Source organism: Lissotriton helveticus, chromosome 10 (assembly GCF_964261635.1).
Source record: "Lissotriton helveticus chromosome 10, aLisHel1.1, whole genome shotgun sequence".
Lineage (NCBI taxonomy): Eukaryota > Metazoa > Chordata > Amphibia > Caudata > Salamandridae > Lissotriton > Lissotriton helveticus.
The window spans coordinates 1,160,200,174-1,160,272,262 of NC_136071.1; positions in this window are offsets into that span (position 1 = coordinate 1,160,200,174).

The following is a 72,089-nucleotide window of genomic DNA, read 5'->3' on the forward strand; positions in this document are numbered from 1 at the left end:
TCATTTGCGATTCCTTATTGCTTGCAAATAAAAAAAATCGCAAAAATTCACATTGATGCATGTGCCTGATAATGCTGTACAGAGGAGGCCTGTTAGGAATTATAAATCTCTTCTCAGTGATGAAAACTAGAGTTACAAGGATAGCACTAAAATGCTTCTACGGACCCTCAAGTGACCTATACTGTGATGGCAGGATTTTACTTATAATGGCTCAAAATGATGCACAGCTAAGTCAAATACAGAGTGGCAACTTCAATGTGGAAAGCATGAAGGCGGAGTCCTGGGCTAGATCCTCTGCTCATGATGCAACCCACAAACAACAGAACACTCAAATGTTTCACTAGGAAGTGAGTAGATGGATGAACCCAATCAGGAACCGGCAGGTGGAAGATGCTAGACAGATGAAGAAGCAACACTCCCTCAGAAGTTTCCCTCCTACTTCATTGCAAGAATCAGAATAATATGAAAATAAAAACATATATATCCAGAACCAAGTTCCCTTCAGCAAGAAGAAGAACGAGCCGCACACAGGTAACAGATCCAGCACACTTTTAATCGGCTTTCGGGCATGACGCATTTCGTAATTAAACTTTTTCAAATGCCTTCAAATCATGAATGCTCGCAAATGTCCACCATTTAAACCAGAATGTCTCTCTGCGATTGACTGAAGTCATCTGGCAGGCACTGGGGAGTGTCTCGAAACTCGGCACTCCGGGTCTCCAGTAAGGCCGTCAAACAGCGTTAGTACTACTCAAGTGGCCTCTTCTCCCCTAGCGCACCTGGATCTTACTTGTGGAAAAGTGGCTGACCTGGACCTTCACCCCCGCAGCATAGCGTAACCGCAACCTCGGAGTATCCCACCAGTGCAAGATGCTCCCTCGTGCAGTCACGGTCCAACCAGGGGTAGGCTGCACCTACGGAATGTGGAGGTTCAGGTTTCCTCAGTCCATGAGGTAAGGTGTGTATATATATATATATATATATATATATATATATATATATATCCTGCTCCCGCTTGCACCAGTTAATTAACAATCACTCGAACAAGAACAAGAGCTCCAAGCTTAAGCTTGGTATGGAAGCCACCAGCCTGCTCCCTTTCACAGCCATATCCCCCTGCTGCTGACGCGTTTCGAAATTTTCTTTCTTCTTCACAGGCTTGTGGGGAAGGAATACAAGCTCGGTCCAATCTCTCCCCGTCTAATAAATAATAATTGCGCGCCCCCTATGGGCTGCTCTGTATGAGACAGCGCAAAGTGTTCTGTGAGTTGTGGTTCGAATCAATTGCTTGTGAATGTTCCTGTTCGAGTGATTCTTAATTGACTGATGCAAGCTGGAGCAGGATATATATATATTTGTATATATATATATTCACTGAAAAAACCATAGGTTTCAGGAGTTATATAGTTAGGAATTAGCTTTTAAAAAACCTTTGAAATTCACTCAAAAAACTATAAGTTTTAGTGGTGTTATAGTTAGCTGGACATTTTACTCATACAAAACCATTGAAATTGCTCCTATATAGTTAGTTGTACTAACTATATTTCGCGCACCCGCAATCCACTGCTGATGATGTCACATATTAGATCATTCATGACATGGTCAGTGACATCACTGATGACATCTCAAATGACATCACTGATGACATCACTGGTGACATCATCCAGTGAATGTGGTTTGCTTCGTTATTTAAATATGCATTATATATATAGCAATTTGCATTGAAGAATAAGTGGATATATATAAATAAATATTTGGATGGAGGATTTAGTAGCAGTTTAATTGACTGTTTATTTGACCAATTTATAATGTCATTTGCAGCGCACACAGCCTACCTGACCACACGCCAGCACTCTGCCTCTGCCCCTGGGTTGCCAACGCTGTAAGTCTCGCCGCCATCGACATCCAGGAGCGGCTGGAGACTACAGCTCCCAGTGGGCTTTGCGCGGACTTCCTGTCCCCGCTGTTTTCGCGCCCGGAGGCGCTACAAAGCGGAGCCTTGACCTTGGTGGAGCGGGGGTCATTTGCAGCGCACACAGCCTACCTGACCACACGCCAGCACTCTGCCTCTGCCCCTGGGTTGCCAACGCTGTAAGTCTCGCCGCCATCGACATCCAGGAGCGGCTGGAGACTACAGCTCCCAGTGGGCTTTGCGCGGACTTCCTGTCCCCGCTGTTTTCGCGCCCGGAGGCGCTACAAAGCGGAGCCTTGACCTTGGTGGAGCGGGGGTCATTTGCAGCGCACACAGCCTACCTGACCACACGCCAGCACTCTGCCTCTGCCCCTGGGTTGCCAACGCTGTAAGTCTCGCCGCCATCGACATCCAGGAGCGGCTGGAGACTACAGCTCCCAGTGGGCTTTGCGCGGACTTCCTGTCCCCGCTGTTTTCGCGCCCGGAGGCGCTACAAAGCGGAGCCTTGACCTTGGTGGAGCGGGGGTCATTTGCAGCGCACACAGCCTACCTGACCACACGCCAGCACTCTGCCTCTGCCCCTGGGTTGCCAACGCTGTAAGTCTCGCCGCCATCGACATCCAGGAGCGGCTGGAGACTACAGCTCCCAGTGGGCTTTGCGCGGACTTCCTGTCCCCGCTGTTTTCGCGCCCGGAGGCGCTACAAAGCGGAGCCGTGACCTTGGTGGAGCGGGGGTCATTTGCAGCGCACACAGCCTACCTGACCACACGCCAGCACTCTGCCTCTGCCCCTGGGTTGCCAACGCTGTAAGTCTCGCCGCCATCGACATCCAGGAGCGGCTGGAGACTACAGCTCCCAGTGGGCTTTGCGCGGACTTCCTGTCCCCGCTGTTTTCGCGCCCGGAGGCGCTACAAAGCGGAGCCTTGACCTTGGTGGAGCGGGGGTCATTTGCAGCGCACACAGCCTACCTGACCACACGCCAGCACTCTGCCTCTGCCCCTGGGTTGCCAACGCTGTAAGTCTCGCCGCCATCGACATCCAGGAGCGGCTGGAGACTACAGCTCCCAGTGGGCTTTGCGCGGACTTCCTGTCCCCGCTGTTTTCGCGCCCGGAGGCGCTACAAAGCGGAGCCTTGACCTTGGTGGAGCGGGGGTCATTTGCAGCGCACACAGCCTACCTGACCACACGCCAGCACTCTGCCTCTGCCCCTGGGTTGCCAACGCTGTAAGTCTCGCCGCCATCGACATCCAGGAGCGGCTGGAGACTACAGCTCCCAGTGGGCTTTGCGCGGACTTCCTGTCCCCGCTGTTTTCGCGCCCGGAGGCGCTACAAAGCGGAGCCTTGACCTTGGTGGAGCGGGGGTCATTTGCAGCGCACACAGCCTACCTGACCACACGCCAGCACTCTGCCTCTGCCCCTGGGTTGCCAACGCTGTAAGTCTCGCCGCCATCGACATCCAGGAGCGGCTGGAGACTACAGCTCCCAGTGGGCTTTGCGCGGACTTCCTGTCCCCGCTGTTTTCGCGCCCGGAGGCGCTACAAAGCGGAGCCTTGACCTTCGCGTCGCGGGACGCGCGCGGGCGACGCCGGGCGGAGCCCGGGCAGAGGGCGGGCCGTCTGTGGCCGTCAGGGGCTGGCTGAGGCTGGGCTGGGCCACGTCCCTTTCTTTCTTTTCTTTTCCACCAGTTGTGAGGACATACGCCCGGTGCCTGTCCCCGTTCTGTTGCCCTAACCATGTCTACCCGTTCAGGAAAACCACTCAGGGGCGAAGTTGACAGGGGATCAAATGTCGCGAGCCCTGTCATAGGATCAATGGACCGTTTTATCACCAGGGTAGCGGCGATGATTGAAAAGGAGATCGCCATGTCTGAGCGGCGTCTATCTGAAGTATACCTCCCCTCAAGACGTTCATCCTTGGGGGCAGTTGCACAGTCGCTCACACCTGCCATTGTCCGGGTTCAAGCGGGTACCCCCCCTAGTGTGGTTGGTGTTTCTCCAGAACCCCCCCATTCGTCTGGTATAGAGCAAAACATAGATAGGCTGGAAAATCTGGCCGCTCTTCTACCTATAGTTACAATGGAAGACGGTGACCCTAGTAACCTGTCCACATCATCACCACCTATCCCGACAAGTGATGTCGTCAGAGATCCTGAGTCCCCAAAATCGTTTGCACCCCCCATAGTTACATCAGACGGGAAGTTAGTTGGGCCTTCACCTATCACCGTGACTCCTGATATTAGGCAGGTGTTTCTCCCCGTAGGTAAAAAGTTGCGCAAACGCAAGAAGGGTAGGCTAGTGAGACAGGCCGCCCTCTACCAAAGAGTAAGGAAGTCTCCTGTATCTAGTACGAACATTACAAGGGGTGCTCCTATGCTGAACGAAACAGATACAGAAGGGGGTGTACTGATCCCTCCCAAGGTGTCACATTCAGCCAAAGTCTCAAAGACAACTGATTTAGTAGCAGTTGAAAATACTCTGGAGAAGGTATATACCCTCTTAAAACCGTTACTAACACAAGTCAAGGGCCTAGGAGAGAGGATTGATAAACTAGAGCAGTCAACCCTGGACGGGTTTCACTCACTCAAAACAACAATCAAACAAACAACTAGAGTGATTGGAAATAAGGACGTGGGTGCAAAGGGGAACGAACTACCAGCTCATAGTGGCCCCAAGCCCCTAACATCTCAAAATAAAGCTATTCCTATTAGTCCACTAATCCCAACTCCCAAATCTCCTCCCCATACTAAAGCAGGCCCTAGTCACAAGGGACTTTTAACACATACAGAGCCTGAGAAACATAAGTCAAAGCCTCTTCTACAAAAACAGCAACAGACAACTAGTGGTAAAAAGGAAGTCCAACAAAAAACAGAGGGGAGCAGTAAACTTAGCGGGGTATCGACAGGGAAAGCCACTAGGTCTGTAACCCAACATTCTGCCCCAACTACTTTTTTAATGGCCCCCAGTAACCCACCACGACGGATCCCCCCTGATTAATCTCCCACCAGACTGTCAACCCTTTGTTGCTGTCATGGTTAATGTGCCTCCCCTAAAGGATGGTCAGATGGAAAACCATCAATCACTTAAGAACAAGTGTATCCATTGGCTGAAGGCAAATAAGCCAATCCCCCTGGGTGTGGATGGCATTATCCTAAGTGTCCGTAGAGTGGGATGGGTGGGGCAAGGGAAAAAAATGCAGGAGGGGGATTGTGTAATCATAAATTTCCAAGACCCCAGAGTAGTACCTTCCATCTGTACTCCTATCAAAAATATGGGGGCCCCGGGGGTTAAACTAGTAGATCTTACATATTTTTATCCTCGGCATCTTGTTAGTCCTAATGGAGGAAGTGCAAGTTCCCCTAATTCTGGCCAAAATTGGGTTGGGGTTGTAGGGGGCAATAGGGAAAATCAAATGTGGGCAATTGGCCCCTGCTGACTGGAAACAGCGAGCAGAGTAGACCCAGTAGCACCACCACCCACCCAAACAAACTTTGAAAGTGGAATGGGAGATTCTATAGCAATTCCACAAGATCCCTGCTCTCCTCGGATATTTAGGAGGAATCCTACAAATAGGGGCTTCCAGGTGCCCAGCGACCTTCCAGCTGTGACGGACCTAGTCTTTAAGGTTTTCAGCTGGAACGTCGCAGGGATTGCAGGAAAACTGGCCCTTCCAGATGTTACTGCATGGGTTGATGAGCACTCTTTGTGCCTCTTCCAGGAAACATGGAGCCTGGTGCTGGTCCATAGGGTGGGATTTTCCTCTTATTCCTCTCCTGCGCAAGTCTCGGAATCTGGGAGAGGGCGACCTTCGGGCGGCCTTCTTATCTGGGTCGCAGCTTCGCTAAACTGTAGAGTAGTGGACTCTCCTACAGGTTCCCCGGACATACAAAATATCACCCTTATAGATCAAAGGGGAAGAATTGTTCTAAATATCTATAATGTGTATGCACGGGGGACAAAGGGTGGGAGAAAGTCTTCAGTAATAGCTCTTCTCGAGACCCTGTTAAACAACACCCCCCATAAGACACGCATCTTGGTTACAGGTGATTTGAACTGTACGTTCGAGCCCTTGGGCTCGGACGTTTCCCTCGACCAAGATGAGGAGGATGCTAGGAGGGGGATCCCGGCACTAGACATCCCACCGATCAAAAGGTGGACAGAAGTGGCGCTCCAGATATACTCCCTGAGTCTTGAGTTTAACCTAAGGGCAGCGAATGGGAGGACTTCTTCGGATAGGGGGGGTGCCCATACCTACAATAGACCAGGGCACACCTCTAGGCTGGATTATATTCTAATAGACGTGTGCTTATGGTCTTATGTAAGGGACATGCAGGTGGTCCCTTCGACAGAAAGTGACCACAACTCACTCTCCCTAAAAATGGAGCAATGGTGGCAACCCTTAAGGAGGGCCAACATCAACCTGGCACCCGTACCACTAGATGAATCGGAAGTCACCCCATGTGGTAGAAGAATTAAATGGGCGAAACTGGTTCTATCCGAGGCAAAGGTTGGGGAAATCAAATCCCATCTAAACCGTGTGGTAACATCTCTCGGAATCTCCATGGAAGGGGTGGGTAAAGCGTGTGGGTTATTTGTGTCCCTGATTGAAGCCTTAACCAACGTGTTTACCCTGTACTCTAAAAAGCCGGGCAATACAGGAACTAAAAAACCAGTTGAGGGGTGGTACACCCAAGCATGTAGGGGCCATAAGGCAAAGTTAGTTGAGGCAGTCAAATCTAAACCCCAAAGTGTGATCCAGGAAGCAAGGAAGGCCTATAAAAAGTCCCTCAATTTGGCTAAAAGGGAGTGGGAAGATAAATACTGGGATGACCTACTCCAGGCTAGTAAAAACAGGGATTCAGGGGTCTTTTGGAATCTTATAAGCAAACGGAGTAAATCTGACGCAGCCATTAGACCCTGCAACATCCCGCCTCAAAACTGGGTAAAACACTTTGGGTCCTTATACCTCCCAGCAGATGGGGATCTGTCTGTAGGGGGGGACCTCACACTGGCAATTGAACCTCACCCCTATGACCTCTTCACTCCCCTAGAGATTGAGGGGGTTATAGGCTGGGTAGCACCACGTAAGGCACCGGGCCCGGACGGCCTTCCGGGTGATCTCATGAGGGCTTACCCAGCGGAATGGGGAAGGATCATAGCTGCTCTCCTAAATGATATTATGAGAGGAGGAGTAGTGCCAGAATCCTGGAAAGGTGCGGTGGTTGTCCCTATTTATAAAAAGGGGTGTAGGGAAACCCCGGGCAACTATCGCCCCATAAGTCTGATCGACTCCACCCAAAAGATAGCTGGTAAAGCTATCCTTGGTAGGATTCTCCATTGGGTGGAGGAGAATAAAATCCTATCAGACTTTCAGGCAGGTTTCCGGGCCGGTATGGGGACTATAGAGCAGGTGTTTAGGCTGTCCCTTTTGGGGTGGAAGGTGGTGGAACTAGGCAAGGGTAGTCTTTACTTAGCCTTTATAGATCTGAAGACTGCCTTTGACCTAGTTCCCCGGGAAGAGCTTTGGAGGGTCCTTCTTGAGTTGGGATTACCACCTTACATCTTGTCCCTTCTCATAAGCCTTCATGCCCACACCTTTGCACAGGTCCGCTGGGGTAAAAACGGAGAGCTCACTGAGAAGATACTAGTGTCTAGGGGCGTAAGACAGGGCTGCGTCTTGGCACCCACCCTTTTCTCGCTATATCTGAATGGGGTGGTAAAACATCTTCAACAAGAACCAGCCGAAGCCCCCTGTCTTGGAGGTGTCCGCATCCCAACCCTGCTTTTTGCGGATGACACGCTCCTGATTTCGAAGACCCCACAAGGACTGCAGAAACTATTAACACGATTCCAGGAGTTCTGTGGTGCTAAAGGACTAATAATAAATGTGGACAAAACGAAATACTTAGTTGTTAATCCACCCAGAAAATTGGGCCGCCCACCTACACTCAACTCTATCCCCCTAGAGAAAGTAGCCGAATTCGACTACCTTGGTATCCGGATTACGGACAGGATGACTTGGGCAAACCACATTGAAAAAATGGTTCTTAACCACAGGAGAGTAGGAGGAGCTCTCATGAGGGAATACAGAGCCTCAACTAGGAGATCACTCACCCCAGTACTTGACATCTACAAGGCGAAAGTAGCGACTTCAGCCTTGTACGGGGCTGAACTGTGGGGCCACTGCCGACTGGATGCCCTAGTCACAGCAGAGAGCAAGCTTTTAAAATCCTTCATCTCTGTTCCTCTGAGCACACCATCAGTACCAGTGAGGATGGACATGGGATGTAGAAACATCAAAGATCAAGCTCAGCTTCGCCCGCTCCTGTTGTGGACAAGGATTTGGAGGAGCGAAGATTTAAAATCCTATGCTGATGCCCTGGGAGACATAATGAGCCAGGGGGGTTGGGCTAAGATAAGATGGTTAAATGACACCAAAAAACTTTTGGAGAATATCGGACTAGGAGACTGCTGGTCATCCCGTTCAGCCCCCCCAAAAGAAGTTGTCAAGGCGCTTTACTGGAAATGGACTGCTGAGCGTCTAATCACAAGCTCCAATCATTGCAGGTCCACTGCCGCCTTTTTACAAATTAAAGACACTGTGGCCGTTGAACCCTACTTGGACTTGATCACTCTCCCCTTTGACCGATCTCTTTATTTTAAATTTAGAGTTGGTTCCCTCCCGCTAGGTGCTTTGGTATCGAAATGGTCATTAGCGGCCCGTACTTCCCCCAACTGTGCATGTTGCCCAAGTAAGGTTGAGTCCATTGCGCACGTTTTATTTGAATGCCCGGATTACGCAAGGCCTAGGAGCTTTTGGCTGAAACCACTCTGCCGAAATATGGGCACACGCAGTCATTCAGTAGCCTTGCGTATCCTAAGCACGGACACTTCCCCCCCCATTGTATGCGGAATAGCTACATTTTTAAAGCAGTTTTGGCTCATTCGATGTAAGAGATTGTCAGTAGCTGTTTAATTCTCTTTTAGCTAATTTATAAATGGCCTTTTATATCCTTTTATCTCTTTTAAACATTCACACTGACTTCTTGTGGTAATGATTTTTTTGTACATTGTATGATTGTATTATAAATGTGCTTATAAGATGTAAATGTAAATGTATTGCGATTTATATAGCGCACGTATCACCCGAAGGCATCAAGGCGCTTGCCTTGGGAACCCGTCCTGGTATTCCCCTGTGAGATAACCCCAGCAGGGTATCCACAAGGTGAAAGCCAGGCATCCCGCCGCGAGGGGCCGTAGTGGAGATTAAGCAAGCTATTGCCCAGAGTCGCAGAGTGTGAACCTGTGAATCGAGTAGGTACCGGAGCGAGAATTGTCGAGTCCGTGGAATTTTGAGCCCGAGACCCGCCGAGGCGGGGAATCGAACCCTGGTCCAGGACCGATCTCAGCTTCCGATTCTGCCGCCTCTAACCCCTGAGCCACACTTCTCCACTGTATACAGATATCTCTGTATATCGAATAAAAGCTTATGACTGACTGATAATGTCTCACTAAATATAGTGGATAGTGACTAAACTGTGTGAATATCTGTATCACTTTGTCAGTTGTTGTGTAAACTGATTCTACAGTTGGTTACTAGCTATGTTAAAGTCTATATTAGTTATTGATTAGTTAACTGAGTATTTGTATGGGAGTGTGAAAGTGTGTGTGGTTCGGTGGGGGTGTGTGACTGTCCAAAGATGTGTGAATAGTTGATTCAGTAGATATATGAAGTTAAAACTACATGTTCTAACAGTTGTTTGGGGGAGTGAATATCTTTATGGGTGTGGTGATGAGCAAATATATTTCTCAATGGTACAGGTCCAACAAACTAGAAAAATAAAAGGCAGTGTATGTGTCAGTTGTTGTATATAAATAAGTATACATAAGACACAATGATTGTGTGAGTGACTGTATGGATAACTTGTAATAATGATTTTATAATTCACTAAGTATGACTTACTTTCTAAATGAATAGAAGAAGTGGTGTTTGTATAAGTGTTTTGCTAAGTAAATATGTAAGTATGATCCATTGTTTGCATAAGTGAGTAGGATGACTTCATATGTGAATAGGATGCGCGCTGTTGTTTAATGTCGATATAGATGTATAAGTATTTTTGATAGTGTTCTATTGTTCATTGACAGCATGTATGAGTGAATCCATAGGTAAGTGATTAGATGTGTGTATACATCTATGAATAACTGAGTGGATTTTTAGATACTTGTATTGCTGTGACAATGGATTTAAATATGATACTCTGTATTTTACAAAGAGTGATGAAAAATTGTAATAGTGTATGAAAAGGTGTATGTGATTGTCACGTGGATGATGTCATCAGTGATGTCATCAGTGATGTCATTTGAGATGTCATCAGTGATGTCACTGACCATGTCATGAATGATCTAATATGTGACATCATCAGCAGTGGATTGCGGGTGCGCGAAATATAGTTAGTACAACTAACTATATAGGAGCAATTTCAATGGTTTTGTATGAGTAAAATGTCCAGCTAACTATAACACCACTAAAACTTATAGTTTTTTGAGTGAATTTCAAAGGTTTTTTAAAAGCTAATTCCTAACTATGTAACTCCTGAAACCTATGGTTTTTTCAGTGAATTTGAAAGGTTTTTTAAATGCTAATTCCTAACTATATAAGGCCTGAAACCTATGGTTTTTTCAGTGAATTTCAAAGGTTTTTCAAATGCTAATTCCTAACAATATAAGGCCTGAAACCTATGGTTTTTGCAGTGAATTCGCAAGGTTTTTTAAATGCTAATCCCTAACTACATAAGGCCTGAAGCCTATGGTTTTTTCATTGAATTCACAAGGTTTTTTAAATGCTAATTTCATCAGCGGATAACGTTTTTATATATTAAAACGTTTTTTAAATCTAAAATGCCTGCTTTGCTAACAGAGTTTTTAAGCACAGGCTCTTTTGTCTCTGGTGGCCATCTTGGAAGACTGCATATCAGAATTTTTTTAATGAAATATAAGAGGATTTGAGAAGTCAATCAAAATGTGCCCTAATTTTTCTTTCTTCAGCACTAATCATAATTTCTATGGCAAAATGAACCCCCTCATTTTGTTCCTTTGCAAATTAAATGTTTTAAATGTTAACACTTTATTCCAATCAAGATGACCTCAGGTGTGCCATACTTTTGTCATAAGTAAGACTGTTAGCGCTCTAGTTGTTCTTTAGAACACTCTGGGACATTCTGTATTCGGGCTATAGTTGGGCTACATCTGGCTGATATTTGGGCTTCATTTGTTTTTTTTGTCTCTGGTGGCCATCTTTGGGCTACATTGGGCTACATTTGGGCTCTAACATTTATATAGCCCAATGTAGCCCAAATATAGTTTTTCAAAGTTAATTTTCGTAAAAACCACTGGAGCACATATCTAGAGACATAGCAAAGGCACATCGGGCTACGAGTCCCTACAATTTTGCCAAGTTTGGTGAAAATCCATTCAGCCGTTCGAGCTAAAAGTGAGTTCGACTGCCCTATGGAAATTACCATGGGGAAAACACGTTTTGGGACCCCCTTTTATCTCGGCCCCCGCTTGACAAATCCCCCCCAAACTTTCAGGGAAGGACCAGAGCGCCGCGAGGCAGAGTTAAGGAAAATTTCAGAAAGATTCCTCAACCGGCGCCAAAGTTATTCCCAATAGAATGTTGCTAATTCCTAACTATATAAGGCCTGAAACCTGTGGTTTTTTCATTGAATTCGCAAGGTTTTTTAAATGCTAATTCTATTAGCGGATAACGCTTTTATATATTAAAACGTTTTTTAAATCTCAAATGCCTGCTTTGCTAACAGAGTTTTTAAGCACAGGCTCTTTTGTCTCTGGTGGCCATCTTGGGAGACTGCATATCAGAATTTTTTTAATGAAATATAAGAGGATTTGAGAAGTCACTCAAAATGTGCCCTAATTTTTCTTTCTTCAGCACTAATCATAATTTCTATGGCAAAATGAACCCCCTCATTTTGTTCCTTTGCAAATTAAATGTTTTAAGTGTTAACACTTTATTCCAATCAAGATGACTTCAGGTGTGCCATACTTTTGTCATAAGTAAGACTGTTAGCGCTCTAGTTGTTCTTTAGAACACTCTGGGACATTCTGTCATTGGGCTATAGTTGGGCTACATCTGGCTGATATTTGGGCTACATTTGTTTTTTTTTTGTCTCTGGTGGCCATCTTTGGGCTACATTGGGCTACATTGGGCTACATTTGGGCTCTAACATATATATAGCCCAATGTAGCCCAAATTTAGTTTTTCAAAGTTAATTTTCGTAAAAACCACTGGAGCACATATCTTGAGACATAGCAAAGGCACATCGGGCTACCAGTCCCTACAATTTTGCCAAGTTTGGTGAAAATCCATTCAGCCGTTCGAGCTAAAAGTGAGTTCGACCGCCCTATGGAAATTAACATGGGGAAAACATGTTTTGGGACCCCCCTTTTATCTCGGCCCCCGCTTGAGGAATCCCCCCCAAACTTTCAGGAAAAGACCGGAGCGCCGCGAGGCAAAGTTAAGGAAATTTTCAGGAAGATTCCTCAACCGGCGCCAAAGTTATTCCCAATAGAATGTTGCGATTTCCCTATGGAAAACACTCCTAACTATATATACCTACTGGCTTTTGCCAGTAGGTAATATATATATATATATATATATATATATATATATATATATATATATATATATATATGTATATATGTATATATATATATATGTATATATAAATTAATATATATATATATATATATATATATATATTCACTGAAAAAACCATAGGTTATAGACCATATATAGTTAGGAATTAGCATTTAAAAAACCTTATTTTACTCACACAAAACCATTGAAATTCCATATATAGTTAGTTGCACTAACTATATATTGCGCACCCGCAATCCACTGCTGATGATGTCACATATTACATCATTCATGACATGGTCAGTGACATCACTGATGACAACATCCAGTGACTATGTTTCTGTAAAGTTAAAATATGTCTTACATATTGAAGAATGAGTGGATGTATAAGTGTCTGGACGAAGGATTTAGTAGGTGCATGACTGAATGTATGAGTGAGTGATTAAATGTGTCTCACTGAGTGCATGGGTTAGTGACTAAACTGTCTTAATTTGTGCATCATTATGTCTGTTGTTCTGTAAACTGCTGCATGTGTTGATCAGTAGCTATATGAGTAACTATATGGGTTATTGATTGATTACCCAAGTATTTGCATGGGAGACTGAGTGTGTGTGTGGCTGGATGGGAGGTGTGTGACTCTGTACAGATCAATGTGTACTTGTATCAATGATTGTATAAGAGAGTAAGTATGTGTTAGTATATGGTTGAAAACGTAAGGTGCTCTATGTTTAACTGTATAGAGTAGAAAATGGAAGTGTGATTGATTCTTTACAGGACTGACTAGGTGTGTGAGTAACTCCATGGATGAGTGGCAGAGTGTGAGTGTCTGTATAGGTGTATGAGTGCATATGATTGTGTTGTAAACATGAGTGATTGTATGTATGAATGATTGTATGGGTGAATGAGTGAATGTGTGTGTAGACGTAGGAATCAGTGAGTACGTATGTAGTAACTAGTATTGGTGTGTCAATGGTTTCAAAAATTATACTCTGTTTTTAACACTGGGTGAAACAGAGGTTATATTAAAATGTGAGGAGATGCATTGTATTGTCACATGAATGATATCATCAGTGATGTGGTCATTGATGTCAAATGAGATGTCATCAGTGATGTCATTTGAGATGTCATCAGTGATGTCATCAGTGATGTCACTGACCATGTCATGAATGATGTAATATGTGACATCATCAGCAGTGGATTGCGGGTGCGCAATATATAGTTAGTGCAACTAACTATATATGGAATTTCAATGGTTTTGTGTGAGTAAAATAAGGTTTTTTAAATGCTAATTCCTAACTATATATGGTCTATAACCTATGGTTTTTTCAGTGAATTTTCAAGGTTTTGTAAATGCTAATTCCTAACTATATATGGTCTATAACCTATGGTTTTTTCAGTGAATTTCAATGGTTTTTTAATAGCAAATATCATAAGCTGTCGAATGTCAAGTACGTGGTAAGAATTTTTTTTTTCGTGTTTATGCACACTGATCTGCTTTGATTGCTGCCCCCCACCCCTCATTTCTATTAGGAGTACTCTCTCTTTGCAGATAGTGAAGGGTAGTTAACGCAGCCCTTTCCCCCTTTGTAATCCGTCGTGCCTGCTTCTCTCTCCATTTGATTGATTGTTCTCTTTGGTTCATTCTCTATTTACAAACAAGCACAGAGTCGCAATACTCTGTTTAGTCTTTGCAGATAGCGAAAAATCGTGTAAAAAAACAAAAGGAATCGAGCAAAATCAGTAGGCCACTAATGGGATCTCTTTTGACCTCGCTAAAATAGAAACATTAGGAACAACCTGTTGAAAATAGCAATGCGTATGTATATAAGCGGCGTTCATTTGTGTTCACAGTACCCCTTGTTGATTGTTTCAATCGAGCATTGAATTGTTCGAAGTTAATTCTCTTAACGATCTTCTCTACCTGCAAACGAGGAAGAATAGGAATATTCTATCTCCCTTTGCAGATAGTGAAGGGTAGGTAACGCAAGCCTTTAACACGTCGTACCTATTTCATTCCTCATTGATTGATTGATTGTCCGAACATTGACTGTTTGGGAATTAGTTCTTTTTGGAGGTATTCCCTGTTTGCAAATAAACGTAGGAAAATCTTTGCAAGTAGTGAAAGGGTACGTAATGCGGACCGTTCTCCCCCGTTGTAATCTGTCATGCCTATCTACTCCCCACTGATTGATGCACCTTTTTCACCCGGACCATTTACTAGAGATACGTCATCTGGCCCGACCAGAGAGCACCCCTAGTGAAAAGGACATATGCAATAATAACGAAGTGATCACTGTATCCTGTTAACAGAAACTTTACCATGAAACAACCTGGAAAGAAAAAAATAGGAAAACGAAAATCAGTAGGCCACTGATGAACATGAACTTTTATTAAACAACGAACAAAGAAACGATAACATAACGTAATGATAAAACCTATTAATGTCCTAGAAACAAGAAAACGTTAAAATATGCCAGTGGTGAGAGACCAGAAAAACAGTAAGAGAAACCAAATCACCCCTCGCTGTCCCACCGCCTGCCACGCCAAAAAAATCGATAGACTAGGGAAAATGCAAGTCAGTAGAACATCCACCCCCACTCTGGAAACTTCCAAGGTGGGGCAGGGTTCCGGCTACGCCCAGCCGGGAGCAGCCCATATAAGGCAGGTCCTGCTGCCACGCCTCGGCCAGGAGATCCTAACGTAGGGTGTAGCCGGAGGAGAGGCCGAGACCAGCGGGACCCGGCCAGGGGATTGCCTTTACAACGCTGAACAGTTGCAGGGGGGGGGAATGTCTCCTCGACCCTCCCCTCTCTCTCCCAGTCCGGCCGCGGTGGCCCTTGAGAGTTGCAGGTAGTCCCGCCACATGCTCTTCCGGTCCGACCACCAACGGTCGGGGGGCCGAGGCCGACGGGATCCGGCTGCAGCCGATAAACCAAGAAACCCGTTCATGGGGCCAGAGCCAGGGGCGTCCGGCCGACATCCACCGGAAGCCCGGCCCGAAGACGGACGGGACACTTCTTTCTTTTATAATGGCTGCGACAACACTGGAGGGGGATGTCTTGCACATGCCTCCGACCCCCCCCTCGTCCTCATCGCCTGGTCCGGCCATAACAAATCTCAAGCGAGACGCCGTGGGGTGCACTGGGAGGGAGAGACGGTGCGAACAGGCCTCTCCCGCCTCCCCAGGTGGAGGCTTCCCAGCTGCACCCTCAGCGCTCCAGGCGGTGGCATCCTAACAACTACAGTGCTGCACAGTTTCGGAACGACCTAGATAACGGTTCTTCCACTGTGGCCATGCTGCAACGTCTCGCCCGGCAGGGTGGAGCCCGTCCGCTCATGTGACCCCGCGATCGCCGGTAGCTGCCGAACTCTCAAAATGGCTGTCGACCTGGCAAGAGCGGGCCCAACATAAAGAAATGGCCCGGTCACTGGTTGACTCCACCACCGTAGTCCTCCACGACCTTGAAGATTCTAGAGGAGCCGCGGGAGTCTCCGACCCCCGATGGGGAATGACTGCCATGATCGCCCGTGGAGTGACGAAACTGTATCCGCGGGACGTCGGCGCTCCCATGCTGGCGCCAGCCTCACTTTGAATTACTACAATCCTGCAGACCTCACTTCCGGTGAAAGCACAGTGTGACCCGGTAGGAAAAATTATTGCACCCCCTCCCCTTTTTGACTGATAGTTCAAACCACCGATCCTTTCCTTTACCCTTTTAACGGAACTTTGGACTGCCTCCCCCTCTTTTACATTTTCTAGAGAAAACAAAACATTAACCACTACATTAGCATAGCAGTTGACACCAGAACTGTTTTCAAATTGAAACCAACAACATCTTCAACAGAATCCTTTTTGTTTCTGCTGTGACCCTGCTACAGCACAGGCATTGTCCCCAGCAGTAATTCTGCAATGCCGGTAAGAATAGCTGTGGTGCCTACTGGACTCACTCACCCCCGCGGCGCCCCACGCCGTTTTTTGCTGGGCGGCAACTTACTAGACATCACTTTCGTGCCATCTAGATTTCAGCGCGTTCTGCTGCCTTGGAACTATTCGCACAACAGACCGCTACTGACAAGAATATTTCATTATTGGTGCTGTCAATTTCAATAAATCTATTGGATAATTAAAAAGAAATTGCCACGGTCTCTTCGTTGTTTAAATGTTTTTACTGTTTTTGTTTTGTTGTATATATTTATATGTTATTAAAGTTTTATATTCCTACTACTTTGTTGGAGTGCTATATATTTTTAATGTGACACATAATTGTAAAAACTTTGATGTACAAATAGTCATTCCTGGAATCTTCCGCTTCAGGCTCGGTCCCCTCCCCAATCACAATACAGGATGGTTTTCAGATAGTAGGAACGCGTGTGCTGTGACGGATCACATCGGGTGTGGGCCTTGATCTACTATAACTCCTTTGAAGAGGGGTGATTCTTTACAGCTGGGGCCATAAACTACATCTGCAGGGCTAGCTGATAGCCTAGGACCGGCCTGGACATTCGGACACAGAGGAAGAGGAGTGTCAGAGGGTGCGGTAGTGAATAGGGCGAAAGGGAGGTGTCGGGCGGGCACAGAGTGTGATTCTCAGGGAAGAGCAGCGCAGATGGGGGAAGGTTTATTGCCCATGCATAAGACAGAGAGCGGTGGTGACCAGTGCCTGGGGGAGATGCTTACGAGGGTGAGGAGCCATGCTACGAATCGACAGCGTGCAGAGAGTGGGTCTGGTCAAGACATCTAAAATGGCTGCCGTGCACGACAAAAGTGTGGCATTTCAAAAAAGGCAAGATGGCGCAGACAATGTTTTTCAACACTTCCTCATTTCCTTCGAATCGAACGTTAACAGACGTTGGGGCATATTACCAAAGTTAAGCGATATTTATCGCTAACGATGCTTACCAACCAATTTTTTACCACTAAGCATCGTCAGAAATTATCGAAGATAAACCTTACTATTATCAAGGTTTATCGCAAATGCGATAATAAACGGCCGCAATGCATGAATATCGCTAAAAACTCAGCGATATTCATGCATTACCGAGCTAATACTCTTAGCCATGTTATCCACCTCCCATTGGATAACATGGCTAAGAACTGCTCAGGGCAGGTGTTACTTTTTGGAGATATTCGCGCTTAGCGCGAATATCTCCAAAAGTTGGTAATAGGAGATAGATATCTTGCATGTTGTAATGCAAGTTATTGTGGTATATGGAACTCATACCATAATCTCTCAGGAAACCAGAAACTGATCCTTTTGGGACCGCCTAAAAAGGCCTAGGGGGTGAGGAGTACTCTACTTTGCCCCCTTTTCACGTTCCGAACTATTTTATTTTACTCTCTTCTGTAATTACACAAAATACCAGCGATAAGATGCATCGGAGACACACAGTGAGAGAAAGGAGGCCGGAGATGAAGAAGACATGTCAAATACACATTGGAGATAATATAGTGGCAGAAGGGAAGTAAATATGAGTAAACTTACCATGTAACATAAAAATGTTGCACTCTATACTATAAGTCTCATTTTATACTACAATCACTTCGCTACAACCTCATAAATTAAAAATAAAAATAAATAATGTCTCAAACAATTTTTGATTTCTAAATATAAATTTATTCTTCAGAATTTTCTAAATTTGAAACAACTAGTAACATGTCCTCATCAGTAATTTCCTCTTCAATCATCTCATCTGGAATCTCCTCATTAAAAGTCTGCAATGATGATTCTTGTAACTCTATGGTCTCCAAACACTCGATAAATTCGCCATCAAGAGATTGATCAAAAAAATCATTCAAGTCATCTCCTCCTTCTGACAATATTTCATTATTGGTGCTGTCCATTTCAATCAATGTAGTGGAATCATTCAAGTCATCTCCTCGTGACAATATTTCATTATTGGTGCTCTCAATTTCAATCAATGTAGTGGAATCATTCAAGTCATCTCCTCCTTGTGACAATATTTCATTATTGGTGCTGTCCATTTCAATCAATCTAATGGAATCATACAAGCCATCTCCTCCTTGTGACAATATTTCATTATTGGTGCTCTCAATTTCAATCAATGTAGTGGAATCATTCAAGTCATCTCCTTGTGACAATATTTCATTCTTGGTGCTGTCCATTTCAATCAATCTAATGGAATCATACAAGTCATGTCCTCCTTGTGACAATATTTCATTATTGGTGCTCTCAATTTCAATCAATGTAGTGGACAATTCAAAAGAAATTGCCACGGTCTCTTCATTGTGAGCCATTTTATTTTGAAATTGCTTGCTGTAAATTGCAGAAAAAAATAATCACTTTCATTTATCGTTTTTAGTAATACATAATATAAAACTAACTTCATCAAGTATTTAGTATAACAGAAGGACTGCAAATAAATAACAGAAAACATTTTTCAAATTATCTTCAAGTGTACAACATAGTTCCCCTTACAAATTAACAACTCACCTTTTTAAAAGTAGCAGAAGTGTTAGTACTGTGTAAATCAAACACCAGAAATTCACCACCAAAAATTCCTCACAAATGTACCTCAGACAGTAGTATCACAAAATGGCTGTGGTTTCCTCTCATTTGACATATATACATAACCAATTAACTTTCATCACACACAAATACAAAACCAAAGTAACATTTTAATTGGTTCTAAATTTCAACACTTTCAAATGTGTTTTCCCCATGCAATTTTCCATAGGACATTTACATACGTCTACAGCCTGAATGGCTGAACGGAATTACACCAAACTTGGCAAAATGGTACATCAAACCTAAGAGGTCAGGAAGGATCTACTATGCTCCCTTATGGTCATTTCCCCCTTCGCTTTGGCCTCCTCTTGTCTCTCAATCCTACCGAGGGACAAGATGGCGGCCGCTACGGACTGTTTGGAATGTTGACAGACGCCGGAGAACCAATCAGCTTCGCAAAGCTCCGTAACGCGAAAAGTACGCGAAGCGGAGCGCTGTTACAGATATATATCTTTTTTTCAACGTTAATTTCTCAAAATCCACTGGAGCACATATATTGAGACCTAGCAAAGGCACATCGGGCTACCAGTCCCTAATATTTTGCCAAGTTTCGTGCAAATCCATTCAGCCGTTCGATTATTATTATTTTGTTTTTTTTTTGCCCCGCGGGGCCCTTTTAAAACCTCCACATCAAACCTAGGGGGTCAGCGAGGATCTACTATGCCCCCTTATAGTTATTTCCCCCTTTGTTTTGACCTCCTCTTGTCTCTCGATCCTACCGAGAGACAAGATGGCGGCCGCTACGGACTGTTTGGAATGTTGACAGACGCCGGAGAACCAATCAGCTTCGCTTCACAAAGCTCCGTTGCGCGAAAAGTCCGCGAACCAGAGCGCTAACCGGTCCGCTGTTACAGATATATATCTTTTTTTAAACGTTAATTTCTCAAAATCCACTGGAGCACATATATTGAGACCTACAAAAGGCACATCGGGCTACCAGTCCCTACAATTTTGCCAAGTTTCGCGCAAATCCATTCAGCCGTTCGGGCTAAAAGTGAGGCCAACCGCCCTATGGAAAACTCAATGTTAAAAACACGTTTTGGGACCCCCCTTTTTTCTCGGCCCCCACTGGACGAACCCCCCCCAAATTTTCAAGGGCTGCTCAGAAACAAAATGTGCCATTTTCCTGAAAATTTCAGCCGATTCCGTCCACAAACGCCAAAGTTATTAGACATAGAATTTTCAAAAAACCCATAGAGAAAAAATCCTAACTATATATACCTACTGGCGACCGCCAGTAGGTAATATATATATATATATATATATATATATATATATATATATTCACTGAAAAAACCATAGGTTATAGACCATATATAGTTAGGAATTAGCATTTAGAAAACCTTATTTTACTCACACAAAACCATTGAAATTCCATATATAGTTAGTTGCACTAACTATATATCGCGCACCCGCAATCCACTGCTGATGATGTCACATATTACATCATTCATGACATGGTCAGTGACATCACTGATGACATCACTGATGACATCTCAAATGACATCACGGATGACATCACTGATGATATCTCATTTGACATCAATGACCACATCACTGATGATATCATTCATGTGACAATACAATGCATCTCCTCACATTTTAATATAACCTCTGTTACACTCAGTGTTAAATACAGAGTATAATTTTTGAAACCATTGACACACCAATACTAGTTACTACATACGCACTCACTGATTCCTACGTCTACACACACATTCACTCATTCACCCATACAATCATTCATACATACAATCAATCATCTTTACAACACTATCATATGCACTCATACACCTATACAGACACTCACACTCTGCCACTCATCCATGGAGTTACTCACACACCTAGTCAGTCCTGTAAAGAATCAATCACACTTCCATTTTCTAATCTATACAGTTAAACATAGAGCACCTTACGTTTTCAACCATATACTAACACATACTTAGTCTCTTATACAATCATTGATACAAGTACACATTGATCTGCACAGAGTCACACACCTCCCAGCCAGCCACACACACACTCAGTCTCCCATGCAAATACTTGGGCAATCAATCAATAACCCATATAGTTACTCATATAGCTACTGATCAACACATGCTGCAGTTTACAGAACAACAGACATAATGATGCACAAATTAAGACAGTTTAGTCACTAACCCATGCACTCAGTGAGACACATTTAATCACTCACTCATACATTCAGTCATGCACCTACTAAATCCTTCGTCCAGACACTTATACTTCCACTCATTCTTCAATATGTAAGACATATTTTAACTTTACAGAAACACACAGTCACTGGATGTTGTCATCAGTGATGTCATCCGTGATGTAATTTGAGATGTCATCAGTGATGTCATCAGTGATGTCACTGACCATGTCATGAATGATGTAATATGTGACATCATCAGCAGTGGATTGCGGGTGCGCGATATATAGTTAGTGCAACTAACTATATATGGAATTTCAATGGTTTTGTGTGAGTAAAATAAGGTTTTCTAAATGCTAATTCCTAACTATATATGGTCTATAACCTATGGTTTTTTCAGTGAATTTTCAAGGTTTTGTAAATGCTAATTCCTAACTATATATGGTCTATAACCTATGGTTTTTTCTGTGAATTTCATTGGTTTTTTAACAGCTAATATCTGTAGCTGTAAAATGTATTCTTCTTTAAATCCAAAAATATATTTTATATGTTTATGAATAATTTTTTTTTAAAATATTTTTTTTTCTTCGTTCCCGCTTCGCGAATCGGGAAGCTTCCCGTTAGCTGACCTTGATGCCGCGAAATAGACCGCGAGCCGGTAAACGTTTCTTTACCGCAAGTGCCGCGTTAGAAAACAACATCGTGACGCCTCCCGTCCGCATGACGTTTCACGTTGTCGCGTGATACGTCATATGACGTGCTACGTTAGCGAACTGGTACGCGAAGCGAGTCGCAAAGCGCAGGTTTCTGGAAGCAAACCGGGAGGCCCTGCAAAGCGCTTAACGTAAACACAGCAAGTCATGTGACTTGGTAATAACACTTTTCATTGGTTCATTTCACTTTTGGTTTCCTAATGATGTAAGACTAGGTCATATAATCTAAAATGAACACTTTTGATTGGTTGAGAACTCTTGTTTTTCCCAAATGATGAAAATCCCTCCTTCTTTCCTCACTCTGACTTTCATCATTGTGAGAGAAAGACCCTTTGTGATCACTGAGCAATGGCTTCTTTAGTAGCTTCAGCTGGTGCTTCCCCACCACCTCCACCACATCCAAGGAAGAGTGGACCACCTGCTCAAGTTGTAATTCAACAAGAAGAAGAAGAAGAGGAACAGGAGGACGAGCACGAAGAGAGGCAGTTTTTGCCTGAGCAGCCCAAGACGTCTCACCGGAAAGAAAACTTCATTTGGCAATTTTTTAAAATTCCCAAAGGTCAGAAAAAAGTAAATGCAAGATACGTAACTTGCCTTATATGTCAAGATAGACTGTCCAGAGGGACCGACAAAAAATACAGTTTCGGAAACTACACAATGCATCGCCATATGACTAGGTGGCATCCTAACAACTACAGTGCTGCACAGTTTCGGAACGACCTAGATAATCTCCCTATTATGGCCAGAAGATCTGTTGTACCGGAAGTAACGGGACCAGAGGGCAGGGAGATGGTGCCAAATATACAAATGAGATTTGGTGATGTAAAACACATCTGCGCATTTTGCGATGGATTCATTTCCTACGGAGAAAAAAGCATCACTCTGATCAACAGAGCTATTGACTATCATATGCAAGTTTGTCCGAAACGCCCAAAATAATAAATACTTCTTTTTTTTGTTTTGTTGCTCCTGTTGAGCCCTTTACAATGAATCGTTTTCATTGCCCCCTCCAAGAAAACCCCAAAAAAATATAAAACTGTTCCGAAAAATTCAAAAACAGTAAAAAAATGTTCAGAAAAATAAAAAAAAAAGTTCTTTTCAGAACTACCTCCCCGTTATTAAAAAATTGGTACAATATTTGGAACTGTGCCAACCTCTATTTCTCTTAGTTCGCTTCCTAGTTCGCTCGCCGGTACGCGAACTGGAAGCGAACCAAAAACAGTAAGTATAAGGGAGGGAAACACACACTTATGTTAAAATAAAGACAGCTATAGGGGAGTAAACTAGAGATACTATTACCCGTAATCCACTGCTGATGATGTCACATATTACATCATTCATGACATGCTCAGTGACATCATCAGCAGAGGATTGCGGGTTTTTTGACAACATGCCTTATCCACGGTTTAATAACGCTGCCTTTTGCTTTATATAAGTTTTCAAATTGTATGAAATATATACCAATAGGTCGTTATGAACCTTTAGGTAGTGCTTTTCTTCATGAGGTCTGGTCGCTTCCATACACATACAGATGTTTCAAAGATGATCAAGAAGTTTATCTGAATGGAGAGGAATGCACTGAGACGCCAGATCATTCACTAATGTGTAGGCACATACAGTTACACGGTTCATGCAACAAACACCGACCAAATATGGCTTGCGTGTTGCAAGGCACGCCAGTTCCTGCTATCATCCCCACGTTCAAGTTGTTGGAAAATGGTAGTTATTTGATGCTCAATAATGAAGATTGTTCTGAGTTAATTAAAAGTATTCCTTTTATCGTAACAGTAAGTGAACGGGTTATTTGCTGCAGAAATGTTCTATTTCCTCCCACACATGAACATAGGGAGTTTTCAATCTGGCCACAAATACCAACCTTGGGACACGTTTCAACGGCATGGCAAGAATAAGAGCTCTTTTGTCTCAGAGAGAGGTGGCCTTGAGTTCGGCCCGTGAAACTTTCGTACTTCACATAGCGAACACCCGTACAGAGGTGCACACCCTTTTCAATTAAGATTTGCCTTTCAATTTCAGCAACATGTTTCCGACTATCTTTAACGCATCCTCCACAAAGTCCCTGACACACTTTTTTAAAGTTGTTACCAGTGGCCTCGTGACTTCATTTGAGAAAATCTTTGGAGTCATCCCTGCTTCCTTTCATTGTATTTTCTGCACTCTGGTTCGTGGATTGGCATTTTTACTTGCATTACCAGCGGACGCTCTTGTGCTTTTTTACATTTTTAAATATGGATGTCCCTCCTATGCAACCTCCGACCCTGCAGCTGCTGACACTGTTCCGCAATCGCATGCTAGAATATTATGGCACAATGCCGTTGGCGATATTAAGCACGGCATATGGATTATCTTTTCGGTTCTCCTACTTCACCTGTATCCAGCCTGTATTTCACTGCCTGACCTGTGATTTCGATTGGGCCATTGATTTGTGTCTCTGCGGACCGGTTTCTCCTGACGTCGACTTTAATCAGCTGATGACTCCTATCATTACTCACGAGTTGGTTTGTCCTGGCGAAAGGATTATGGCTGTGGCATTGATGCATGGACTACTTGGTCCCTGGAATTTACTGGCGGCAGCACAGTCTTTCTTGGAACAGAGCTTTCTTGAAAACCCACCGAGCTGTCCTCTGATGGTGATAGAGGATCCGGTGCTGGGAGAGCACGTATGTTCTTTTCCGCTTTTAAATTGGATGGCTGAACTGTTTTCGGATGAAGACGGTGACTTCCTATTGGAGGCTGTTGCAGCTTATTTTGCATACACAGTTATGTCATAGACCTTTTTCATGTTTGATATGCTGAGTACTAGCATTTCATTGACAATTCATTAACTTATTTGTCAAGTTTTTATTATTTACCTTGCCTATTGGCTTAAGACTCGATAAAGTACTTGGCTGTTTTATTTTTCTTTAGCATTAAATTTTCCTAGTTTTTAATGCTTTACCTTGCGGACCGTCCACATATAAACTTGCAATCTGCTCTCATGAGATGGCACTTCTATTATCTTATTCAGTTCGTTTCCGGATCATGAGGAGGTGTCATCTAGGTCCTGGATATCTTTACACCGTGTTAAGTTAGCATGGGCTCATTACCGGTTTAAACGCCATTTTTCCTTTTTTGCAACTTCTGCACACGACACTTAGTTGTTGCTTTAGCTTTCCACCTAGTAGTTCATCGTGGTTTACATGAGAATAATATGTTATTGGTCTACTATCTGCTTTACTTGTTAAACTATATCTGTACAGCGAGTGCTAAAGTTTCAAGAACAACACGATACAGAATTGTTATGAGGTCTGATCTCCACGACTTCATACTCATAACATAAGTGCAACTTCTGCCAATTCTGGGCATGAGGCGGGTTTTATATTGCTTTGCCGAACACACATACACAACAGTTGATGCGGTTCACATGAAGAGAGAGCTGGTGTATGGTGATGTGATTCCTTCAAATCTAAGACACTAAAGTATGGGCACGCCCTAAACCAACACAAAGAGACCTTCTTAGCAAATAATATAATATGTGTATTAGGGAGGGTGAGATATAAGCAGCCGCGGGCCGTGGAGGGAGTTACGATGGGGCAGGGAGGCGGGGAGGGGGAGAAGCAGGGTGGAGCCCTCTCTACCTTGCCCCTCCCCCTCCCCGCCTCCCTGCCCCACCGTAACTCCCTCCACGGCCCGCGGCTGCTTATAAGTGTTGCTAACTCTTATTCATTTACAGCATGTTAACATACTGTCACCATTCGCTTTTTATGTACTAGTAACTATGCTGGTAATTTTGCTACTGATAATATGTGTACTTGTATTCTCCACCCTGCTTCTCCCCCTCCCCGCCTGCCTGCCTCACCGTAACTCCCTCCACGGCCCGCGGCTGCTTATAAGTGTTGCTAACTCTTATTCATTTACAGCATGTTAACATACTATCACCATTCACTTTTTATGTACTAGTAACTATGCTGGTAATTTTGCTACTGATAATATGTGTACTTTTATTATCTAAGGTACTACGCCTGAGAAGACGGCATTAGTAAATAAACATTTCAAATACACATCTGTTCTTCTTAACTCCATGTTCTGGTTTCTAAGAAATCTATAACGACGACTGTTCATGAGTTCCACGTATCCTGAGGTACTATAAGTTCATATTCTGGATTGTCTAAACATTGAGAGTTTGTTATATCCAATGTGACACTGTACCTAGCTTGCTAAGGAGTTTTTGATTACTAACGTGAGTTTTGGGACACCCTAATTCGCCGAGGTTCCAATCCTCTGTCCACAGTTCTGTGTGACAACAGAAACCCTGCGACAGGGGCACCCCCGACCCTTGCTGGAGCTTCATCACACTTGCGATACAACTCCAGCAATGCATTCGCCGAGGTTCCAATCCTCTGTCCACAGTTCTGTGTGAGAACAGAAACCCTGCGACAGGGGCACCCCCGACCCTTGCTGGAGCTTCATCACACTTGCGATACAACTCCAGCAATGCGCCACCTTTACGGCACAGATACATCACGCATCTGTGCTGTTTTTGCCCCATGATGCGCCGCATTGTAAATGCAGCACACCATAGGTGACGGAACAGCGGCACAGAATGACTAACACATCCCTGGTGATGCGCCAGTCATCATAAATGTATCCCTATGCTTCTTATCTTGTTAGAGATGAACCGCCATATATATCATCAAAGTTTTTTGCATTTCCTAAATAGCGAACTTTAAGGAATAAATAGCGATTCTTTACCATTCCTAGTTTGCGATGAGCTATTTGCTAATTAGCCGAATGTAGCCCAATGAAGCCCAATGTAGCCCAATGTAGCCCAAAGATGGCCGCCAGACACACAAAAAAACAAATGTAGCCCAAATATCAGCCAGATGTAGCCCAACTATAGCCCAGTGACAGAATGACCAATCAGCTTCGCAAACCTCCGTTACGCGAAGCGGAGCGCTGTTACAGATATATATCTTTTTTTGAACGTTAATTTCTCAAAATCCACTGGAGCACATATATTGAGACCTAGCAAAGGCACATCGGGCTACCAGTCCCTAATATTTTGCCAAGTTTCGTGCAAATCCATTTAGCCGTTCAATTATTATTATTATTATTTTTTTTTGCCCCGCGGGGCCCTTTTAAAACCTCCACATCAAACCTAGGGGGTCAGCGAGGATCTACTATGCCCCCTTATAGTTATTTCCCCCTTTGTTTTGACCTCCTCTTGTCTCTCGATCCTACCGAGAGACAAGATGGCGGCCGCTACGGACTGTTTGGAATGTTGACAGACGCCGGAGAACCAATCAGCTTCGCTTCACAAAGCTCCGTTGCGCGAAAAGTCCGCGAACCAGAGCGCTAACCGGTCCGCTGTTACAGATATATATCTTTTTTTAAACGTTAATTTCTCAAAATCCACTGGAGCACATATATTGAGACCTACAAAAGGCACATCGGGCTACCAGTCCCTACAATTTTGCCAAGTTTCGTGCAAATCCATTCAGCCGTTCGGGCTAAAAGTGAGGCCAACCGCCCTATGGAAAACTCAATGTTAAAAACACGTTTTGGGACCCCCCTTTTTTCTCGGCCCCCACTGGACGAACCCCCCCCAAATTTTCAAGGGCTGCTCAGAAACAAAATGTGCCATTTTCCTGAAAATTTCAGCCAATTCCGTCCACAAACGCCAAAGTTATTAGACATAGAATTTTCAAAAAACCCATAGAGAAAAAATCCTAACTATATATACCTACTGGCGACCGCCAGTAGGTAATATATATATATATATATATATATATATATATATATATATATATATATATATATATATATATATATATATATATATATATATATATATATATATACTACTATTATAAAGTAAGAACTGGGAACCTTTGAGGCGGGTAAACTCGAGAACCACAGCGCCAATCCAAACACCCAATACATCATTGGAATTGGCAGGGTCTGCAGAGTGACATAGGCTATATAACCCCCAAAAATATACGTTCTTTAAAAAATATACCTTACTAAAAAAATAGTCCCTTGGAAGTAGCGCCGGCCGTGTGCACGAACGTGCTGACATCATCAGGAGCGCGAGGAGTACTGCCGTGGGGAGGAAAAGTAAAGAAGGCGCGAGGTAAGGGACTTCCTGTAGCGCGGAAAGACAATTTGTGACGGGTGTCAGTATTGCAGGGGGCCCTGAAGCAGCCTTAACGTCGGGGCGGCCGGGGGCCCAGAAGCAGCCTTTTGCTCCTGGACAACGTCGGGACGGGTCGGGCTACAAAGAAATGAATAAACAGGCAAAAAGAAGGCCCCTCGAAAACCCTGAAAAATAAATAAAACAGGCCTGTGGTTACTCGGAATCGGTAAAAGTGCGCAGGAATACAGGGACTGAGGCCCGGATTAACCCTCCTCCCCCCAGAGCTACTGAGACTCACAAGAGGCAGAGATAGTTGATAAAAACACCTGATAACGGAACATGGACGCGGCAGGCGGGGGAGGGACGGTGGGAGGGAGAGAGAGTCAGTGGTTTGTGATATTAATCGGGTGAAGTCATTTCATATTTGTTTCTGTTTCCACTTTAACACCACGCACAGTAAATGTTTCTCCTGTTATTAAATCACATTTATAAAAAATGGAATTCTACATCGCAGACAATTTGGGTGCTGAGGTTTTGTCAGGTCTCTGCCAAAGCGCTGCTTTACAGTGATCAATGAGGCGTTTAAGACACCAGCATCACTGCGACCAGAGGCCCCAGTTTACGGGAATTGTGGCATTATAAATTGTCTGCACATGTTAAGGTTTGTCAGCATTGTGGTGAGATTGCAACATGTGTTTTTATGCACTCCCTGGCGAGGGTTGCAGACACCACTGCGACCAGAAGCCCAAGTTTATGAGACTGTGGCGCTAAGCTGTGTGCAAGTCATATGGTCATAAAAATACATGAATGATGGATGCAGGGTGGGTGCATTAATGATTGTTGGGTGGATGGGTGCATGGATGGATGCATGCATGATGGGTGGATGGATGGATGGATGAATGATAGATTCAGGATGGGTGGGTGGGTGGATGGATGGATGGGTGGATGCATGAATGATGTATGGATGGATGCATGCATGATGGGTGGATGCATGATGGATGGGTGGATGCATGGATGCATGCATGATGGGTGAATGCATGATGGATAGATGGGTGCATGCATGAATGAATGATGTATGGATGCAGGATGGATGGGTGGATGCATGAATGAATGATGTATGGATGCAGGATGGATGGGTGGATGCATGAATGAATGATGTATGGATGCAGGATGGGTGGGTGGATGGATGGGTGGATGCATGAATGAATGATGTATGGATGCAGGATGGGTGGGTGGATGGATGGGTGGATGCATGAATGAATGATGTATGGATGCAGGATGGGTGGGTGGATGGATGGGTGGATGCATGAATGAATGATGTATGGATGCAGGATGGGTGGGTGGATGGATGGGTGGATGCATGAATGATGTATGGATGGATGCAAGGTGGTTCGGGCTCGCTCGCTGTGGTGCAATATGCAAATTAGTTTACGCCGCACCACTTTCAAATGTCACCAGCCGCCCCTGATTGTCTGCACTTTTTACTTTATTCCTGCATAACGCTTGCGCTGCGCTTGTGAAATCAATTGTATCTATCCATACTAATATAATAAAGAGAGAGCCCAAACCTTTAAGGCGGGTAATCTCAGGAACCACAGCACCACTCACAACACCCAATACAGCGTTGGAAAGGGCAGTTGCAGCAGAAGGACATAGGCTATGCAGACGCCCACCATATACATTTAAAAGGTAAAAGAACCATGCCAGAAAAGTAGTCCCTTGTGGGCATGTCTGCGTTGTGCGATGTCTCATATCGTGTACTGTGGGTGTGTGCTGGGGGTGTGGGCGTGTGCGGGGCGCGGGATTGCGGGGAAAAAAAGCGAGCATTGTGCCCAATATTTCATTGTTTTTTCTTCCCAGGTTATGTACATTCCAGCTCCGGGTGTCCACCCTGCTCCCTTAGAATACCCCTGCACCCCATAATCATAACCCACCCTTACTCCTTAAAATACCCCAACACCATTAAACACTAACCCATCTTAACCCTATAAATATACGCTGTACCCCAAAATGCAAACCTATCCCTAAACCCTAAAAATACCCCTGTACCCCAAAACCCAAACCTAGCCCTAACCCCTATAAATACCCCTGTACCTCAAAACCCAAACCTACCCCTGAACCCTAAAAATACCCCTGTACCCCAAAACCCAAACCTAGCCCTGAACCCTAAAAATAACCCTGTACCCCAAAACCCAAACCTACCCCTGAACTCTAAAAATACCCCTATACCCCAAAACCCAAACCTAGCCCTGAACCCTAAAAATACCCCTGTACCCAAAACCCATACCTATCCCTAAACCCTAAAACTACCCCTGTACCCCATAACCCAAAACTATATCTGAACCCTTAAAATACCCAAACAGCCCAAAACATATACCTCAGTACCCCAAAACATATACCCCTATACCCATACTTACCTCATCCAAACATTTAAAAATAACATGCTTTTACCATTCATGCATTTACAACGAATTTTGTTGTAAATGTATGCATGGTAAAAGCATATAAAATGTAATGCCGTGCGTTATAATGGCATTGCGGACTCATGGTACTTTTGTAATGAAAGTATGCTGAGTGATGGTATGCGGAAAGAAAGTTGCGGAATAATGGGTGTTTACCCTCCCCCGGTAAGTACATTGGTGTCACGGCGGCCCACATCTCCAGCAACATACTCATATTTTTTCACCATCCATTTGAAAAAGGCACAGGTCCCTCTCATTGATGGCCAGCACCAACATACACTTTTAGACACCTCCCGCCACAAGTTCTAGAATTGCGAACTTTAGAGCTGGGGAGCTACGTTCGAATCTCGGCAACAGCTCAACATCCTGTGATTCCAAGCAAATTGCTTTGTCTCCCCGTGCCTACCACAAATGAATGTGTTCTTCTGTAATGTAAATTGTGCTCATGCCATGTTGTCGAGTTTGCGCTATATAATATTGCAAGGAAAAATAAAGTAGGGAAACTCGAGTTCAAACACTACTGAACGTGCACTCTTAAGTGCATCAGCAGTGCACTGTGAATCGGAGCGTTTCACAGGCCTGTCACAGATAAGAAATGCTATCAAAACGAAATCGTACAAAACAATATACTACTGGCCGGCAGCAATTCATACCCGGACAACGTCGGGACGGGCTGCTAGTATATATATATATATATATATATATATATATATATATATATACATATATGAATACATATATATCTATACATATATATATGCCTATTGAATTAAATAAATGATTTTATCCCTGTCTGGAGTGCAGCTCGTTTCTCTTCCAGGAGAAGGGTTTGGTGATATTTATACAAAATGGTTCAGCCGCAAGTGACGCACCGACTGCTAGAGCGCCATTGCTGCCCACAAAAGAACCGTCTTGGAGGCTCGTGAAAACAATAAGGGTTCAGTAGGTGACACCAAAGATTGGCTTCAGTATGGTTTCCAGCAGCCCTTTAAAAAGAGGAATTTCTTTAAGTACTGTGAAAACAGAATGCCCTGTCCTAGACCGAGGCTGGAGGAGGCCCACCACATCCAATAACTGCCCAGACTGGCCCATAGTTATTCTGTATGTGACAATCAGTCGCACACAGAACCTCAATGGGCAAATGACAATGGATGGGAGGGGCTTCCAAGGCCTGACTGGCCGTAGCAGGCACCGGGAGTTTCCCCGGTAGACCCAGGCGCGCAACACCCATTGGACTCACCGGGCTTCAGCCCCCCTGTCGTGTGTGGCAGCCCGGGATGAGACAGATCCCGGGCACACACACAGCCGCACCCGAACGTTTCACAGGTCTTTAAAAGACCATTTGAATGTTAATTAGGCCTTGCTGTTGTTTCACCCCTTGTTGGAGGCCCTGCAGTTCCACTCGGCCTACTGATAAAAAGGTTCAGCCCCCCCCGAAATTTTTTCTTAGCTCCCCCCCCGAAATTTGGCACTAGTTGCGCGTCTGGGTGGACCGTCATGGTGGGGGTCAGTTTTTGGCCCCTGGGGGGTCTTTTTGTTACCAGGAGCTGGCAATTGCGGCCCCCTTTAACAAAATTGGCCAAAACCAGCCTTAACAATCAGCTCAGCCGCAGTCTCCACCCCCTCTAGGGCGGGCGGCTGAACAGTTTGCCAGAGCCGTTTTCGGTTCCCAGTCCGGCCCTGGAGGCTGCTCCTGTGCTCAGAGGAAGAGTGGGAGGCGGCCCCATCAGGGAGCTGAGGCTTCTCATTGGGCAGCAGTGCTGCTCCCCTCAATGCCCAAAATTACAGACAAAAGGCGTTCGTAAGCGGGATCTTCACGGACAAGGGACTTGAGATCAAAATCATGGACGGCCCATGAAATTTACGGATGGTTGGTCACCCTACTTTAATATATAGGTAATGCCAGGGCTCGAGTCGGGGTACCACGCGGGTGGACGGCTTCCCCCCACTTATTTTAAGGGGCCTTACCGGGTGGACGCCGTCCCCCCTGCGCAAAAACTGGGCTTTTAATTATAGCGTTATTTGCCCTCACGGCCGGCCGCCCCGTCGATCACCCAAGTCAGTCTATCTGCAGCTCAGTGCATCACAGCTGAGTTAAGTAGTAAAATGCGAACGCAGGGGTCACATCTGTGCAGGGAAATACCCCTTTACAGGACTAGAGTGTAACATGTCCCTTGGTATGCACGTCCTGCCTCTATGTGTGCGGATCCCCCCATCATGTGCAAATACGGGTATTTACATATATGGATACATGGATGGGCGTTTGGTCAGCCCTCTTCATCAATTAGTCTCTTAAAGTAGTGTTCAAATTTCGCTGCACTCACCACAAGTACCGCACGGGCGCTGGGTCCGCTCACTTCAGCCGCTGTCTCTTTATTGTGAGTGGTATCATTTTATTCTGTCACTTATGCAAATCCACCTAAAAAGTTGTGTACTTCAGTGCCCTAGTGTGACAATGTCTGCTTTCATTTCATGTTTGTTAATGTATTCCTGCAATAGCTCGCTTTTTACTCACGTTTCTTTTTTTTCGAATACAAAAGAGGCACTCCACTTTTGAAAGGAGGTCTTCTTTACATTTGATTTACCTTTCGTGACGTCACTTCCGGTCGTGCCGTCACTTCACGTATTTGAGCGTCCCCCCACTTCTAGTTTTTTTACCTTCCGCGACGTCACTTCCTGTCGTGACATCACTTCCTGTCTCTGAGCGTCCCCCCACTTCTTTATTTAGGACTTGTGCCCTGGGTAATGCGTGCATTTCTGCACTTTTCGGCCGCTGTGCAATGTCATTTCACCCTCCTCTGCCCTTTGACCTGATGTCATTTCACGATCACTTTCCATCGCGGATCTGGTGTGCCCAGTTGATGCTATTTCCCAATCTACTCCCATTTCGTAGGTGAGGACAGACCCTGGGCCTAGATGACAATCCTCAAACTGCCCCGCATTGCAAGTTCTGGGCGTCAGACTTCAGCACTAAACCAGCCGCCCGCGTGCCCCTCCCTGCGCGCCCTCTGCCCCGGGCACGCCCTCTCCCTGCGCGCTCGCGCCCTCTGCCCCGGGCACGCGCCCCTCCCTGCGGCGCTCGCGCCCTCTGCCCCGGGCGCGCGCCCCTCCCTGCGGCGCTCGCGCCCTCTGCCCCGGGCACGCGCCCTCCTCCGAGGGATGCTTCGCCTCCGATGCAGAAAGAAGCAGATACCGAGATGGGAATCTGTGCAAACCGGTCCTTCGCCTTCCGGTCTCGGAGAGCACCATTGATGAGAGATCACTAAATGCTATTAATGCCATGTATGTCGCAATGATGGCACTTCCATGGCCAAGAAAAGTAACCTTGCTCATCAGAGGCTCCACCAGAGGAGTGAGGAGGAGGCCGCGCCACGAAGCCCCTACGAGTCACAGCGGGCACAGGTGCGCCATCAGGGACGCGGATCCAGGTCCCAAAGCCACCTAAACCGGGCATCCAAGCACTTCACCCGGTACAAAGTGCAGGTGCAGCAAAGCGGGGCTCAGACGCACAGTTCACGAACTTTACAAAAACAAACTCAAAACTTTAACTCACGAAAACAACACACAGGTGTTCTAAAGTGACATGGAGGGGAACAAATGACAGGTCCCGAATCACCACATCTGGGTCTGTGGATACTTACTCCTACAGATCGAACGTACCTCTGCAGAACATCTGCAAGTATGGCGTATGAGTTTGCAACAGTAATAGGTGGAGGAGTGTGGACATAAAGGGTCCTCACTTCTCAGGCCCTCATACACTGAGAATGCCATAAAAGCGCCCACAGCTGTAACTTTGTGGGAATAAACAGATTTCAAGTGATTTTCATATCAAATGTGCGCATCTGTCTGTCGTGCTTTGAAAAAGCACCATATCTTCCCTGGGTGAAATGAAAGGCCTTTATCCAGATGGAAAAGACTTTTCAAGTACATAAAACTGAAACAGTTCTGTATGAAATTGCACATTTTCAATGGAATAAATTCTGGGGAGTGGAGTGCTGTATGGGGAGGGGAAGCTTGGTTCAGCCCATTGCACATTGACAAATGTACTGGGGTCTGATGGGATGGACCCTTCTTCTTGTCTCCGTTCTCCTAACTCTTGTCTCTTTCTCGCTGCTGAGCCCTCTGTTGCTTTCCCCAGGCTTCCATAGTCTCCCCCCTGAGTTTCTTTAGCCCCCTCCCCCGTCCCTCTTTACTCCTGCCGCCAAGGCCTGCTTTAGCACTGGTGGCGCCCAGAGCGACAATGTTTTTTGGCGCCCCCCCCCCAATGACCACCTCCTCCAAGGATTCCCTCCCTACCACCCTTTAACAGTCACCATAACCATTCTATCTCAGATGCATTTAATAAATGTTATAGTGTCACTCATAAAAGTGAAGGTGTCAAGGCACTGTACATAATGCACACATTACACAGAGACTATCAATCATCGGTGTGTAAAACAGTGTATAGGGCATGTTATATAAGACAAAGGACAACAAGGGGTGAATTCACGTCATCCATATTGGTAGGCAGTATAGTTGAAGAGTACTTGGTCTGGAGAAGAGCAAACTCTGAATTTAAATTGTAACTCAATAGATTGATGCTCACTTTAATAACAAGAACTGATTTGTACCCAAGTGAACCCTTTTCGCAAAATTAGAATAAAGAAAGTCTGAGGAAATAATCCATACGCGCTAATCTATACCTTGAAGTCTGCACGCAGTTCTTTGATGACAGTTAATAGTTCACTGTAAACTGCAACTAACAAAAGGAAGACTCTGACAAAAGCAGTAACCCACTGACCTGTTTACATTACTTTCACTTTGTTATATGCATGGTACATGTTCTTTGCAGCAGGCATATTAACCCTCTGCGCTACCTTACCATGACTCAAAACTTCCAAGAATCAAAACGTCTATTAGACAAAACTCCGATCTCACCTGGAAGAACATTAATCACCAGAGTTTTCTTGACATTTTAATTGCTGCCTGAACATTGTTAGGGGCCAGGAACACGGAAGCAGGTGCTTTTAAGCACAATATAAACTAGTAAACATCAAACAGGCACCCCCATGCGAAGTCAGCACCCGGCGCAGTGGCACTGGTTGCACCGCCGTAGAGCCGGCCCTGCCTGCTACACTCCCTCTTTCCTTGGTTCTCTTGATAACCTTCTTATCCCTGGATTATGAGTCTTGGCTCGTGCAGCTATTCCCTACCCATAGCTGCCAAGTTTACAAGATCCATGTGCCACTAGCTACTCCAGTCCAGGTTTTTCTTTGTATTCTAGGACTTGTCATTGTCTAGGTTTTATGATGTTATAAACAAGAATCCAAGTCACAAAAAGCAAAGATGACACCTGCACTGGCTCAGTTAGTCGTGCCTGGACCTGGAAACCTTGGCAAGGCAGCTTCCACCAGCGAGCTCTGGGGCTGGGCGGACTAGGCACAGTCCATGGCTGAAGGCCACACTCTGCATTCAGAGGTGCTGCATAGTGGATGATGGACATATATATATGACTTCAAAAACTTAGCATGTGATATTCTTTCAGCTGTAAACTATTTTTAAATTAGCTTACAATCATGGCAAAATTAATGTTCAATGTTCACAACCTGCATACTTATTTCTTATTGCTTTAGATTTGGACTGTCACCAGAGTGGTCTTCGGCAACAAGACCTCCACACGGGATTCCACCTGGTGGCCGTAGGAACTAGGACCATCACCCACACCCACAGACCACACAAGACACCTAGGGATCATCCAAGATGACAAGCTCAACGTGTCAACGCAGTGCGCACCTCCTGCTTCCGCATCCTTCACATGCTGCAAAAGATCTTCAAATGGTTGCCTCAAAACACCAGACGGACCGTCACACAAGCACTCATCACCAGCAGGCTGGACTACGGCAACACTCTCAATGCAGGAGTCTCCAAACAACACCTTCAAAGACTGCAGACCATTCAGAGTGCAGCAGCAAGACTCATACTCGACTTCCACGCTGCTCCCACATCACACCGCACCTCAGGAAGCTTCACTGCCTCCCCATTCACAAGCACAGCCAATCCAAAGGTCTCACGCACATATACAAATCCCAAAATAGCACAGGAGCAGGATACCTAACAGCTTCATACACTTTCACCAACCCGCCAGACACCTATGTTCCTGCTCAGGCTCATTCACACACACTCCCCGCATCCGCAAAAGCAAAACTGGAGGTCGCTCACTCATTCTCCTACATCGCACCCAATACATGGAATGCTGTTTAACATCTATATGGCACCTCTCGCCCACGTCGCCCGACTGCAGAACCTCAACATCATCTCCTATGCAGATGACACGCAGCTGATCCTCTCCCTCACCAAAGACCCCCACACCACCAAAACCAGCCTTCACGAAGGAATGAAGGCCGTCGTCGAATGGATGAGGAACAGCTGACTGAAGCTGAACTCAGACAAGATGGAGGTCCTCATTCTCGGATCCACCCCTTTGGCCTGGGATGACTCCTGGTGGCCGACCGCACTGGGAACAGCTCCAATACCCACCGACCACGCAGGCAACCTAGGGGTCATCCTCGACTCCACCCTCTCCATGACTAAGCAGGTCAACGCCGTCTCTTCCTCCTGCTTCAACACCCTCCGCATGCCCCACAGGATCTACAAGTGGATCCCTGCCGAAACGAGAAAAACAGTCACCCAGGCCCTCGTCAGCAGCAGGTTGGACTATGGAAACGCCCTCTACGCAGGAGCCTAGGCCCAACTCCTGAGACTGCTGAAACACATCCAGAACGCCTCTGCACGCCTGATCCTTGACATCCCTCTCCGCAGCCACATCAAATCCCACCTGAGAGACCTGCACTGGCTCCCCGTCAACAAGAGGATAACCTTCAATCTCCTCACCCACGCACACAAGGCACTCCACAACACCGGACCAGCATTCCTCAACAGACGACTCAGCTTCTACACCCCCACCCGCCAGCTCTGCTCCGCCAGCCTCGCCCTCCCCACAGTCCGCTGCATCCGAACAGCGACCTCTGGCGACAGATCTTTCTCCCACCTCGCCTCCAAAACCTGGCACACTCTCGCTACCCACCTACGGCAGACCCAAGACCTGCTGACCTTCAGAAGACTCCTCAAGACCTGGCTATTTGAGCAGTAGCAGTACCCCCCACCCCCAGCGCCTTGAGTCCCTCATGGGTAAGTAGTGCACTTTACAAATGATATGATTGATTGATTGAACGACCTCTGTAAACACATCAGAGCCTCCTCCTCACATATTGAAAACCACAAGATGCTGAAGACCTGGCTCTTCATTTAAGCACCTCAGGACCGAACACCTACACACCTTACCTAAGTGCCTCGATAGCCTCTCAGGTGATTACAAAAAACAAAACTTGAGGTCACCCGCTCATTCTCCAACATCGCACCCAAGACATGGAACGACCTCTGTCAACACATCAGAGCCTCCTCCTCACTTATTGAGAACCACAAGAAGTTGAAGACCTGCCTCTTAAGCACTTCGGGACCGAACACCTACACACCTTACCTAAGTGCCTGGATAGCCTCTCAGGTGATTAGTGTGCTATACAAATCAACACTCTTCTTTTTCAACAACAAGGGACCCCAAAAAACAGTCAGCCAGGGACCTCGGGGAGCAATTTTTTGAAACAACAATGGTCCCGTGCATGAAAAGATAAACATACAATAAATATAGACGAAATCAAACCTATATTTTGGAAGGACTTGTCCAGCCGGACAGAGGTCTTTCAAGTTTACTGAATAAACAAGAATTACACAAGTGGAACAAAAATACCTTCCACAGAACCCCTGTGTGGTACACAAGCCTGTGCCCAACACTTGCGGGTTGATTACCGTTAGTGAAGATAGGAAAGGTTTGAAGGCAAACAACAAGCGTTTTTCTGTATTACAAATACATTGCACAGAAAATATCATTAAGCACCGTTACAACAAACTATACAATCAATCATCTGTATAGGGTGCATAAGCAAGTCGACGGCGTTTCGGTTCCCCTTAAAGAGTTATGGGAACCATCATCAGGACAAACAGTAATATTGCCTTTCTCATTAAACCTTACTTTGCCAATGCAGCGCAAGGCATGTCATATCGGGAGTATGGTAACACAAGTGATTTGATTCTGCAGCCCAAATGTAGGCGATAGCGGCCGTGTTACAGAATCGTAACTGGTCGGCGCCAGGGTGTGCCGAAAAGCGCGGTCACAACGATCTTCCATGGAAACACATTAGTACCAAAGATGCCTGTGGGTGCAAGGATCGGCCATCACTACCTCCACCACATCATCATCTTCCGTGTTGGCTTGGCCCAGGTGAATCGGACCAGGTGCAGCAGGTGAAGGAGGCTGATAATGGAGAACCACTTCCTCAGGATGGACACGCTCAACTGGTCTTTCAGCAGATGGTCCCTTGGTGCAAAACCTAAAACTCCCACATGTAGAGCTGTTCACCCTTCAGAAGAGCTCTGAAATAAGGTCTCTGTGGAAACACTATTTCTGCGGTGCTGGAATAAGTTTGCAGTTTTGAGAACCACAGTGACTGTGAAAGTGCATGTACACGAGTGAAACCAATGACCAAAGCACATACACGTCTTTAAGTGCTGCATTGTAATTCAAAAACTTACAGTTTTGGAAAACACACGCAAGGTAAGGGTTTTTATTTATTTCTTTATTTAATATTACTTATCCCGTCGTCTGTTGACTTCCACCACCCCCACCCCGCCCTACCGCTCTTACCTGTGCCGGCCGCCAATGCTCACAATGTAACCAGAGGTGGAGAGAAACCCTGACCTGGTGGTGAAAAAAAATATTAACTCTGGATCATCAGTTCCATGGTAAAGGGGAAAAGGAACTTTATCTGGCAACAGGAAAGACTGAAGATTGTGCAATCAGCACCCAGGTGGAAATGTGGACGTGCTGGGAAAGCAGCCCTGCCTGAGGCCAGAAGAGAATCACTGTAATCACAAGAAGAAACTGCAGAAAGAGCATGAGTAAGTTAGGCGTTTATGGAATAATTGCCACACCCATCATTGAGGACATTACACAAAGTAGTACAATGACCCTAATCTCAAAGAAGGTGATGTTCTGTCATTCATTATTGTAGCTCCCACTCCTGTAGGGCAGAGAAACACACAAGCTGAGAAATGAAATATAAACATCTCCAGGGAAGGGTTGTTTGACACATAAATATTGTTCTACGTTAACATCATAGCTAAAATATTGACTACTAAAATATCGTGACGGTAGGTATATGTAAGCTAATATAGATTTACTAATTTTTAGCTCCACATCCACTCACCTTGAAGATATACATCAGCAAGGTGCATACATGCAGTGTATACTTACCCACATACACTTATCTTCACCTAATTGTTGTACCCCATATTTTGGTTCTGATCATTTTATTTAAAACTGGATATTCTGAAGGCATGGTCTCTAAAGTGAAGTTTGAGGACAGTCACACAGCTTAGGCCTTGTGTATTAACACATTTCTCCATAGACGCAGAATGGGAAAGCTCGTCATTAGGCCCTAATGAATTTTTATGGTGATGACCATATGTCGAAGCAGCATTTCCCTCTTCACTATCTATTGTGAAAGTTCTCAACAGTGCATAAGGTGCCCCTTCAGTACCATATTTAGTTAAAGAGAGTAATATTTGGACATGGAGTGATGCTTCCATAAGTGAACTTACTTTAGGCTGTCAGGCATCTGGTGCAGGAATAGCTTGGATCTTTTGTGTAGATGCTGCACGAGGTCCTTTAAAGGACAGTACTGGACTCACCCTCAGTCAGGCCCAGGTCCCTTCCTTCCTCTGGGTTGAAGCCCTTCTGATGCTGGTGGAGTAGGTGTTTTGCTCCTCACCAGATGGGCATAGACGGCCCAACAGGGTCCTGTGCCTGTGTGGAAAGTGAAGGCTCAACACAAGCTTTTTGTAATCTTCATCTGCCTATTTCCCATGCTCGAGGCAGCTGAGTGTGCCCTGCACAAGAGGCCTGCATCTGAATGGGACAACGTATTGCCCTCTACCCTAGGAAGGTTTTTCGTGGGATTGGAGCGTGTGTGAGTCTCACCTCCCCGTCGGGGCTCCCCTGACCCACAGAGCAGTAGCGTCACTAGGGTTGGTGTCACCCGGTGCGGGTAACTCATGGTGTCACCCCCTCACCACTTACCACATGGACCTCCTCCGGTGGCCCCACCTAGTAACCACGGGCTCAAATTAAGCACTGCCCAAAGACCCGTAAAAGGTCATAAAAGTGTGCCCTGCTCTTCTACTTCCCGGAACACTTCTGTGAATCGACCACAGTTGTCTTTTACATTGTTCATTCAACGTGTAGAGAAATGGATAAATACACAAATTCTAGCTAATGTGATATATATATATGTAACAACATCTTGGAAGATCAGGTTTAAGGCGGTAACAGTGGTTACCTAGAAAGCAGCAGGTGCTCGTCTGTCTGCGGAGGGATTATTTGCAACAGTGGTTTTGGCTAAATGTTGACAAATATGGTCACGAGAGAAGTCACAAAACGGAAAAATACTGCTTGAGCATTGTGAAGACAGCTCAGGGCCAATGACAAAGGCATGCCGAGCACCAGGGCCGGTCGGTACAAAAGGTAATTCGTGTGTCCATCTTGTCTCGACGAGCAGCGCTGTTTCCATGGAGACTCTCCTACGGATCCGAGTGGCAGTAAATACATACAATGCCGCAGTAAGCCCCCCCCCCCCCCCTTGAGGAATTATTGTGCTAGTGTATTTTCCCTTTCTTGCTCTCAGGAAATGGCACATGAGGAAAAATAAGTGCCAGTCCCCAAAAATAGAGTGCAGTGTCCTACACCAGCAATCACCGGCTCAAATTAAGCACTCTTTACTGATTGCCCATGAACTCCACAGGCAACAGTGTGTGGACCTTTAGGGCAGGCATTCTTATGATCAGTTGTCTGCATAGGATTTGCAAGGCTTGGCTGACCCAGGCAGGAAAAAGAAAACATGCCCGGGGTGATTGGGAGAAATTCCCTGCTTGTCCAGGGACATTTGTCGTTTGTTTCTCAGAAGCAAACTCCAACTTTTGCGGTTTGCTCCTATGAAACAAAAAATAATTGTTGAGCAGTTGACCATGACATAGTGGTGAAAGAACGTCAGTTCCGTCACTGGATGCAACGTAATCCTACATGTCGAGCCAGAGGGGCAAGGAACCAAAATATGTCAGGATGAGTTGAGCTTTGTACAGCACCAGTGGCCTGTAAACCTTCCTCAGGTCTACATGACCCTCTAAGAGTGTCTTGCAAAGTATATATTATGCACAACCATTGTGTTAGTCTGACACTAAATAAATTGTCCAAAAAGCCGCAATTTGTCTGCAAACGTGAATTTGAAAAGCTAGCCAGCTTCACAACGTTTTCCACAGACCCTTGCAAAGGTTGAAAGAAACTTTGAACTTGACTCAACCCTACTCTGATTGAGAGGCAGAAGGCATATATGTTGGAAAACCTTTTTTATTTTTTAATACACTGTAATAGACTGCTGGCTTTAACAAACTGTATCTGAGTAAAGTTTTATAGAGGGTCCCATCTGCATAGTCAAGGGAGACGCTGCGAGGTATTGTAAGGTATGTGACCACACAAGAAAGGTGTGCTGAAGCATCCGCACTAAGACTGAGCCTATTTGTATTGTATTGTACTGTAATTGCATTTATATAGCGCTTACTAACCCTGACGAGGCGACAGAGCGCTTTTCAGCGAGTAGCAGGCGAACCCAAAAAGGATTAGTGGATCAGTATAGTGAAATTGTGTAATAAGAAAGAGCGCAACACGTGTCCTGGCAATAGGACTGTAATAATGTAATGTAATGTGTATACTTGTAAAGCGCACTGTTGCCAGCCGGCGTCCTGGCGCTGTATACCGCTGGGGAACCCGTCCTGGCTTTCCCTGTGGGATGGTCCTTGCTGGGAATCCCCAAGGTGGAGCCAGGCATCCCCAGCGCTGATGGGGCCATTGTGGAGATTAGGCAAGCTAATGCCCAGAGTTGCCGAGTGCGACTGCTGGTTAGAGTAGGCACCGAGGTGAAAATTATCGAGTCCGCTGACCCTGGTCCACAACCCTGCCGCGTCGGGAATTGAACCCTGGTCCCGGGCCGACTTCTGCTTCCAGGTCTGCCGCCTCTAACCAGTGCAAAAAACACAGTTGATGGACAGAATGTAGAACAATGTCATACATTCACCCCAGTACAAGGATCTGGGCCTAAATCCATCGTTTTTTTGCACTCCACACCACCCTGGGTTAGACACTGGCTATATGCAAATCAGCTCTGACCCTGTGCCTCATGGGAACAGTCCAGTCCGAACTACCAAGCCATGTCTTTCCCAGACCGGAATCAAGCATCCAAGGACCGGTTTCTGGCTATCAGCCTTCATCAGCCTGGATAGCTTGACTCCAGTGGTGTGGAGAGCCTGGGACTCACGTCTGAGCATACCCAGCCCACTCGGGGTGACAATTGCAAAAAACACAGTTGATGGACAGAATGTAGAACAATGTCATACATTCACCCCAGTACAAGGATCTGGGCCTAAATCCATCGTTTTTTTGCACTCCACACCACCCTGGGTTAGACACTGGCTATATGCAAATCAGCTCTGACCCTGTGCCTCATGGGAACAGTCCAGTCCGAACTACCAAGCCATGTCTTTCCCAGACCGGAATCAAGCATCCAAGGACCGGTTTCTGGCTATCAGCCTTCATCAGCCTGGATAGCTTGACTCCAGTGGTGTGGAGAGCCTGGGACTCACGTCTGAGCATACCCAGCCCACTCGGGGTGACAATTGCAAAAAACACAGTTGATGGACAGAATGTAGAACAATGTCATACATTCACCCCAGTACAAGGATCTGGGCCTAAATCCATGGTTTTTTTGCACTCCACACCACCCTGGGTTAGACACTGGCTATATGCAAATCAGCTCTGACCCTGTGCCTCATGGGAACAGTCCAGTCCGAACTACCAAGCCATGTCTTTCCCAGACCGGAATCAAGCATCCAAGGACCGGTTTCTGGCTATCAGCCTTCATCAGCCTCGATAGCTTGACTCCAGTGGTGTGGAGAGCCTGGGACTCACGTCTGAGCATACCCAGCCCACTCGGGGTGACAATTGCAAAAAACACAGTTGATGGACAGAATGTAGAACAATGTCATACATTCACCCCAGTACAAGGATCTGGGCCTAAATCCAGTGAGCCACACCACTCCACTCCAATGTGACACCACAATAGTTACAGGTGTAGTGCCAAGTGAGAGAAACAGTGAGCTATGTGTCATGGGTTTCCTGAACAGGGTGGGGTGGAGGTGTGGTGAGCCATGATGATGCAGAAGAATCAATTCAGTGGCGTAGCGCCGATTTTCCCTAGCAGCACACCAATCATCTGAAATTAAACCCAGATAAAATGGTAGTGATTCCCACGGGAGGCTCACTGAACCCTTGGAGCTCCCAATTCTGGCCTAAAGAGCAGGGTCAGCCCCCCACCCCATCCACACATGCCAAAACCCTGGGAGTCATAATTAATGATGAGCTCACCATGAAAACCCAAATAGGATCCGTAATTTCAACTTGCTTCTTCCAACTAAGAAAAATAAAGTAAATAAGCAGGTTTCTAACACAGGAAGCAAAAATACAGGCAGTACTTGCCATGGTGATATCCCACATTGACTACACCAATTCTTTATACTTTGGCATCCCCGCTTACCTCACCCACCGCCTCCAACTGGTACAGAATCAGGCGGCCAGATTGATTCTGCAGGAAAACAGACGCCAACACGTCACTCCTGTTGTGTTATGTTAACCTCCTCTTATGACGCGCACGGCTACTCGGAAGTGTCCCGCCGGGAAAGCCAAATGGTACACTCCTCTTCTGAAGAAGCTACACTGGCTACCTATATCTCAGAGATGCGCCTTCAAGGTGGGATGCATTATCTTTAAATCACTGAATGGCGGAAACCCCAAATTCATTAATAGCTTGATCAACAGGTACACTCCGACCCGCAACCTGAGATCCGCCCATATGCACCTTCTGATAACACCGCCCTTTAAACAGAAACGCGTTGGTGGAACAAGGTTTTCCACACTAGGTCCCAGATATTGGAACCCCCTGCCTCTAGAGATCAGATCCTGCATAGACCTCATGACCTTCCGCAAACTTCTAAAAACATGGCTATTTAGACATGCCTATGAGTAACGTATCACCCTAACACCTCCCAGAGCAGCGCCAAGAAACCAATCTGGTGTACGTGCGCTATATAAATTATGGATAACATAACATCACCCATGTTTGTCTGCTGATAAATGATCTACAATTGCCATGAGTGACCCAAAATGATGAAAGAACAAACTTCTGTGAGTACTTGGTCGTAATTGCTGTGGCCAATGAGTTTGGTTGTATGACTGTCTGCTGACTGTGCTGTCTCTGGATGTTTCTCATCAATTCCTAGAGTGTACACCTTGGTTGTGCCACTGCTGAAGATCGTACAACATGTCCCTCTGGAAGGGTATGCCAGGATTTGTGAGAGTGGAGGGCTCTGTGGCTGCTGAGCTGGGTTGCATCAAGGTTTTAATTGGTGTGGGGTCTAAGGAGAGTCATGCAACCCACCATGACCGCCTCTAGCTTTATGTCCAGGAGCTGTGTACCGGGAGTCGGGCAAACAACCATGGCCACCACTAGCTTCATGTTCAGGACCGGTGTACGGGGAGTCAGGCAAACAACCATTGATGCCCCTAGTTTCCTGTTCAGGAGCGGTGTTAGGGAAGTCAGGCAAACCAGCGTGGCCACCCCAAGCTTCATGTTGAGGAGTGGTGTAAGGGGAGTCGAGCAAACAACCATGGCCGCTCTTAGCTTCATATTCAGGATCGGTGAGTAAGTAGAGTCAACCCCTAGTTTCAACACATGGAGTCCCTTCCTAGACTCCACACACAGAGTCCCCTTCTAGACTCCACACACACAGTCACCTCCTAGACTTCATACACAGAGTTCCCCCCTTGACTCCTGTCTTGCTTCACCCTTACAAGTAATAGAAATTACCGCCCTCCCACACGGAAGCTCAAACATGTCGAATCAACAACAAAAAAACTCTACCAGGAAAGGGATTTCACTTTTATAAAATGAAACACATCAAAACATGGTTCTCAGAATAAGTCATGGGGTTTTCTTTGTGCAACACTCTCTAACAAAAAGGCTTTCCCAGTTGAAAATGACCAACATTCAAATTTATAGAGAGATATATATGTATATATATGTGCAAGCAATAAAAACACACTAATGAGTAGGCAAATGCAACTGTTAAATGTGTAGATAATAATATGAAATGAAATGCAAGCAGATAATAGTGGACGTCCTTCAAAAAATCAGAAAGATATATACACTAAATACATCAGATGATTACGACCACTGAAGACTTGGATGTGCACACGGATCACTGACAGAATATCGACAGTCAAAATATCGACAGTCAAAATATCGAGGTAAAAATATAGAATGCCAGAATATCGACTTCCTATCTACAAACAGGTAAGTACAAAAATATCGACTCCAAAATATCGATAGGAAAAAATATAGACAGTCAAAATATCGAATTTTTTAAATATCTTAAAAGTAATTTAAAAGTACTATAATAATAAATATAACTAATTTTAACATACTTAAAATACTTAAATAAACTTAAAATTAATAAATAATTATTGTAACTTAAAAAAAAAAAAATATATATATATATATATATATATATATATATATATATATGGAAATCAAATCCTGAACTGGAAAAAGCGAACTCCTTCACCAGGAACGGACCACCACAAAGGTTTCAAAATTTCAGTGCGATTTATTAAGCCTTCTAACAACATGACGCGTTTCAGCCGGGTTGCCCCGGCCTTGATCACATGACGTGTCAGGAAAAAACACCATCCTTAAATACTATGAAACAATGTGAAACCCTCCCATTTTTCGCATGAAAAGGGTAAAAAGACTAATAGTCACTTTTAAAGTGCATAGTGCAATCGTGCAAAAGCAAATCCTGTGACAGAGGTTCAACAATTGAATGTATACATTGTTCAACAGGATTTAAATATTACTATACTTAATTAAAAGCAGAATAATTAAAAGAATATGTTTTGTTATAATCAAAGAAATCCAGGGCAAGTGCCCAAGTCCTAATCCATAAACAGGACTACTAGTATTGCACGATTCTGACAACAATTGATCATAGTAAAACCCATATGTGTAAATAATAAAATGTAGTTGGTTACCACCCTACATGAATGATAAGTTAAAACAAATGAATGTGCGGATGCAATTTATCAAGCACTCTTACAAAGGACCAGAGGGATAAATACATTATTAAGCATACTTCTATAGTTCTAACTTCAAACTTGAAAAAAGGATCAGTTCTCAACAAATAAATATATACATAAATATAGAATTAAACATAGAATATATATAAAACTAGGCAATTTAGTGGGATCATAATAAAGTACATATATGTATCAAATATTTATAATAGATTGATAACCCTCTCTCAGAAAATCCCATGATCAAACTAGAACAAACTAGAAGACCAATAAGGTAATATACAATAAAAGGTTGCATTAAAAATCCATTACATTCAAAATATAAATTTACCCATAAATATAAAATCTAAATTCATATATATACATATATAACATCTGTATCCAAAGAACTTAGATCATCACGAATTAGACATATCATAGGTTATAGATTTAGTACAAGAGGAGTAACCCGATATTGAGCCCAATAACAAGTATACAAATACATATATCTTAATGCAAAACCAACATGGACTTGTATATTCATAGAAAATTGACCATATCTTCCCCTGTATTCAAACCATTAAGTATCTTGGTATTCAATCTGACTATGTATTGGCTCTCTAACTGGTGGAGTTTCTTCTCCCTATCACCACCACGTATAGATTTTGGAACGGAGTCAATTACATAGTATTTTAGGTCATCCAATTTGTTTTGATGTACAAGTTTAAAATGGCGGGCAACCGGATAAGATGGATCAGAATTCAGGATTGCCCGCAAATGTTGGAGGATCCTATTAAACACAGGGAGTTTGGTACTACCAATATATGATAGATGACATGTACATTCTAAAACGTATACCACACAGTCGGTTTTGCAAGTAAAGTAACCATTGATCTTACTGGGCATACCTGAGAGAGGGTCTACAAAGGATTGTTTGTTGATACCGAACTTACAAGCACGGCGAGAGAAGCATTTTACATAACCTCTCTTGTCAGTCAACCAATTTCTTTTATCTATCACTTCAGGGCTAGTTCTAACTAGAACATCTCACATGGATGGTGCTCTTCTGAAAGTGACAGTAGGCTGATTAAGAAGTTCCGGCGACAAAATAATGTCAGTGTGAAGGATAGGCCAATGCTTACTCACAATTTTCCTGATGTCGTGTTCTTGACTACTGTAGGTAGTATTTAACCTTACTGGTGGTGAAGCGGTTATTTCAACCTGAGTCTCATCAGTTACCTCACTGACCTCTGTTACAACAGATGTGTTAAATTTATCAAGTGCCCACTGTAGATCTTTGGCACTATATCCTCTGTTCAAAAATCTTTCCTTAGCTTCATGTAGACAAATGTCTAAATCCTCCATTCTATTACAGATCCTTTTTATACGTAAAAACTCACCATAAGGAATGCTTTTTATGAGGTGCCTAGGGTGAGCACTGCTGGCATGAAGAATGGAATTTCCAGCTGTTACTTTGCGGTGTAGTTTTGTGCAGATTTTCATTTTATCAACAAATACCGCAACATCTAAAAATTCAACCCTAGAGTCACTGACCTGTGCCGAAAATTCTAAATTAAGAGAATTGCTATTAATCTTCCTGACAAATTCCATGGCTGATTCTTTTGTACCATTCCATATGACGAACACGTCATCAATAAAACGCCACCATCTGATGACGTGTTCTGAATAATCATCTCTATGGGTCTGCATGAGACGTGCTTCTCCCACCAGCCAACATGCAAGCATGCATAGCTTGGAGAGAAGCAACGCCCCATAGCAACACCCCTGAGCTGATGAAACAATTCCTTATTGAAGATAAAGAAATTGTTAGATAAACACATTTCCGTCATCTGGAGTAACATTTTGTTATGCTCATTATAACAGATATTTCTGTTAGACAGGAAAAATTTAATAGCATTCAAGCCATCTTGATGGTTGATACTCGTGTATAAGGAACAGATGGCCATCACTAAAAAGTGATATCCATCCTCCCAAATAACATCTTTAAGTTTATCCCAAAAATGTCCTGTATCACGAATAAAAGAAGGCAAATCAGCTACATAGTCGTGATGAAAAAAATCAACGTACTTGGACATTGATTCAAGTAAGCTACCTTGAGCCGAAATAATGGGACGTCCTGGCACTGGGGTTATCTGTTTATGAATTTTAGGGAGTAGATACAAGGTTGGAGTAAGAGGATGCTCTGTTCTTAAAAAAAAGTACTCATCCTTGTGAATTAAACTCTCCCTCTTCCACTTAGATAGTTCTTTAAAAGTCTGATCCTTTACTTTCAAAAGAATTGGAAAGGCTACCTGTTTATAACAATGGACATCACTCAATTGTTTTTTAGCCTCTTCCAAATATGCATCTCTGGGCCATAAAACAATATTTCCGCCTTTATCTGCTTTATTTATTATGATGTTCTTTTCTTTAGTAAGTTTATCCATAAGGCGGAAATATTGTTGTTCTCTATACTGACCCTTTTTATTCATGGAAATGCATTTTTTATGAAGAGCTTTAAGATCATTAATCACGCAGTCACCAAAGATGTCTATGGCATCTCTTGCCATGACTGGCATGAATGTCGATGGTGGGCGAAAGGGAGTAAGGGCAGCATTAGAGGTCGAAATACCCATGCCTAAAAGATCTTCCTGTGTGTTCAACATACTAACATCATTGTCATCTGCCAATCCACTCACTGTACGAAGAGCAGATACATCAGCTACTTGAAAACGAGTACTGGGCTGGTTATTAGCATTAATCAATGTTGCCTTAACATTTTCTTTCTTTAGTTTATGGAACTTTACAAGTTTTAACTTTCTGATAAATTTAAAAATGTCAATACGAGATTGTACATATTTAAAATTGTTTTTTGGACAGAAAGAAAGTCCCAAAGACAACAACTGTAATTCAGCAGTATTTAATTCAAGCTCAGTCATGTTTATAACAGTGTTGACAGATGATAAATCCACATCCTTTGACTGGCACTCGTGCGTATTCAGTTTCTTTTCCTGAAGCCTCCGCGCTTTCCTCCTCTCTTTCCGCTGCTTGTTCCGTCTGCAGCATTTTGTGGCTGAATTTGGGGTGCCCATGATCTGAGCGTTTGACGCCGATCCTCTATCATAAACCCCAATTCTTCCGAGGGAGTGAAGCTTTGAGGTTCCGACAGGTTTAAATGTTGCTCATTTTCTCCTGAAATTGATTCAGCATTGCTAGATGGTATGCTTGATCCTGAGCTTGATGCATTATCAGAGATAATTCCTTGGTTCACAGAGATTAACGGTGGTTGGACCTTACTAATTGCCAGTTTTTTGACATTATCGAAACGCTTGGCAAAAGTAAAAATACGTCCAGTCTCGTAATCGCGTTTGTCACGCGCAAATTTAGTTATTTTACGATTCATTATAGTGCTCTCATGTTTGTTAAGGCGTCTTTGTATCTCTTCTCTTCCTTTCTTTATCGCATCTTTTTGATCAAATGCATCAAGTTCTGCAATTAAGGACTCAATTTCCGCCGCTATTTCCACTCTGTCTATCTCAGCGTATTTGACAAGCATTATAACCATGTTCATTGAACATTCTAGATTGTTCGTAGCCCACTCTTTTAGCATTAAAGGATTTGGTTGGTCGAACGAAGGTGCAATTAGAACACGCAATCCTCTAGGCACCCTTCCTACTTCCTTGTACTTCTCCAAGGATTTTCGTTCCCACCACTTCGTTAGCTCGTTTTTTTGTAGTTTTTCAAGTTTTTTTAGTAAGATTTTCATGTCTTTCACCTCCGTGGCTTGCACATTATGCTGTTGCCCGGTCCCAGAAGTTACCGGCATATTGGCAAACATTGCATCCGCACGCTCATCACGGTTCCTGAGCACGTCAGTTGTGGACGCCATAGCGTTAATTTTTAGGCAAAAATATAGATATGCACAGTTCAATAATATAGCGACTTGCTTTTATATATCTCTCCCAATCCAACCGGCAACTTAATGTTCGAAAAGGTATTTGGTATATGAGGTAGGGAAATATCAAGTCGCGAAGTCCTTTAAATCTTCACACCCACAATTATCTGGCAAACGGACTCCTCTCACGCACAAGAGCAAGCGTCTCACCTGCTCGGCAAACAATCCGGACCTGGTGTCCTCCGACGCCGTAGTCCAAATCCTCGCTAGCAGCCGGCTTACTGCTTCACCCTCGTTGCGCTCGGAGTTTCCTTGTTTCCGCCTAGTGGGGGGCTGGATTGTTGTACCACTTCCGGGTCAAGTCCGAGTATCGCGAACGATAACAGCCGCCACAAACCAGCCACAAACGTGAAGAGGGTCCGTTGAACACGCCGACAGCCACCGCGTGTTGAAATCAATGGAAATCAAATCCTGAACTGGAAAAAGCGAACTCCTTCACCAGGAACGGACCACCACAAAGGTTTCAAAATTTCAGTGCGATTTATTAAGCCTTCTCACAACATGACGCGTTTCAGCCGGGTTGCCCCGGCCTTGATCACATGACGTGTCAGGAAAAAACACCATCCTTAAATACTATGAAACAATGTGAAACCCTCCCATTTTTCGCATGAAAAGGGTAAAAAGACTAATAGTCACTTATAAAGTGCATAGTGCAATCGTGCAAAAGCAAATCCTGTGACAGAGGTTCAACAATTGAATTTATACATTGTTCAACATGATTTAAATATTACTATACTTAATTAAAAGCAGAATATTTAAAAGAATATTTTTTGTTATAATCAAGGAAATCCAAAGAGTGCGACAGTAGGGAAAGCGTTGGATAGCGTAGGGGTGAAATTTACTATTCCAACTCCAGCGAGTGCAACAGTAGGGAAAGCGTTGGATAGCGCAGGGGTAAAAATTACTATTCCCACTCCAACGAGTGCAACAGTAGGGAAAGCGTTGGATAGCGTAGGGGTTAAAATTACTATTCCCACTCCAAAGAGTGCAACAGTAGGAAAAGCGTTGGATAGCGTAGGGGTAAAAATTACTATTCCAACTCCAGCGAGTGCAACAGTAGAGAAAGCGTTGGATAGCGTAGGGGTAAAAATTACTATTCCCACTCCAGCAAGTGCAACAGTAGGGAAAACGTTGGATAGCGTAGGGGTACAAATTACTATTCCCACTCCAGAGAGTGCAACAGTAGGGAAAGTATTGCATGGCGTAGGGGTAAAAATTACTATTCCAACTCCAGAGAGTGCAACAGTAGGGAAAGCGTTGGATAGCGTAGGGGTAAAAATTACTATTCCCACTCCAGGGAGTGCAACAGTAGAGAAAGCGTTGCATAGCGTAGGGGTAACAATTACTATTCCCACTCCAAAAATTGCAACAGTAGGGAAAGCGTTGGATAGCGTAGGGGTAAATTTTAATATCCCCACTCTAGTGAAAAAAAATTAATCTAAGTCACATAGTTATACATTAATCAATTAATACATTTTAATTACCAATTAAGAATTAATTAATTACCAATTAAAAATTATTTAACAATGTATTTAAAATAAATACCAATTAATTAATTATCATGTTTAATAAATTTTATTAAATTACTTCCAACCCTATTCCCACCCAATTCCCCTATAAACCCACAACCCGCTACTACAAATAAAATAATATTATTCACATAATTATTAATTAATCAACAACAATTAATTATTTACCAATTAAAAATTCATTGACAATTTATTCAAAATAAATACCAATCAATTAATTAATTAACATATTTAATTAATTAAAATTAAATTACTACCCACCCTATTCCACTATAAACCCACAACCCACTACAGAAAATAAAATATTATTATTCACATAATTGTCAATTAAACAATTAATTAAAATTAATTATCAATTAAGAATTTATTATTTATCAATTAAAAATTAATTAACAATTATTTCAAGATAAATACCAATTAATGAATTAACATATTTAATTAATTATAATTAAATTACCTCCCACCCTATTCCCCTATAAACCCACAACCCGCTACAGAAAATAAATTATTAAAATACAAATATTTGTCAATTAGGCAATTAAAATTAATTAACAATTATATTTTAATTAATTACCAAATAATAATAATTAACAATTAATTCCAAATAAATACCAATTAATTAATTAACATATTTAATTAATTATAATTAAATTACTTCCCACCCTTTTCCCCTATAAACCCACAACCCGCTACAGAAAATAAATTACTAAAATTAAAATATTTATCAATTAATCAATTAAAATGTATTACCAATTATATTTTAATTAATTACCAATTATTAATTAATTAACAATTAATTCTAAATAAATAACAAAAAATAAAATAACATATTTAATGAATTATAATTAAATTACTTCCCACCCTATTCCCCTATAAACCCACAACCCGCTACAGAATTATATTACACAAAAAAATAATATTAACTTACCTAAAATTCGATATTTTTGTTGTCTATATTATGTCCATTCTATATTTTTGATTCGATATTATGTCCATTTTATTCGATATTAAAATGTTCAAGTCGATATTTTGGTAGTCTATATTATGTCTAGTCGATATTATGTCCATTCTATATTTTTTACTCGATATTATGTCTAGTCGATAATAAAAACTCGATATTTTGACTTTATACCTGTGCACACAGACTCACTCACACATCACAATGAAAACACCACAGATGATTATAACCACTGGAAACTTAGATGTGCACACAGACTCCCTCGCACATCACAAAGTCAATACCCAAAAAAAAACCACCTCACCGGCTGCAAACACTGCATCTTAGCCCAATCCACACGGGGTGATTCACAGCCGGGGGTTAAGAGCCTCAGCAAACCGGGTTCTGCAAAAGTAGAAGCCTCCCCATTTGCATTCTAAAATCCCAGTTTCTATGTCAACAAACCCCAGCTTTATAATCTCAAAACACACTAGAAGGTTCCGAGAGAATCTACTCTGCACCGAGGAAACTTACTGGAATTGGTCACTTTCCATGCAAGCATTTCAAATGCAAAAGAGTTCTCACATTCCTTCTGCACTCTCCCATGTTCCAGCCTTTAACTTAATGAAGCTTACAAAAGTCTCCATCGAGCAGTACAGTCAACAATCTATAAAAGTAAAATAACCTTGAACGTGAACAGCCTAAACAACTTGAGAAATCTAGGGGCCTGTCTGTGTGCCCAAAAGCTCGAGCTAGCGGACAGAGTCAGAATTCAAGATGGTATGAGGGCATGTCAAAGCGAATAGTAAGAACTTCATAATACTTCCCAGTGTACAACACAAAGCACATTTGTGCGCCACTGCCTATAGCACCACACACTTGATCTCCCAATGTACCACATAGTGCACATTTGAGCACCACTGCTTATAACACTGCACTTCGAGACCAAGAAGTACTTTCCACACCTCTCGCTCTCTTATGCTTTCAAATCGACATCCAACACGTTGTGTTCCTGGCAGGGTGGTTCTACTCTCCGAAAGTTCCCCCACTTTAAAACTACAAAGAGACACAAAATAAATTTTCAAGGAAAAAGGCATATGTCGGAAAAATGATGTTGTACATTCAAGCTAGGGTAAAGGAAAACACAAAAAGTCAATTAAAAAATGGTAGTCAAAGGTCATCACGTGGTTTCAGCACATGAGAGTGCTCTAGCATTACAATTCCACATGTAGAGCCCCCTCCTAGACTTTGTACATAGAGTCCCCTCCTGGACTCCATACACAGAGTCCCCTCCTAGACTCCATAAACAGAGTCCCCTCCTACACTCCACACACAGAGTCCCTTCCTGGACTCCATACACAGAGTCCCCTCCTAGACTCCATTCACAGAGTCCCCTCCCAGACTCCATTCACAGAGTCCACTCCTGGACTCCATACATAGAGCCCCCACCTGAACTCCATATATAGAGTCCCCTCCTGGACTCCATAAATAGAGTCCCCACCTGAACTCCATATATAGAGTCCCTTCCTGAACTCCATTTATAGAGCCCCCACCTAGACTCCATACATATAGTCCCCTCCTGAACTCCATATATAGAGTCCCCTCCTGGACTCCATACATAGAGTCCCCTCCTGACCTCCATATATAGAGTCCCCACCTAGACTCCATACACAGAGTCCCCTCCTAGACTCCATACATAGAGTCCCCTCCTGAACTCCATATATAGAGTCCCCTCCTGGACTCCATACACAGAGTCCCCTCCTAGAACCACACAGAGTCCCCTCCTAGACTCCATACAGAGTCCCCTCCGAGACTCTATACATAGAGTCCCCTCGTAGACTCCAAACACAGAGTCCCCTCCTAGACTCCACATAGAATCCCCTCCTAAACTCCATACACAGCGTCCCCTCCCAGACTCCACACACAGAGTCCCCTCCTAGACTCCATACACAGAGTCCCCTTCTAGACTCCACATAGAATCCCCTCCTAAACTCCATACACAGCGTCCCCTCCTGGACTCCACACACAGCATCCCCTCCTGGACTCCACACACAGAGTCCCCTCCTAGACTCCATACATAGAGCCCCCTCCTAGACTCCACATAGAGTCCCCTCCTGGACTCCACACACAGAGTCCCCTCCTAGACTCCATACACAGAGTCCCCCCTAGACTCCACACACAGAGTCCCCTCCTAGACTCCACATAGAATCCCCTTCTAAACTCCATTCATAGCGTCCCCTCCTGGACTCCACACACAGCATCCCCTCCTGGACTCCACACATAGAGTCCCCTCCTAGACTCCATACACAGAGTCCCCTCCTGGACTCCATACATAGAGTCCCCTCCTGAACTCCATATATAGAGCCCCCACCTAGACTCCATACATAGAGTCCCCTCCTGAACTCCATATATAGAGTCCCCTCCTGAACTCCATATATAGAGTCCCCTCCTGGACTCCACACACAGAGTCCCCTCCTAGACTCCATACATAGAGTCCCCTCCTGAACGCCACACACAGAGTCCCCTCCTAGACTCCACACACAGAGTCCCCTCCTAGACTCCACACACAGGGTCCCCTCCTAGACTCCACATAGAGTCCCCTCCTAGACTCCACACACAGTCCCCTCTGAGACTCCATACATAGAGTCCCCTCCTAGACTCCACACACAGAGTCCCCTCCTAGACTCCACACACAGAGTCCCCTCCTAGACTCCACACACAGGGTCCCCTCCTAGACTCCACATAGAGTCCCCTCCTAGACTCCACACATAGTCCCCTCCGAGACTCCATACATAGAGTCCCCTCCTAGACTCCACATAGAGTCCCCTCCTAGACTCCATACATAGAGTCCCCTCCTAGACTCCACATAGAGACCCCTCCTAGACTCCATACATAGAGTCCCCTCCTAGGCTCCATACATAGAGCCCCCTCCTAGACTCCATACACGGAGTCCCCTACTAGACTCCACATAGAGTCCTCTCCTAGACTCCACATAGAATCCCCTCCTAAACTCCATACACAGCAACCCCTCCTGGACTCCACACACAGCGCCCCCTCCTGGACTCCACACATAGAGTCCCCTCCTGAACTCCATATATAGAGTCCCCACCTGAACTCCATATATAGAGTCCCCTCCTGAACTCCATATATAGAGCCCCCACCTAGACTCCATACATAGAGTCCCCTCCTGAACTCCATATATAGAGTCCCCTCCAGGACTCCATACATAGAGTCCCCACCTAGACTCCATACACAGAGTCCCCTCCTAGACTCCATACATAGAGTCCCCTCCTGAACTCCACACACAGAGTCCCCTCCTAGACTCCACATAGAGTCCCCTCCTAGACTCCACACAGAGTCCCCTCCGAGACTCCATACATAGAGTCCCCTCCTAGACTCCACACAGAGTCCCCTTCGAGACTCCATACATAGAGTCCCCTCCTAGACTCCACATAGAATCCCCTCCTAAACTCCATACACAGCAACCCCTCCTGGACTCCACACACAGCGCCCCCTCCTGGACTCCACACATAGAGTCCCCTCCTGAACTCCATATATAGAGTCCCCACCTGAACTCCATATATAGAGTCCCCTCCTGAACTCCATATATAGAGCCCCCACCTAGACTCCATACATAGAGTCCCCTCCTGAACTCCATATATAGAGTCCCCTCCTGGACTCCACACACAGAGTCCCCTCCTAGACTCCATACATAGAGTCCCCTCCTGAACGCCACACACAGAGTCCCCTCCTAGACTCCACACACAGAGTCCCCTCCTAGACTCCACACACAGGGTCCCCTCCTAGACTCCACGTAGAGTCCCCTCCTAGACTCCACACACAGTCCCCTCCGAGACTCCACACACAGGGTCCCCTCCTAGACTCCACATAGAGTCCCCTCCTAGACTCCACATAGAGTCCCCTCCTGAACTCCACACACAGAGTCCCCTCCTAGACTCCACATAGAGTCCCCTCCTAGACTCCACACAGAGTCCCCTCCGAGACTCCATACATAGAGTCCCCTCCTAGACTCCACACACAGGGTCCCCTCCTAGACTCCACATAGAGTCCCCTCCTAGACTCCACACAGAGTCCCCTCCGAGACTCCATACATAGAGTCCCCTCCTAGACTCCACACACAGAGTCCCCTCCGAGACTCCATACACAGAGTCCCCTCCTAGATTCATACACAGAGACCCCTCCTAGACTCCACATAGAGTCCCCTCCTAGACTCCACACACAAGGTCCCCTCCTAGACTCCACATAGAGTCCCCTCCTGGACTCCACACACAGAGTCCCCTCCTAGACTCCACACACAGAGTCCCCTCCTAGACTCCACATAGAGTCCCCTCCTAGACTCCATATACAGAGTCCCCTCCTAGACTCCATATACAGAGTCCCTCCTAGACTCCATATAGAGAGTCCTGTCTTAGACTCCATACATTAAGTTCCCTCCTAGACTCCACATACGGAGTCCCCTCCTAGACTCCATATACAGAGTCCCTCCTAAACTCCACACACAGAATCACCTCCTGGACTCCACACACAGAGGCCCCTCCTGGACTCCACACAGAGTCCCCTCCTGGACTCCACATAGAGTCCCCTCCTAGACTCCACACACAGAGTCCCCTCCTAGACTCCATATACAGAGTCCCCTCCTAGACTCCATATACAGAGTCCCCTCCTAGACTCCACACACAGAGTCCCCTCCTATGCTCCATATACAGAGTCCCCTCCTAGACTCCATATACAGAGTCCCCTCCTAGACTCCAAATAGAGTCCCCTCCTAGACTCCACATACGGAGTCCCCTCCTAGACTCCATATACAGAATCCCTCCTAAACTCCACACACAGAGTCACCTGCTGGACTCCACACACAGAGTCCCCTCCTGGACTCCATACACAGAGTCCCCTCCTGGACTCCATACACAGAGTCCGCTCCTAAACTCCACACACAGAGTCCCCTCCTGAACTCCATATATAGAGTCCCCACCTGAACTCCATATATAGAGTCCCCTCCTGAACTCCATATATAGAGTCCCCTCCTGGCCTCCATACATAGAGTCCCCACCTAGACTCCATACACAGAGGCCCCTCCTAGACTCCATACATAGAGTCCCCTCCTGAACTCCATATATAGAGTCCCCTCCTGGCCTCCATACATAGAGTCCCCACCTAGACTCCATACACAGAGGCCCCTCCTAGACTCCATACATAGAGTCCCCTCCTGAACTCCACACACAGAGTCCCCTCCTAGACTCCACATAGAGTCCCCTCCTGAACTCCACACACAGAGTCCCCTCCTAGACTCCACATAGAGTCCCCTCCTGAACTCCACACACAGAGTCCCCTCCTAGACTCCACACAGAGTCCCCTCCAAGACTCCATACATAGAGTCCCCTCCTAGACTCCACACACAGGGTCCCCTCCTAGACTCCACATAGAGTCCCCTCCTAGACTCCACACAGAGTCCCCTCCGAGACTCCATACATAGAGTCCCCTCCTAGACTCCACACACAGAGTCCCCTCCGAGACTCCACACACAGAGTCCCCTCCGAGACTCCATACACAGAGTCCCCTCCGAGACTCCATACACAGAGTCCCCTCCTAGATTCATACACAGAGACCCCTCCTAGACTCCACATAGAGTCCCCTCCTAGACTCCACACACAAGGTCCCCTCCTAGACTCCACATAGAGTCCCCTCCTAGACTCCACACACAGGGTCCCCTCCTAGACTCCACATAGAGTCCCCTCCTAGACTCCATATACAGAGTCCCCTCCTAGACTCCATATACAGAGTCCCTCCTAGACTCCATACAGAGAGTCCTGTCTTAGACTCCATACATTAAGTCCCCTCCTAGACTCCACATACGGAGTCCCCTCCTAGACTCCATATACAGAGTCCCTCCTAAACTCCACACACAGAATCACCTCCTGGACTCCACACACAGAGGCCCCTCCTGGACTCCACACAGAGTCCCCTCCTAGATTCCACACACAGAGTCCCCCCCTACACTCCATATACAGAGTCCCCTCCTAGACTCCATATACAGAGTCCCCTCCTAGACTCCACATAGAGTCCCCTCCTAGACTCCACATACGGAGTCCCCTCCTAGACTCCATATACAGAGCCCCTCCTAAACTCCACACACAGAGTCACCTCCTGGACTCCACACACAGAGTCCCCTCCTGGACTCTGTTAAATCTAAGGTCAAGGGACAATCGATATTTGCCCGGCGGTATCGCCTCTTTAACCCACGAATTATTAATCAATGAATAGGCAGGCGCTGGAGACGGGAAGGCAGGAAACAAGGTTTATTCTCTCCGGAGGAGAACACATCAGTTCAGACAGCAGGTATCGTCATGAGGTGCTCTAACCGCATCTCTGAGGCCTGGCCTCTTATACACAGGTTTATTGCTTTATTACATACAACACATTCTTGGCAATGCTTTGATGTACGGAAGGATATCCTCCGAATCTCCCCCTCAGGCCCGTTCCCACACACATTTACAGTTGAAGTCCTCACCCCGGTCACAACAGGTGATGACTACCGCGCAGCTGGACATTCCGCCGATTCATGGAATGTGGGGGTTTGGTCGGATCTCATAGGGTGAGGGCTTTGATCAACTCGGGGGTCCTTTGATGAGGGAAGCTTTCTACTGTACGGGGAGGGGCAATAAACAGTATCGGCAGAGCTAGGTGTCGGCCTGGGAACGAGGAAGACAAACGGGCACACAGGAAAAGGGGATTTGTATCAAAAAGGGCCTGGGACCATGAAAGGAAGGAAGGGAGGTGTCGCGCCGGGGACAGGATGGGGTTCTGAGGCAGAGCTGCGCTGAAGAGGGGTTTATGACCCAAGGCATGTGCGAGCGGGGGTTGTCAGAGTGCGGGCTTTGTGAGGGAGGAGGGCTATGCTGGGGGCCAGTGGCATGCGAAAGGGTTTGTTCTGATCGAGGCACCTAAAATGGCGGGTGCGCACGACAAAAAGTGTGGCATCAGGGGAAAAAGGCAAGATGGCGCAGATAATGTTTACCAGACCGTACTAATTTTCCACAGTCCTCCCTTTAACATATCCAAGACATCTTGCTGGCCTATTTCCAATTCATGTCGACTGTGGTGGTCATAGGAAAAGAAGTAGGTACCCAGGTGAAGGAGTTATAAACATTACATTTTAAAATCTTTTTATCTTAGGAGGCGGGTCTATCGATAAAAAAACTCGTTTGCAGGAAAGCCATAGTAATGCAATAACAGACAAAGATGATTCTGTAGTGAGAGCATTGGGTACATTTCATAGCTGCTTATAGTCGTTCGGAATGTAAATTGATAGGTCATTACATATGTGAGTTCTGTTCATGTTTGGTTGGAGCATAATTAATACAATGGTGGCTGGGAGAGAAATGAGACGTAGTAGAAACGATAATTGAGGGTGTCAATGTTCGAAGTTAATGAGTTCTCAGCATTCTTTGTCGTCTTTTGTTGGCGCTGTGGAGCACCGGCGGTGGAGCTACGGGTCCAGCTCTATTCTAGGTCCCGCGTTGCAGGGCACGACCTTTTCCTCGCGTTTCTGGTCAAAAAGGTCCTTTTCGCCCTGTGTCCTTTGAGTTGATTGTCAAAAAGGTTCAGATGGAAGAAGAGTGTGCAGTCCATAGGGTAGGTCGGAGAAAAAAGGGGGGATGGAGCTGGGCCAAATCGGGAACAGATCAGGGGGGCGGAAATTTCAGGTAGGTGGGCTCATGACCGAATTCAGAGAGCGGGGACTTTTCGGCACACGTTGAACATTGAGCAGGGGCATCAGGTCAGCCCTTTCCTCTCACTTTGACGGAAACAGTGCCTCGTCCTGCAACTCCTTTCTGTCGTGGTCTCGCCTTGGCCAATGTCGCAGATGTTCCACGATCTGTAGTCAGGCCACGTGCTCCCACATCCGGTCCTTCTTTCCTCCGACAGTCGTACCCTTAAATGAGTTTGAAAAGACAGTCTTTAGAGAATTGGCAGAGGAAGGTAATCACATAAGTCTATTTCTCTCCCAGCTCCAGGCAAAAATGGAAACGTCCGTTATATTAGGGTTCGCAACTAACATATAAATGATTGATGATGGGCCTGCTGGATTTACTATAACTTTCCTTCACAGCTATTTCTTTGGTGTTTGTTGGTCGTGGGACGAGATCTGGCACCTTTTATTGCATTACAGTTACGTCAGTTCTTCTGACGGAGACCCACCTTCCTAATACGAGCCTTACGAAGCTATACCGTTCTCCAGGGCTTTATATTTAAAAAGGGTGCTGTGTGCTATCACCATGGTCTGACAGGTATCTTGCTGAGGGACGAACATAGGTTAAACATTTTTCATTCTATCAATGCATCCTGCCTTTCAACTAAACATTTTCGCTTCCAACAGGGTTCATTGCAATGATTTCTTCGCTTCGGTCTAATCTTTAACTTTGTGAAACATCATTCTGGTTCCTACGTAGCCTCTTACGGCCTGACTACTTAATTAGAAAAGACAGGGGTCTTATGGGAAACAACTAGGGACATAGAAAACTGTGGTAAGGGCGTAAATAGACCCATCTCTTACAACCGGGGGTGAGGGACAGTTTTATAACCCTCGTCTGGGGCAGCTGATACGAAACAGGGGGCGTTCCGGGAACATGAGGATGTTTCGATCACCTTTACTGTTTGGGTATTGCGACAATTCGGGACGGGGAAGGTCGCGTTATCTGAGGCATCTTTTTATAACACAGGAGCCGCTGACATGTAGTTCCCTTATTTCGGGTCAGATTAGGGAACCTCAGTCGTCTTACCTGTCCTTTCCCTAATGGCCAAATCTCGGTTTCATCAATTTTTAGCAGAAAGGAGAGGTAGTGACACGGCGTCAGGGTGATTTTTATTTAGGATAAATTTTGAGCAAATACTTGTGGTATTTGGAGCCAATTGGTGGTGCACTAGGGGTGGCGGTTTGCCTATTTAGGTGCTAGTCGTTCGGAAGAGCGAGAGAGAGAGAGAGAGAGAGAGAGAGAGAGAGAGAGAGAGAGAGAGAGAGAGAGAGAGAGAGATGTGCAACAACAGGCTAAATAGTACACGTGCGACATGGGGAGTGGCCGTGCATTAAGATAGGCTATTCAGCGCATTATACAACATAAGACATTACGGGTCTGTGTTAGAATGTTGAAAGCATGCAGTTTGGGATGGACGAGCATTAGGCCGGGTACAGGGGACATGCATCGAGTAAAAAGGGCACCATTGTGTCGCATTTCTTGCATTCTCGGTCCTTTAACCAGTTAAGTCAATGCGTCAGTCATACACAAACATCATCTCATAGTTTCAGACATACGTGACAGGTGTCCATTCACGCAACACGGATTAAGGGTGATCGCTTTCATCATGTCATACAATTTATTGGCTCTTTTGGTACAAGAGCAGTTTGTGGGTGTGTTTAGGTGCCACCAGGCAGTGTTAGTCCGCTTCGTGTATCAGACATGGCGAGGCTTCAGATCTTCACCATACCTTGGTCGTGATTCCGATGTGGCCTGCAGGGGGGGGGAAAAAGAGGGGAGGGGAGGGGGACAACATTCGAGCATATCAAAAGCACGGGTACGAAAGTCTTTTACTTACCTCATACTCGTCTTATCTCCTCGGGATAGAATCCCTGGGGTTGTGGTTTCTGGAGCCAAGGGGGGGGGGGGGGGGGGCAGTGTGTCCTTATAGGCTGTGAGTAGGAAAACGTTAGAGAATCAGAAGCACTTAGCGCGAGGTTTCTAGTTGGTAGGTGTATTTAGCTATCGGGGTCCTTAAATCTCTTCCAACGCTGTGATGTTCTAAGGTTTATCAGCTCTTCGGTCAACTCTGTTCCCTAGTACCTTTGAGTGTCGTATCTTTATAATATTCTATCATTTACATCGTTTCACTTTACCCATCCTTTATATTCCATCTTTTACACCGTTTCGCTTTACCCAACCCCAGAAATCGAGGTCTTTCTCCATGCGCGAGTCCCTGAGTCAGTCGCATATTTGACGGCAGAGGGTCGTGTCTTAGATTCGATCCTCCATCCGGGGCTGGGCAACCATCTTCTATTAACCTTAAAGAGAGAGCAGAGTAGGGTGCACAGAAAAGAAAAACTCTCCCGCCGATCCCACATTTTAAATAAAGCATGCAATACCCGTTCATAGTTTCGAAAACCTTTATTTGCACAATCGTTCAGCATGTTGATAGGACAGTGTGATCGGGGTTGGCCGGATACGGCAATGGCTAAAGTGCGTACAGTAGAGGGGGGGGGGGCTATCTTGTAGGATTAAAAACATGTTTTAAAAAAAGGTTCATTCATTCATTCGCAGTGAAATAAAAACGTCTATCGAATAGTTGAGGGACCAAGGGGCATTCATTTCATAATTGGAAACACAGTTGGACTAGTTGTAATCAAATTCCTATAGGTATACCATGGGAGTGTGTCATAAGCGAGGTTACATGTCAGACATGATAATATCATAATGAATCGTACATTGAAAAACATTTTTCACGAGGTCCTTTTACGTGTTCGTCGAGTGAATCCTTCCTCTTTTCCGTCAAGTGTACAAAGGATCATAACATATCTCGGAACATCGAGTCTTTTTTTAGCAAAAGAAAACACCACGAGGCGTTCGTAAGTTCCTATTGTTACCGGCGCCATTTTGGGCGGGGCCGGGTTAGTCCGGAAGTAGTATCAAGGAAAAAATGTTTCCTACAACCGGCAGTTGGACCAGAGTCCTTTTCGGAAGTTCGAGAATTCATGCTAACAGAAGGAGTGGCTATGTCATGCTTATTTCGTTAGCGATCAAGGCAGTTGTTCCTCACCGGAAGCCTGCAGGGGCCGAGGGCTCCTGGGACTTTTGTAGAATCTTCAAGGCTGTGGGGGTGCTGTCGGAGGTGGGGGCTCGTGCCCCGGTGGGCAAGCGCCCGAGTTACGTTGCTGTTCACAGTTACTCTAGCGGCCGAGACCCGCCTTCCAGGGGGCCCAGACGCCATTTTGAGGCCTGCAGCAGCTGCCCTTCGTCGAGTCTGCAAGAGTGGAGGAGACCTTTTGGAGTGAACCCATGTCCAGTGCTGCGGAAGTATGGCCACCTGCGGTGCATGTTCGGTGCTGTGCGGGTATTGGCGCAGCCGTTGCATGTTCGGTGCTGCGCAAGTATCGGCACCGTTGCATGTTCGGTGCTGCGCAAGTATCGGCACCGTTGCATGTTCGGTGCTGCGCAAGTACTGGGGCGCCACCATGGTATGTTCGGTGCTACGCAGGTATTGGCACCACCGCCTGGCTGGAGGAGTTCGGCGCTGGGCCGGGGGCTGGGAAACCTCCTATCCGTGGAGGTGGGAGAGGCTCATCCGCGTCGCCTCTCCCTCCCAGCCCGACCTGGACAAATTTTCGCGGAGGTATGTACAAGACATCCCTCCCCCCAGAGTTGTCGCAGCCATTATTCAAGTGGCGCCGGGCGTGCTGCTGCGGCCATTACGGAGGGGAAAAGAAAGAAGTGTCCCGTCCTTCTCTGGGCCGGGCTTCCGGTGGATGTCGGCCGGACGCCCCTTGCTCTGGCCCCATGAACGGGTTCCTTGGCTCATCGGCTGCAGCCGGATCCAGTTGGCCCCAGTCCCCGGCCATTGGTGGCCGGACCGGGAAGACATGTGGCGGGACTACCTGAAACTCCCACGCGCCACCGTGGCCGGACTGGGGGAGAGAGAGAGGGGGGTCGAGGACATAGACATTCCCCCCCCTACAACTCTCCGGTGTGGTCAAGGTGATCCCCTGGCTGGGTCCCGCTGGCCCTTGTCTCTCCTCCGGCTCCACCCTATGTTACGATTTCCTGGCCGACTGTTGGCAGCAGGACCCGCCTTATATGGGTTGCTGCCGGCTGGGCGTAGCCGTAACCCTGCCCTACTTTGGAAGGTTCCAGAATGGGGGGGGGCGAATGTTCTGCTGACTTTCATTTTCTAGTTTACCATTCTTGTTTCAAACGTTTTCTGTTGTTAGGGCATTGATAGGTGTTATTATTACGTACTGTTATTTGTTTCTTGTTCGTTATGTTAAATAAAAGTTCAAGTTCATCAGTGGCCTACAGATTTCGTTTTCCCATTCCTTTCTTTCCAGGTTGTTCCATGCTAAAGCTTCTGTTAACAGAAGTTTAAGTAACACGGTAACACAGGCAGAGGGATGACGCAGATTCATGCATCACGTACACACAAACTCAGACGGGGAGACAGTACAAATATTATATAAAAAGACCCAAGACAAACATAAAACAGTTATTGGCCATAATTATCTTATTTCTATATGCTGCGCATACTTTTTGTTAGAGCAATGGGGCAGGCTTTAGTTATATGCCTATAAGGATGCGGAAGAAAGGAGGTAGTAGGTTTTCAGACATTGGCAATATCCCTAGTCCTCTCGGCGAAGGATACTTGTGTAACCCTTACCTCGAAATACCCTAAACTTTTCCCTACTTGGCTAAACGTAAGGATGCTTGATCATGTGTGTACATTATTCTTTCTGGTTTCTTCGGGGTTTGTCGTCTGTTAATTTAGAGCTAGACTGGGTTTTCCCGTCTTATCGTTGTTTGATCTATGAGGACTCGAACATGTCGCTGAAATCGGCCTGGCGAAATCTGTGCCATCGGGCATAATCGAACGTGGTGGTTCTATCTGGCCTGTCCATGTCAGTCTGATTAATCTTTGTCTCGCGCCTTTTCCCTTTCTGCCGGCCTGTTATTCCTGTCGGTCCTCTGCTCCTACTCACGTTCAGTAGAGTCGGGCATTGGGCTTTCCAGTGCCCGGCATATCTACAAAAAGCACATTGGTTTTGCCCTAAGTCTGGCCGTCCTGTGCGTAGTGTCGGGGGATTACTTTCGGGACGTTGTGTCCTGGGGTCGTCCTGTCGATATGTTCCTTTACCTGCTCTGTCCTCGTCTCTTTTCTTTCGTTGCATTGCTTCTTTGCGCCACATACCGAGGCAGTCGAGCATAATAGGTGTTGTCTTATTATCACGAAGGGCCATTTCTAACGTTTCTATTTTATCAAGATCGAAGGATCCTATCAGTGGCCACTGTTTCTCTTGACTTTCTTTGGTATACCTGTGCCACAGTTTACTATAGGCTATGGTAACTAATCCATAGTTTATGAACATGTCTTTATTAGGGGTGCCTTCCAGCGGAGCTAGATGATCCACCTCTAATAAACGGTCCGGGCTGAACCAGCTATCGACCAGTGGGGAGAAGACAGACATGACAGCTCACAATGAGGGACAAAAAGTCAGCACTGCCTATCTTATCACTGTGCGCAAAGACTAGACAGAATATTTCTATTCTACGTTGTTTGCAGGCAGTGAATACCTCATGAACCAATATCAAAACAATAAATAAACAACCAGTGGGGAGAATAAGTAGATCCGCAAAGGTCTGCGTCCTCTACCCTTTCACTATCTGCAAAGGGGAACCTGTTCTTTCCTGTTTGTAGACAGAGAATCTCCAGAAAACAATCCGCGAACAGTAGTTCGAGGTCAAAAACCGTTAATCAGTGTGGGAGGGGGCAATCTCCCGAAAATAATTCGTGAACAAATGAACGATCAGTGGGGGAGAAAGATAGGCACGCTGGCTGCGTTACTTATCCTTCACTGTTTGCAAAGAGAAAGAGCCTACTGTTTCTTCGTGTGCAGACAGTGAATCTCCAAATAGGTCAACAAAGAGTAATACTAGTATTTTCTGAACAATTAAACAATTATTTCGTGATTCGTAGTGTCTACACGACCTTACCCGGACCGTATGGACAGTTTCTTGTCTTCCGAATCCAGCGCCCGATCGTCCTCTTTTCTTTGTATTCCTCGCAGCACTCCTGATGGTTCCCAGTCAGGACCGTAGATCACTCGGGAGAGGTCTGTTCGGAACCAGTGAAGTTCGGATGATCGGCTGCCAGACGAGGGTCTATTGGGCAAGAGCTCTCCCGATCGTTGCAGTCGTTCACTCTGTCGTCAGGACCTCTCCCACTGGATCCATGAGTCGCTGATGGGCCCCACGCTTGGGATGCCAATTGTTAAATCTAAGGTCAAGGGACAATCGATATTTGCCCGGCGGTATCGCCTCTTTAACCCACAAATTATTAATCAATGAAGAGGCAGGCGCTGGAGACGGGAAGGCAGGAAACAAGGTTTATTCTCTCCGGAGGAGAACACATCAGTTCAGACAGCAGGTATCGTCATGAGGTGCTCTAACCGCATCTCTGAGGCCTGGCCTCTTATACACAGGTTTATTGCTTTATTACATACAACACATTCTTGGCAATGCTTTGATGTACGGAAGGATATCCTCCGAATCTCCCCCTCAGGCCCGTTCCCACACACATTTACAGTTGAAGTCCTCACCCCGGTCACAACAGGTGATGACTACCGCGCAGCTGGACATTCCGCCGATTCATGGAATGTGGGGGTTTGGTCGGATCTCATAGGGTGAGGGCTTTGATCAACTCGGGGGTCCTTTGATGAGGGAAGCTTTCTACTGTACGGGGAGGGGCAATAAACAGTATCGGCAGAGCTAGGTGTCGGCCTGGGAACGAGGAAGACAAACGGGCACACAGGAAAAGGGGATTTGTATCAAAAAGGGCCTGGGACCATGAAAGGAAGGAAGGGAGGTGTCGCGCCGGGGACAGGATGGGGTTCTGAGGCAGAGCTGCGCTGAAGAGGGGTTTATGACCCAAGGCATGTGCGAGCGGGGGTTGTCAGAGTGCGGGCTTTGTGAGGGAGGAGGGCTATGCTGGGGGCCAGTGGCATGCGAAAGGGTTTGTTCTGATCGAGGCACCTAAAATGGCGGGTGCGCACGACAAAAAGTGTGGCATCAGGGGAAAAAGGCAAGATGGCGCAGATAATGTTTACCAGACCGTACTAATTTTCCACAACTCCATACACAGAGTCCCTCCTAAACTCCACACACAGAGTCACCTCCTGGACTCCATACACAGAGTCCCTCCTAAACTCCATACACAGAGTCACCTCCTGGACTCCACACACAGAGTCCCCTCCTGGACTCCATACACAGAGTCCCTCCTAAACTCCACACACAGAGTCACCTCCTAGACTCCACACACAGAGTCCCCTCCTAGACTCCATATACAGAGTCCCTCCTAAACTCCACACACAGAGTCACCTCCTGGACTCCATACACAGAGTCCCTCCTAAACTCCACACACAGAGTCCCCTCCTGGACTCCACATAGAGTCCCCTCCTGGACTCCACACACAGAGTCCCCTCCTAGACTCCATACACAGAGTCCCCTCCTAGACTCCACATAGAGTCCCCTCCTAGACTCCACATAGAGTCCCCTCCTAGACTCCACATACGGAGTCCCCTCCTAGACTCCATATACAGAGTCCCTCCTAAACTCCACACACAGAGTCACCTCCTAGACTCCACACACAGAGTCCCCTCCGAGACTCCACACACAGAGTCCCCTCCGAGACTCCATACACAGAGTCCCCTCCGAGACTCCATACACAGAGTCCCCTCCGAGACTCCATACACAGAGTCCCCTCCTAGATTCATACACAGAGACCCCTCCTAGACTCCACACACAGAGTCCCCTCCTAGACTGCACATAGAGTCCCCTCCAAGACTCCACATAGAGTCCCCTCCTAGACTCGACACACAGGGTCCCCTCCTAGACTCCACATAGAGTCCCCTCCTAGACTCCATATACAGAGTCCCCTCCTAGACTCCATATACAGAGTCCCTCCTAGACTCCATACAGAGAGTCCTGTCTTAGACTCCATACATTAAGTCCCCTCCTAGACTCCACATACGGAGTCCCCTCCTAGACTCCATATACAGAGTCCCTCCTAAACTCCACACACAGACTCACCTCCTGGACTCCACACACAGAGGCCCCTCCTGGACTCCACACAGAGTCCCCTCCTAGACTCCATACAGAGTCCCCTCCAAGACTACACACACAGAGTCCCCTCCTAGACTCCACAGAGAGAGTCCCCTCCTAGACTCCATACAGAGAGGCCCCTCCTGGACTCCACACAGAGTCCCCTCCTGGACTCCACACAGAGTCCCCTCCTAGACTCCACACACAGAGTCCCCTCCTAGACTCCATATACAGAGTCCCCTCCTAGACTCCTTATACAGAGTCCCCTCCTAGACTCCACATAGAGTCCCCTCCTAGACTCCACATACGGAGTCCCCTCCTAGATTCCATATACAGAGTCCCTCCTAAACTCCACACACAGAGTCACCTCCTGGACTCCACACACAGAGTCCCCTCCTGGACTCCATACACAGAGTCCCTCCTAAACTCCACACACAGAGTCACCTCCTGGACTCCATACACAGAGTCCCTCCTAAACTCCACACACAGAGTCACCTCCTAGACTCCACACACAGAGTCCCCTCCTAGACTCCATATACAGAGTCCCTCCTAAACTCCACACACAGAGTCACCTCCTGGACTCCATACACAGAGTCCCTCCTAAACTCCACACACAGAGTCCCCTCCTGGACTCCACATAGAGTCCCCTCCTGGACTCCACACACAGAGTCCCCTCCTAGACTCCATACACAGAGTCCCCTCCATAGACTCCACATAGAGTCCCCTCCTAGACTCCACATAGAGTCCCCTCCTAGACTCCACATACGGAGTCCCCTCCTAGACTCCATATACAGAGTCCCTCCTAAACTCCACACACAGAGTCACCTCCTGGACTCCACACACAGAGTCCCCTCCTAAACTCCACACACAGAGTCACCTCCTGGACTCCACACACAGAGTCCCCTCCTGGACTCCATACACAGAGTCCCTCCTAAACTCCACACACAGAGTCCCCTCCTAGACTCCACACACAGAGTCCCCTCCTAGACTCCATATACAGAGTCCCCTCCCAGACTCCACACACAGAGTCCCCTCCTAGACTCCACACACAGAGTCCCCTCCTGGACTCCACACACAGAGTCCCCTCCTGGACTCCACATAGAGTCCCCTCCTAGACTCCACATAGAGTCCCCTCCTAGACTCCATATACAGAGTCCCCTCCTGGACTCCACATAGAGTCCCCTCCCAGACTCCATATACAGAGTCCCCTCCCAGACTCCATATACAGAGTCCCCTCCTAGACTCCATATACAGAGTCCCCTCCTAGACTCCATATACAGAGTCCCCTCCTAAACTCACCATAGAGTCCCCTCCTAGACTCCATATACAGAGTCTCCTCCTGGACTCCACATAGAGTCCCCTCCCAGACTCCATACACAGAGTCCCCTCCTAGACTCCATATACAGAGTCCCCTCCTAGACTCCATATACAGAGTCACCTCCTGGACTCCACACACAGAGTCCCCTCCTAGACTCCATATACAGAGTCCCCTCCTAGACTCCATATACAGAGTCCCCTCCTAGACTCCATATACAGAGTCACCTCCTGGACTCCACACATAGAGTCCCCTCCTAGACTCCATATACAGAGTCCCCTCCTAGACTCCATATACAGAGTCCCCTCCTAGACTCCATATACAGAGTCCCCTCCTAAACTCCACATAGAGTCCCCTCCTAGACTCCATATACAGAGTCCCCTCCTGGACTCCACATAGAGTCCCCTCCTAGACTCCACACACAGAGTCCCCTCCCAGACTCCATATACAGAGTCCCCTCCTAGACTCCATATACAGAGTCCCCTCCTAGACTCCATATACAGAGTCACCTCCTGGACTCCACACACAGAGTCCCCTCCTAGACTCCACACACAGAGTCCCCTCCCAGACTCCATACACAGAGTCACCTCCTGGACTCCATACACAGAGTCCCTCCTAAACTCCACACACAGAGTCCCCTCCTGGACTCCACATAGAGTCCCCTCCTGGACTCCACACACAGAGTCCCCTCCTAGACTCCATACACAGAGTCCCCTCCTAGACTCCACATAGAGTCCCCTCCTAGACTCCACATAGAGTCCCCTCCTAGACTCCACATACGGAGTCCCCTCCTAGACTCCATATACAGAGTCCCTCCTAAACTCCACACACAGAGTCACCTCCTAGACTCCACACACAGAGTCCCCTCCGAGACTCCACACACAGAGTCCCCTCCGAGACTCCATACACAGAGTCCCCTCCGAGACTCCATACACAGAGTCCCCTCCGAGACTCCATACACAGAGTCCCCTCCTAGATTCATACACAGAGACCCCTCCTAGACTCCACACACAGAGTCCCCTCCTAGACTGCACATAGAGTCCCCTCCAAGACTCCACATAGAGTCCCCTCCTAGACTCGACACACAGGGTCCCCTCCTAGACTCCACATAGAGTCCCCTCCTAGACTCCATATACAGAGTCCCCTCCTAGACTCCATATACAGAGTCCCTCCTAGACTCCATACAGAGAGTCCTGTCTTAGACTCCATACATTACGTCCCCTCCTAGACTCCACATACGGAGTCCCCTCCTAGACTCCATATACAGAGTCCCTCCTAAACTCCACACACAGACTCACCTCCTGGACTCCACACACAGAGGCCCCTCCTGGACTCCACACAGAGTCCCCTCCTAGACTCCATACAGAGTCCCCTCCAAGACTACACACACAGAGTCCCCTCCTAGACTCCACAGAGAGAGTCCCCTCCTAGACTCCATACAGAGAGGCCCCTCCTGGACTCCACACAGAGTCCCCTCCTGGACTCCACACAGAGTCCCCTCCTAGACTCCACACACAGAGTCCCCTCCTAGACTCCATATAGAGTCCCCTCCTAGACTCCTTATACAGAGTTCCCTCCTAGACTCCACATAGAGTCCCCTCCTAGACTCCACATACGGAG